Below are 72,089 nucleotides of genomic sequence, written 5' to 3' on the forward strand. Positions count from 1 at the left end.
ATTTAGCACAGAATTAGTTTGTAGCATGGGGCTGTGCACCTTGAAGCGATTTTTCGAAAATTCGATTTTGTTCTTTTTCTATTCCAATTATAAGAACATTTTCTTGAGCAAAATTACCATAAGATGGACGAGTAAATTACCAATTTATCATAACGTGGAACCGTAACATGGGCAAGCCATTTGGCGAGAAATTCATCATACATTATTTGTAAATATACAGGCGAACCAAAAGACCTTTTAATTTTCTACTACGAGCAAAGCCGTGCGGGTGCCACTAGTCGTCTAACTAAACAACATGGCGTGTTTGGAGTGTCAGTTCGACATTACAGCAGCTGAACTATAAATGATGAAACAATGGGGATGTTTCCTTCAGTACGCTGTAAAAAATATTTATGATAGGTGTACTGGTGAATATCGGCCATGAAATCTCTTTTTTTATTACCGTATCCTAATCACCATTTCTTTTTTTATCGATCTACCCCGCATAACCTATTCTAGAAACTCATCAGGTTGAAAAATTCTTGACCATTCCCATTCCATTTCTAGAAACAAGAAACCCAACGAGTAGGGTCCTATCGCAATTCGTGATAGCGAAAAACATAGTTTGAATTCAAGACGTGAAAATTTAAATGAATGCTGGATGCTCTTTTTTTTTTGCTTACCAAGTTGATGTTACATTGGTAATTTCCCCCCTTTTTTAAATATTTCCGTCTGTTTTACTTTCATTTGAATTCATTTCTATGATTACTTTTGAATTACTGTAAGATCGGTTATTTTAGCCTTGCATTAGTTTTTTTTAGCATTGTAACTTCAGCAAGACACTATGACAAGCCCTATGAGCTGAGAGTAACTGCATAGGAATTTGAAGAAAAGAAAAATACGATAACATTTTAGTTTTTGACATCTTGAATTCAAATTATGTTTTTCACAATCACGAGTGTGTGTGTGTGTGTGTAGTGTGTGCATAGGCGTGTGTATTGTGTGCATAGTCGTGTGTAGTGTGTGCATAGGCATGTGTAGTATGTGCCTGGGCGTGTGTGTGTGCATAGGCGTGTGTGTGTGCGCGTGTGTGTGTGTGCATAGGCGTGTGAGTGCATAGGCGTGTGTGTGCAGGCATGTGTGTGCGTAGGCATGTGTGTATGTATCTAGGCGTGTGTATGTAGGCATGTGTGTATGTATCTAGGCGTGTGTGTGTCTAGGCATGTGTGTACGTATCTAGGCGTGTGTGTCTAGGCATGTGTGTACGTATCTAAGCGTGTGTGTGTGTGTAATGTGTATGCGTTAGGCATGTGCAATTGTACCTAGGCGTGTCTGTGTGTAGGACATAGATGCCACCGCTCTAAAGTGATCCCGCTAACTGAGGCCGATGGAAAGTGAAGTTCGCAGAGTTAAGTTTTATGCGTAAGTCAAGTCGTAAATGAACGCAAACGATTTCTAACCATGGCGACGAAAATTTGTCCTCTTAATAAATATTATAGCAACAAGCTAGAGTGGATCTCGTTGCCGAGGTAATTTAAAAAATCAGAACAACATCAACTTTGGTCAAGTGAGGATAATTAGCAACTCGTGATTGCTCAAAAATTTAATGTTTTACAAGAACAAAATAGTTATGAGCGCACAAGAGGCTAATTTTACAGCTTTATTCTGTGCTTAAAACAACCAAGTTAAGTGTACATGTCAATGGCAGTCTTGATCCAATCAGCTTTGTCGGATATTTTTGCGAAGATTGTTTTATCATCAGGTGTTGCACAAAGGATTGTCTCCCCATTCAGACGGGTAGCCAAGCTGGTTGCTCCAAAAACGTACCATCTACCATCATCCCGCTTGCAGACGAGAGGACCCCCACTGTCACCCTGAAAAAAAATCAATTTTTGACGAGTCGTAAAAAAATTTTGTGGTTTGATTAGTATTAACGGCACGTTACACAAATTTGAAAATATCCCTCCGCACTGCACCAAACTATATTGCTCGTTTGGAAAAAGAGTGCAACACAACAGGAAATTTTTAATTTTCTTTCCTTTTTTTTTTTTGCTTAAAGGCCTTTAAATGACGATATCTTTTTTGGAAAATAAGAACAGATTTTTTGTTTTGTTATTAACCACTGGAGGGCGCAACAAACTTACTTTCCTTAATACAATTGCCTGAAGAGTTTAACTTCAAACGCATCTCCTGTACAATTTCATTTCTTCGTATTGTGGCCGTCTTCTTCCAAATGAGCAATATGTAGAATTGCTTCAGTTAGGTGTCTGACCTTGAAAGGCTTCATTTCTTTTTGGGGAGTAAGTAATATTCATCGTAGAGGTCGAACAATGCGAGTATCAAAGTATTTATAACTCTACGTAATTCTTACCCTGCAAGGAGTGTTTTTGTAATTATGGAGGCATATTTGCGTTGCTGGTTTGTATTCTTCATAATCACATTCTTTTTCTGTCACCACCACCTGCTTCGTTTGCTTCAAAAGCTCGTTAGATCCGGAACCTGTTGAAGAAATACGAAGTTTACTTTAAATACAGCTTTGCATGGGTACAGCACATTGAGAGGAGATAAATGAAGGGTATTATCATAAGATGGACGAGTAAATTACCAAGTTATCATAACGTGGAACCGTAACATGGGCAAGCCAATAGGAGAGAAATTCACCATACATTTTTGTAAATGTACAGGCAAACCAAAAGACCTTTTAATGTTCAACTACGAGCAAAGCCGTGCGGGTACCACTAGCATTTGAATAAAACTCTAGACATTAAAATTTATGCATATACTGAGCTTCAAGTTTCGTATGTATACTATACAAGTACTAATGTTGTTGGAACCAAAAAAAAAAAATATTACATTGATTCTCCCATTTTCTCGGAGCTTCCTTCAGACTCTACTAAGTGAGTAAGGCTTTAACTATAACTGAGCTTAGGACAACTTTAACTATAACTACGTTTTCCAGACTTTCCGGTTTGACCGGAATAACCCCGGTTTTTAAAGTTTCGGTGTCCCGGCCGGTTTACTTCACGTCTCGGTGAAAGATAAATTTGATTATAGAAAACCAAAAAAGCCTAATAATAATCTTTATACATAAATGGCTACTTCTGTATGTATGTATTAGGGCTGGGCGATATACCAATATGTCTTCATATATCGATTTATAACTATTACCACGGTAACGATATTTAGATTTCTATCCGTCCGATATATTGGTTGAAACGGAAATACGGGACATAATTACGGAGAAATTGAAATACTGACTCAAAAATACATTACTTTTTATAGTTCGGTATGATGGATGAGTGCTTGAAATTTCAAGAAATTAACTGCATTCTTCAATCAGTTATTTTATCTTTAATTATAGTTCAAGGGAAAACCTTAACAGGGTCGACCTTAACAGGGTCGCCGAAGGTCAAGGCGGACCCATTGTCAGATTGGTCTCCTGATCCCATCCCCCTAAAAAGATTTCAAGAACGGGGCCCTTCTGAGGACCGCTCCCCTAGTTTCTGACAAGGCTGATATGGCCTCTCGGGGGCCCTGAAAAGTGCATGCGTGTTGGTTAAAAAAGCATCTTAATGCAACAATAAAAAATTTACCGATGGAGGTATCAACACGGCTCATAATTCTAATTAAACGTAAACCATTGATATTACGCTGAATAAAAGGTTTGCAAAATATACTGAACAGAATTGTTTGTATTAAAAAAGAAATGAAAAACGAAAAAAACCTAATGATATTAAATAAAATACACTGCCAGCTCAATCATTTCCATCCGAGCTGTGGTATCTCACTAAAGGGAGCGCAACTCATAGCTGAATGAAAATAGCTTTATCTTCGCTAATAAGAGGGAAAAATTTTATTCCGTTCATAACAAGAGGCGCCACTTGAAACGGTAATCCAATTTTAAAGCGTTATCGCCGACAACCAGGCCCGTGCTGGCCCACCGGGACACCGGGACGAATCCCGGTGCGCCCCCTTTTACGACGCCCTTTTTCTCAAAGAATGTAAACTTCTATCGAAGCTAGTACGAAAGAAAATACTTCAAGAAAAATTATAAATTTGTCGAATGAAAACTCAGCCATAGCGACAAACTAATTATTAAAATCTTGCACCATTCAAGTAGACAATAGCCAAAGGGGGAAAGCGATATCTTCCGTAAAGTGCCCGCATAAAGATAACGTACTAGTTTTCCAGTTTCAATAAGATATACAATAGTTGCAATAAAAGAGCTCCCCAATCCATACAAAAAAAGGGGGGGCGGTTCGGCAACTTCTGAACAGTAAATTACCCTCTGCCATTCATCACTGTTTACATCTGATGACCCCATCATTCCTTTCTGGACAAAGTTAAATTATTCCCTGGGGTAACCAGATGGCTTCTATTTAAATGTTCCTTTAGAGTTAATATGAAGCAGTGTATGAAGTCAGGGAGGGAAAAAAGTAAGGGTTCGTCAGTTTGAAACGTTTTCTTAGTAGCGGTGCAATTGCCATAAAATAATGGCGCCTTCAGACTAGGACCATTCAGACTTTACGGCGCCCTGGTGCCACCGGCCGTCCAAAAGGGGGGCGAAAGGGGCAATTGAACCACGCGCAGAGATCTAAGAGGGTGCCATAAACTAAACTTTTTCTGCATAATAATTAATTATTAATTTTTAAATTTTAGTCTAAGTATTGTTTTTAGAATACAAATACATTAGATTTAATTCTTGTCTTAATGGCGCACATAGATTACATTTTGATGATAGGTTACATTTTCAATTATGTAATAATTAGTATAAAACTGTTCGGTACTTTTTTTTATCATTCTGTGTGAAAAAGGAGAGAGTGGAGCGGACCCAGACAGGGACGTAACTAGAGGGGGGCAGACGGGGCTTGTGCCCCGGACGCCAGATTTTAGGGGCGCTAAACTGGCAAAGTAAATGCTCAAATTAATTTTTGTAAAAAAAAAAAAAAAAAAAAAAAAATTATTAGAAGTCCAAAAAAAAAAAAAAAAAAAAAAACTCTCAGTGCGGGCGCAGGCAGAAAGCTTGCATGGTTTAATGTGGATAAAGAGTGGTAAAGATAGACGAAAGAGAGCGAGGCAGGCGCAGTAAACAGCATGAAAGTATTTTCTTATAGTGACTAGTACTTGTTATATCTTATTTAAAGGACTTGCCCCTCGGAGGAGGAATATAAGAACAAAGCTGAGGGAAGTGCACACCAATACAAAACAACGGAAATGCTCAAATGTCATTTTTCTACCACTAAACGTCATAAAGCTGCCCACATGATGTCTTCCTCTCATTTACAATGACGAGAGCTTGTCTACCCCTAAGGGAAAATCGTTACACTGTTCCATTGGCCAAGTTTGGTTTACAATTTTTCTCATTCTTGGTGAAAAATCTCGCACTATAATTATGGAGATTCAATTTAAAGTGCGAGAGGCTGCCCATTTTTCTTTTGAAAATACTAAGGTTTTTAGAGATAAATTCAGCTAAGATGAGAAATTTTAGACATATTTTTGCCACCCACACAATATTTTAAATATGCTTAAACATCTACTTCAATTAACGTGTTAGAAATCAACTATTTTTTTACACCTCTCAAATTTTGCTTTGATACTTTTGATGCATATTTATATTTACAGTAGAAGCTCATTTATCTGGCTCCCGTTTATCCAGACGTCCGGCTTATCCGGATCAAATTTGTAGAGTTAAAAAATATATTCAACTAAAATGATAATTCTAAATTAATGATATTAAGAACGAAACTATAAATGTGCCAAATATTCGCTTATTTTAATTAAATACACAACTGCTATATATAGGTCGTACAATAAATTATAGTCATCTAATGAACTACGTGACGTATTTGGAGTGTCAGTCTGACACCACTGCACCTGAACTATTGACCAAATGACCAAAAATGACCAAGTATTTGCAAGTAACAATCCTATGTATTTTTGCTGCAAAAGATCACTTTTTGCTGCTAATAAAAGATAAGTCTTCTTATTTGCGAATTAATTTCTGCTTATCCTCCGTACTATCCGAATTTTCGTTTATTCAAATTGCCTTCGGTCCAAGTTAGTGGAGATAAATAAGGTTGTACTGTAAATGGAAATAACCTGGAAAGAAACTCACTGAAAACTAATGTTAATATGTTTAAGATTAGTGTTTTTTAAAAAAAGGTTAATAGAAAGAGTTTTGATATCAAGCACATTAGGTATCTGTTTTTCTAAAAAATGTTTTTCAGATGTATACTAAATACCAGAGGTGGGGAACGTGCGTCCTTTATAAAAATTAACTCTTTTAATTATTAATATTTAACTATACAGATTGTGGCAATTAAGAATGTGTTGCATATAAAATTTTCAAGGTAATGTTTAAATAAGACAATCTATTCGATTGGAGCTATTGCAAGTTGTCGGATTAAAGTCTATATACTAAGTAGTAGCAATATTCAATTAATTTCAAGTGAGAAACAAAAACAAATTGCCCACTAAATTTTTCATCGGAGATAAAATTATTTCACACGTTATTGCGACATATTGATGAATACTGTTATTTTTCTTACAAATTTCTTCATAGTAGCATAATATAAATACATAAATAAATAATTGAAAACATTTCTGTTTTATTGTTTTCATTTGAAGTGGTAATTTTAAATTCGCATCTCGGTACATTTGAAAAAAAAAAAGTAACATCAAAGAAATTGTGAAAAGATGCCTGTGGCGAGCCTGCGTCCAGGAGACCTCAGAGCACCTACAGCCTTAAAATTTTATACAAAACTACTTCGAGCCCCAAGGATTTGAACCTGGGGTTGTTTACTTTAAATTTCTAATTAGTTTTTTTTTTGTAATTAATTTTTTAAGCTAAAATTTCACATAAATTGCCTTTTAAAGCAATGAAAGATTTCTCACATCCTTTAATATTTCACGTTGTTCCAAACATATTTTTCTGCCTTAAATAAAGCTTGTAACAATTTTATCAATAAATTAGCACAGCAGCTATAAGGGTTTCTATTTCAGCGAAAAGTCCTATGCTCAGTTCGGAGCTAAAGAGCAAAATATATTACTACAGACCACGAACTTAAAAGCAGTTTTTCAAACGTATAAAACTGCCGTTTGGCAATGCTCAAGAGCCCCTTTAGCACCAGCACCTACAGCTGTCAAGTTGGTTCAAGTTAGTTTGGAACGAGGAAAAATGCTCTTCAAACCGATTATTTTTTTCAAATATCTTCTCATGTATGCATATTTCTATCAAATTATTTTATAATTTCGGGTAGGAGTTCAAAAAATTAGTTCTTCACTTAAACTCTATTTTCTATGGGAGGGAGAGGGGAATTTTCACTTTGTTCGAAATGGAACTCGTAACGTGTTTTTTAATCTGATTCTTTCTGACAGACGATTTAAATCTTCGCGAATCAAACAAGGTTGCAACGCAATCTTCGTTGGTTGGTATGCGTCAGCGAGCAGGGCGCAGAGCCACCTGATGAATATATATATATATATATATATATATATATATATATATATATATATATATATATATATTTAAAAAATGCAACCCAGTGATAAAACTGTATAAAAACTTACAACTACGTAAAATTCGCATTAACAGGCTTATCAACGCATGCGGCCTTCTTATCTCTGCCTAATTTAAATTTATATTTTAAAAATAATATTTTTTTTAAATTTATTTTTATGAAAGGGGGGGGGGGCGCCGAAACGAGGTCTTGCCCCTGCTCGAAAATGACCTAGTTACGTCCCTGGACCCAGACTGGCCAAATCGGCTCGTCGGCGATCGCCGAGAGTCCCCGTGCTAAGAGGAGCCCCCAAATGAAGCGGAAAAAAAAATTGTAGCAAAAAATGATTTTAAAATTCTTTGATTTCCTTGTAACTATTTCAATATGTTTCCTTATATGTTTTGCCACGATCAGGGCCTGGTTACTGAATAGACCAAATAGACTGTGACCTAGGGCCCTTGCTTTTTAGGGGCCCCATAATGGCTAAAGTTGTTTTAGCTAATGACTAAAAGTAAGATTTGACTGCATAGTGACTCCAAAAAATCTTTCCTTAGAACCTGCCTATATCTAAATCAGGCCCTGTCCGGGATCCTTTTGATCACTCTTTCTAGTTTTATACAAATAGCACACTGGGGTGCCTAACTAAAGCCAGATAGGGCCCCGGGGCAAATATTAATTTTAGGTTAGGGTCCCCTTGGGATTTAATTTCTCTGAATTTGTCCCGTTAACAGGGCCGGATTACCAAATAGGCAATTTAGGGATCGCCTACGGGCCCTAACAGAAATGCTCGACCTCCTTGCAAAAAATCATCCCGGCCCATAACCGCCCACTGATAACCGCCACCATTTTCGGTTAATTTTTAAACGCTTTGAATCCATTTTTTGAATTTCATTTTATTCCTCTATTAACCGGGATGTTTAGAGGTGTTGTCTGCCTTTTATATAAGTTGAGATACAAAACATTAACATCAATCTCTTGATCAAGTTAAATTTTTGCTTTCACCCTTTTAAAACTATCATTAAGAGATTCAGGGGTGCCAAACCCCCCTAAGAGCAAGGGCGCACCTCCCTAATAATCACGAAGACCCCCCCCCAAAGCAAGAACCCCCCTCAGAAAAGTAAAAAGTACCCCTCAAAACACCCCCTAAAACTTTCAATGGCGCAGTCTGCGCCATGACCCCCCCCCCCTGGTGGGCACCCCTGAAGAGAGATTTTAAAACTTTGCGGATTTTTCATGCTTTTCGTACATATATTTTTTTGTCTATTTAAAAATGTGTTTAAACGACACAGTTGCACAGTTTAGCTGCTTCTGGGTTAATATGAGTTCAGTTTCGTTTTTTCTTCAAATATTTGCTAAAACATATTTTTAACTTTTAAAATTTCAGCAAAGATATTAGGGGCCCGATTAAGGTATCGAGGGGTCGTAAGCCAATAATTTTTATGGGGGGCCCAGTATTCAAACTCTATCCATTGGCTAAAACAATTTTAGCCGCAAACTAAAGTAGTTTCAGCCATTTCAGGGCCCCTAAATATCGGGGGTCCTAGGCCACGCGGCCTAGTTGACCTATTCAGAAATCAGATCCTGGAGGTGATTAGGTGTTCGTTTTTTTTTTTTTTTTTTTTTTTTTTTTTTTAAAGATTCTTTGGTTTCTCGGGCCGTGGGCCCCTTAGTGGTGTGCCCCTCCCCCCTTCCTCCTCCTCGCATTGTGGAGTCTGCGAGTACGCAGATCTCCAGAGTAATCCTAAAGTTGAAAAAAGTTATCTTTTGCGAATTCCAACAAATAAAATTTTAACCAACAACTTTTCTTTCCTTCCCTCTTTCTCCAAGTATACTACCGACTGACGCCTCCAGGGGTGACGGCGGTACTAAACGCATGGTTATAAGTTACTCCGGTGACAGGAGTAAACTAGGACCCCTCGGAGAGTGATGTCAGCCTTTCTGATACAAGCCGCTAATAATACTGCAAGTTCTTGTAGAATAAATAAGATGACATAAGACAAGAACTGTGAAATTTGGGTATGGATGATGGCCGTGTGAAAAAAACTCGAACAAAAGAGAAATGCAGGTGTGATAAAAATAGGAGTACATAAAAACTTCATAACTTGTTCAAGACTCAATGGATTCATGTAGATTGCTTTAGTGCACCAAATCCTTTTGCTTTTAAACCAGTAAATAAATGGGAAAATTGAATGCACATGGAAATCTTTCCGATAGGGTCTTTATCACCGGATATTGGCCATAAAACTATTCCACGTGGGGTTTTTACTTCTGCAATCTGCATTATAGTAGGATAGTTGAAGGTCTGTATTTTACTTGCGTGCAAGCCAACTATAATTTCTATTATGGAAATTAAAAAATAGATACATTGGGAGAAGATAATGACAAGATGAAGCAAAAAAGGTACGAGAATTATTCTACTATTAATTCATCGCTTTAAGCTTAAAAGTTGTAAAAAAATCTCAGTCCCTTCCAACAGTGGCTCACTCACGGAGAGGATAAGGGGCTCCCTCTTAGAGACTAAGCTCCGCCCCCCCCCCCATTAGGCCTAAAAATGCAGAATTTTATATCTGATTTTCAAAATTTTCCCCGGGGGAGAACCCCTCGGGCCACCTAAAATTGGGAATATTCTATTGGGTCGACCAAAGCACTTTTCAGTGGAATTTTTTCAATGAATTTTCTATATTATATGTTTTAGCTTAGGAAATTTCAGTCATTGCGGTTTAAGGAAGCATTTAATGGAGTTAAGATTAGTTGTTGCTCAATTTGTTTTTAACCGTTAAAAAAATTATTTTTAAGTCCAAGTCGGTTGCGTAAACTTACCCCGGACACGGGACATGTTTACGCATATTTATTTTGACACCTAACGTTTTTCTGTTAAAGTGTTTTGAACATAATGTCTTACCATCGTTAACATAAAGCAAATTTGTTACAGACTGAATAGTGTATAAAGTAAAAACTGAACGGGCCTGAAGACAGAGCTACATGATTGTAAGCTATAAGATACGAATTTGTAACTCAATTAAAAATTAAAATAGTGGTTTTAAAAACTAAAGTGCTTGGTGATGCTAAAAAAATTGAGACAGTTTGGAGCGAAAAAAGCGTCAGGGCACGTTTAGAAGTAAGCCACAGTATAAGAACGTGCGTAAAGGTGCTCAGACGTCAACGCGCAAACTTTCCCCTTCGCCAAGCTTGGATTTATTTTTAACGTCCAAAAAAAGTTAATAACATTTCAGTTCCTACAAATACAATTCTCAAAAAAAAAAAAAAAAGGATAAAATTTTACCAATTTTAATATATTTATATTTGTTCTGACTAAATATTATTTATTCACAGTAAGCTTCAAAACGTTCAACTCAAAATTTACTCGACTTGGTAGAAAACCGATAATTCTTTCTGCACGCCAGACTGAAGCTCAACTGATGCTCAAAACCTTGTGAGGATATTTGCTAGGGAGCAGCATCAATCTGTTATGGCTGTTAGCCCTCCAGTTATAATTCGTTTTGAAAAAAGGGCACTGCCTAAACTTGCCCCGGTCTACCATACTCCACTGAAAGAGGGGGCTCTACACAGGGTTGGCTTTTCCCCGTCAAAAACTTGTTTTTTCATACCGCTGGGAAATACTGGGAAGAAATGGTAAATACCGGGAAAAGTGGTAAATACCGGGAAACACTTCTAAATAACAATATGTGAGAAATGTTTTGGTTATCTGAGTCTGATATGTAGAATGAAGGTTAGAAACAAATAGTTATTACAAATTCCCCTTGGGTTTTAAATTATTGTGTAGGAAAGGAATATAAATAAATAAGAATTATTGCATATAAAACATAAAATTTGCTCACAATGTTTTATATCAATAATTAATTTTCTAAATAAATATTTTTGATCACAATAAAATAAAATTTTTAAACTTAAAAATACCAGGGTCATCAAGAGCAGCAAATAATTTGTGTTAAATTTAAATAAAATTTAAATAAAATTTGCAAAAAGTCTCTAATTAGTGTTTTGTTATCTGATGCTAAGATCCAATGTGGAAGTAGAAGACGAAGAATATAAATACGATTATGATTTGTAATTTGTGTATTGTCTTTCAAGCTAGTATTATTTACTTAGAACTCATTTGATATTTTAAAAGATTGTTTTGAATTTATATTTTTAATAATCAATTTTTCCCGTGTGGGAAAAACATAGTATTTCCCAGGACGGTTAAATATAGGTGGTGGGAAAAACTTTTCCAAGCCTGTCCCTGCATCACAATCCTTCTCCACACCCTCTCCCTTACAAGGTAAATAAAACTATTAAAAAAAGTAAAGAAAAAAAAAATTCAATTCAGAAACAATGATAAATAAAATAACGCACCTTTAATAGATTTTGTAAAAATGGTATGAAATTTCGTTCTGCTAAAGGTAAGTCAAGTAAAACTTCAAACGCGTGTTTTTTTTATACATTAATTTAACTTCAGTTTTATTATTAAACATGTCCAAAAAGAAAAAGCAATTTTTGAAACAATAACTTTCTCACATTTTCGCGGGGAGGTCCTCGGAACCCCCATACCAGGGCCAGGGGGGCCCTTTCCAGTACCTAGCCGATCACCCCAGAAGGAGCCAGTCCGGGCCGGGGGGGGGGGGGGGGGGGGGCTGCCTCCGCACCAGAAAAAATTCGCCTTGGACACCGGCCTTCTTGGCCGTCCGAAGAGGAGCGATAACCATGGGCGCCAACGTATGAGAAAGAGAGGGCGCTATAAACTAAGCTTTCGCTGCATTACAATTCATTATTATTATTATTATTATTATTTCATTTTCTTCTTATAGAACACGTGTACGGACTTTATGTGAACGGAAAATGTGATCTTATAGAACACGGGGGGGGGGGGGGGCAGAACGACAGACAGACAGATTTAAATGTCTGTCTGTCTGCAAGCACCTAAACGGATGGACCGATTTTGAAAAAAAAAAAATTTTTTTTTTTTTTTTCGAAAGGAGAGTTGATCGAGAGTGTTCTTAGCTTAGTTCGAATTCATTGTTGGCCCACAAAGAAATTAAAAGCATTGAATTAAAATTTTTATCTGTTGCCAGTTTCTATTTGTTAACAAATAAAATACTTGACATTGATTTTAAATAATATGAAGCTTTTAAAAGGATTTTCAATTTTCCCTCTTGATACTACAGTTGCGACTCAGTCGGGGTTTTTTACAATTTTTAATTTTATCGTTGCTTGTAAATGGTTTACCTATGTAGTTGTATAGTCCAGATTCGAAGTCTTAGTATTTAAAAAGTTATTTTTCTAATACGTTAACAATTTGCGGTCACTTATTACATGGTGGTTATGTGGCATACTATCATGCTTATAAAAATGCTCTTTCGTCAGTACTGTTATAACTAAGAACCAAGGCCGAATTTACCTATTAGCTAAACAGGCTATAGTTAAGAGATCCTGTTTTGTAGGGGGTTTCCAACTCCTGAAAAATTGCATAATTCGTTACTAAAAAATGAAAAGTAGAAAAGATAAATTTCATTTTAAAAGGCTTGAAAACCTTGAAAATTTTTAAAAGTTTGGCTACAAACCTTAAATTTTAAAATTTCTATCAAATGGGTGCGGGGAGGGGGGGGGATGGGTGAGAGAAATATTTTGTGACACGTGTTTCATATCTTGCTATTTATTTCATCCCTAATAAGCGAATACAGTACTTTAGAAATTCTTTTTAACCCCCGACACACAAAGGAAGTGGGTTATAAGTTTAACGTATCTGTGTGTGGCACTCTAGCGGCTAAACGGGTGGACCGATTTTGGAGAAAAAAAATTTTGTTCGAAAGGAGAGTTGATCGAGGGTGTTCTTAGCTAGGTTGCGTTTTCGGATGACATTAATTAACAAAGATATTAATTTAAAATCTAAAAGTTTTTTCGCGATTTTTGCAGTGAAAACATATTTAAAAATTTAAATGTTTTGTACCAAAATAAAGAGGTTTTTTTTTCTTTTCTGCGTCTGATAGAATGTATTTGGAACTTCCATGTTACATATAACTCGAATTATAACGCTTTATAAAGCTGATTTTAAATACGGCTAAGCCTTTATTTACGCGATCGGTAACCGAATTCATAGTTGGCCAACATGGAAAGAAAATGCAATGATTTGAAATTTTTATCCGTTGCCAGTTTCTATTTGTTCACAAATAAAATACTTGTAATTGATTTTTAACAGTACAAGGCTTTTTAAAGGATTTTCAATTTTCCTTCTTGAATCTACATTTGCCGGGGTAATCGGGGATTTTAAAACAAATTAATTTTTGTCCCACTTGTGTATTGCTTGCTTTTATATAACTTCTGCACGTTGTCAATCTGTTCAGTTAGCTAGGAAAAAAAAAATACACAATCTCTATTTCTTTTAGTTTTCTAGCCTGCACTGCTTGTAATTAAAAAAAAAAAAAAAAAAAAAGGTTGTTGCAATGCGAAATCTATAGCTTATTCTTTATTTAATTTAAAAAGAGCTGTTTCTTACAAAGTTTTTAAAGCTTAACCTATGCAACCAAGTACTAAAATATCAGAGACTGAAAAGTGCAAGTGAAGTCCTTAACATACTTTTAATTGCTCTAGAGTCCATAAAAATAATTAGACAAGTTTTTCGAGCTCTAAAGCAATGTGTTCCAATTTATTTCTCATGAAGTGCTTAAATTATGAACTGTCCAAATGGACAGCATCATTATGATACTATATAGTTATCTATTTTCTAAATCTGTGCACCATTTATTTTAAAGCAATTTTTTACTATTGACCATTTTACATTTAATTTATTGTAGTATTTTTCGGTGAGTTGGAGTTGGAGGGGTGATCAAAAACGAGTTGCACCGAAAGTAATAATGCATAAATAAACTTTTCTCCTCCCTCGCTCTTTCTTTCTATCGGCTGCTGACATGATTTGTCGAACCAAAACAACTTTTAATTTGTATTATCTTAATTTGCAAAGGAGTATATAACTTTAAAGAAATTTTGTTTGCCTATTTTCCCCCCATATTTTTGTAGTTCCAATTACCCCTTATATGGCTTCGAAATGCAGAATTTTATGTCTATTTATTAAATTTTTCTCTGGGGGAGAAACCGCCGGACCCCCCAAATTTGGGGATATTCTGTACCCCAACTACAGGAGAGCCCTTTACTACTCTCATGATACCATTGCCCCTCTTAAGGTCAAACCCAAAAGCTTGAAGTACAACTCTAGCAGAACAAAATGCATTTGAGACAGGTAAACAAAATTGCATTTGGGGGAGTTGAATAAAAAAAAAGGAAAAGAACTTTCCAAGAAAGCGATTTCTTTCTTCCGGAAAAAAATTGTCCACCCCCCCCCCCCAAAAAAAATATATATATATGTGAACATGCACCTAAAAATATAGGCGCCTCCAACTAGTCTTTCCACCGCCCTCTTCGGAGACCCAGCACGGGCCTGCCGACAACCCTGAAACTGAAACTTTAGAACTTGTGGAAGTTGTACGCATTAACGTTAATGCGATGGCATAGTGTTGTTTGTGAAAGTTGTACGCATTGACGAAGATGGGATTAAGTTCTACCATGCACGGGCATAGGAACTTTGTTAAAATTCTACTCATTTTCGGAAGAGTAACAAGTACCATAATTGAAAAAGCTGAGCTTGTCGATTGATGACATTTACTGGATGGTTTACCAAGATTCTCTAAGACCGTCAGATGAAGATAAAAAGTAAGTACAATTTTTAAACATTTTTTTTTATTTACTAATGTAACATAAATGAATAATATACATAATTCGTGGATTTTAAAAATTATGAAAATTTTCATTGAAATAAAAAAATGTCTTATAATTTATTTAAAAACGCCAAAAAAAGAAGTTTACTGCATTAATTTTGATAATATTCAGATTTTTTCAAAGTAAATAAATAAATAAATAAATATTTTTTTTAATTTTAATTTTTACCTCCGAAAATATTTAAGTTACATATCAAATTGCAGTGCATTTATAGCTGCATTCTTTAAAGATTTATTATTAGTATTTTACTTAATCTTACTCAAGTAAAAAGTCTTAAAGCAAAAGCTGTTAAATGACTGAAAACACTATTTAAGACATCAATACGAAATAGAGTTCAAAGTACATTCAAATTATTGAGACTGCTCAAATTGAAAGATTTAAACAAAATATTGAATCGAATATTTAAAACTTTTTCGTTGCGAAGTACTTTTGTCATTCTTTGAGCTATACCACTGAGCACGCCCTCCTGCCCCCCCCCCTTCCAGGAAAATTTTGAATTAGAGAAATAATATTATGTTTGGAAATGTTTTTGTTGTTTTTCGATCATTTGCACGTCCCCCCCCCCCCCTAAGAATATGTATCGATATATCGAAAATAATGATATTTGGAGAGCGATATATCGCGGTATTAAAATTCTTATATCGCCCAGTCCTAGTGTTTATGTATGTCCGAGGTAATCTTCAAAACTACTGGACCGATTTCAACCATTTTTTCACCATAGATAGCTACATTATCAGGGAGCAACTTAGGCTATGATTTATTACTAAAAACTTAGTTTGAAAACGTTATGATGGAAAACAGTAAATTTCATGTAATTACCCCATTAAATGATTAAATACAAAACCCATTGTTACAAAAATTCGTTGCGTAACAACAGCAATATTAAAAGTAATCATAATGAAAATTTTGAATCAAGGCTTCTCCGGAGGAATTTTATCCTCATCTACATATATAAATGGCTATTTCTGTATGTAAATATGTCCGGAGCAAACATGAATTTAAAGTCATTTAAACATTTGGAAACTCTACTTTTTCCACACTTAGGAAAACATAGTAGAGAGCTTTTTTTTTCTTTTTGTGTGTGTGTACCATTTAATTAAATAAAGAGCACGTTTTTTTTAGTGATCTTTGTTTTTGTTAGTTCATATTTAGGAAATTCTTCAAATTTTTATATGCTTCAACTCGTGCTTTCGTTTCTAAATGAAAACTTGTTCGTTCTTTACACTTATTGATATTTTACTTTTATGGGTAAGGAAGAAGCTCGATTTTTCATCACGTCAAAGCGGTGTGTTTTGAGTTCTTTCAGTTAAAACAGAAAACGAAAGAAAGTAGCGATTGGTTTCTCACAATTATTACTGACCCAGGCAACGCCGGGCATTTTTGCTAGTTAACTATAAGGGATTATTCAGGATAATTACTTTGTCATTTGCAACATTGACATGTAAAATTAGTACCGGATTTGTAAAGATTTTTACAACAAGATAAGAACCAAAACAGACTTTCTTAAAAACATCCTATCCAATGAAAAGTACATGTAAATTCAATTTTTTTATTCCCCATTCAAAGTGTTTCTTCTTACTTAAGTAACTCAGAAATATTAACATGTTAGAAATAAAATGTTTATATGTATTTGTTTTTGTCGTTTCATATTACCCCTGGCTTGGGTTCATAATTAGTGACCGTTTATTCATGGTATTGAACATGAACCACCCTCTAAAACACTCTTAAAAACCAGCCAAAAACGTGTACCCTTTTGAATACCTGCGTGCGGGGGGGGGGGGGGAGGACGCTTCCAATGTCCCGGTTGAATATTTCAGATTTTTGGCAAGCCTATCTACAACACTCCTATAGTATCTTCCAAAAAATTACTGTTTTTGCTTGTTAAATTTCGCCTCTAAATTTTCATTGAAAAAAATTTTAGTTGTTCCAAAACATTGAGTAGAGATGCTATTTCAATTAGAGACGTACCGAGTAGCACTTTGGCCGAGTAACCGAGTACCGAGTACTCGGCCTTTTACTACTCGGCCGAGTACCGAGTACCGAGTTTCAATTACAGTTGGCTCTCTGTTTAACGACTTTTAAGGGACCACGAAAAATCGTCCTTAAGTAGAAAGCGTCCTTAAATAGAATGCTTTAAAAAATATAGTGGACCATCTGGGACTGAAAAGCCGTCGTTAATAGAGAAAGTCGTTAAATAGAGCGTCGTTAAACAGAGAGCCAACTGTATGTTTTAAGAAGAACCACCGACACACACGTGATGAATTTCGAACTTATTGGAATAGTAGAATAGACCTCCATGTCCACATATAATAGTTTTTAAAACAAAATTACAGCAGAAATTTAATTACGCATTATATAAAAGATTTGTTTGTGTCAAAAATTTCATAAAAAGGTAATTTTCAAAATTGAAAATAAACAAATAAATAATAAGTATGATTAATCAAGTTGGAATTAAAGCAAATTATATCAATCTATTTTAGTTCTAGTCGGAGGTGTGCACAGAAATTTTGGGGCCCATCACAAATGACTTTTCGGGGGCCCCCTCCATATTGTTTACCTCTATATTTCATGTCTAGTTAAAAAAATATTGGGCTCCCTACAGGCTCGGGCCAACAGGTGTCCTCCCCCCCCCTGTTCACGCCCCTGGTTCTAGTCCGCCAAACATAATAATATAAAAATATTATATTTTTTACACTGCTCCATTTTTAATAAATAAGTTTTATTAACTTTGGGGACATTGAAAAGATTTACTCCGTTGAAGCATAACAAACTTCATTATTCTCAAAATTTAAATTTGACTTGTAAAGTTGAATTGTAAATGATTGCAGCATATTATATGGTTGCACTCCTTTATTAATTCTAAAATCTGCCTTAACAATATTCCATTTTTTACAACTACTCGGTATTGGCCGAGTATCTGATCAAAATTTTTCCGAGTACCGAGTACTCGGCAAATTGGCCGAGTAGGCCGAGTACCAAGTAGTTACCGAGTGCTCGGACGTCTCTAATTTCAATCAAATGTGCAAATACGATATGTATACGTGTAGTAATACAATCTGTAAGATTATATCTCTAGTTTGTGCAATTGCTATCTGCGAAATTATACCTCGAGTTTCTACAGTTACTACCAGTAAGGTTATACCTTTAGTTTCTTCAATTACTATCAATAAAATAATGCTTCTAGTTTATACAATTACTATCAGTAAGGTTGTATCTCTATTTTCTACAATTACTAACAGTAAGGTTATATCTCTAGTTTCTACAATTACTATCTGTAAGGTTATACCTTTAGTTTCTATAATTACTATCAGTAAGGTTGTATCTCTATTTTCTACAATTACTAACAGTAAGGTTATATCTCTAGTTTCTACAATTACTATCTGTAAGGTTATACCTTTAGTTTCTATAATTACTATCAGTAAGGTAGTTTCTACAATTAGTTTCAGAGAAGTAGTGTAGAACTACTATAGAAAGTAGAGATACAAGGTTGTATCTCTACTTTCTACAATTACTAACAGTAAGGTTATACCTTTAGTTTCTACAATTACTATCTGTAAGGTTATACCTTTAGTTTCTACAATTACTATCAGTAAGGTTATACCTCTAGTTTCTACAATTACTATCTGTAAGGTTATACCTTTAGTTTCTACAATTACTATCAGTAAGGTCATACCTCTAGTTTCACCCCATCCAGAAGTAAAACATGCATCTCCGATATTTAACTCCGTTCCTTGTTCCGGTAAACATGCCGGTTGAACTCCATCAGTGAATAGGATTGGCGCGTTCAACTTAACCAAAGCGACGTCATCATGCATCGAATAGTTCCTTACCTGCAACAAATAAATGAAGATCATCTCGTAAGATGTGTTTCTTGAATGAAAATGTCAGGCTTTTCGAAAACAATTTGCTCCAGAAATAAAATTACTAACTAATTACTTCATCAAAACTTAATGAACTTATAGCAAGATTTTCCAATTTTTATCATAAACGCACAAAAAGTGCAGTTCATTCTATTACACAATATGCAACGGCGACTATTTTTTAATCATTATGGTTCAAAGTTTTACTTACTGCTAATCCTTCAAAATCTGGGTAGGCGATTATTTTTACTGCTTTTCTAATTTGGTAAAAGGGGCTATTATTTTCTCTCTTACTGTGGCTTCCAAAGTGTACTTCCAAAAAATCTGGGTAAGGAATTCTGAAACAAAAAGTTCAAGATCAGTTTCATCAATATAGTTAAATAGCAACTTTTAAAAAAGGTCTTTCTCGAGGTTTTCTCAGAACCGAGTTTCTCGCTTGTATGTATCTAGTATGTACATATCCAGTACTTCATGTACTATTTTTTTGAGCGAAAGAAACTGATACCTGGTTTCCATCCTGATGAAAAACATATCACTTTAGGCAATTTCGGAGATCAGACCTTAGACCTCACTGAAGACTTCTGGAGACTTTCTGCATACTTTTGAAGACTTCTATGAAGGCATTCTGCAGTGACCGACAGATGCGGCTACGCAGATGGACGTCGAAGAATTTTTTTTCAAGAAGGATGTTTATGTGTTTTTAACAACAATATAACCACAATTAGGAATGCACCGATTAATCGGTCATAATAGGCCAAACTTTGTCGATTAAACGGCGGGAAAAATATTTTCCAAAATATTTTTTAAAGCATACTTTCAACAAGAAATTATGATGAATACGTTTGGTAACAATAAGTAAATGTAATTTTCTGCAAATATTACTGTAACTTGTAGTATGAAAGTGTACGGAGCAAAACTAAAACAAATAGTTTAGAAAAAGCAAAAAACTCAATGAAATATCAAAGGATCATTTTCTAAGCTTATGTTATGGTATCCCAACCACAGCTTTTGAGGCCACATTTTTTTTTTTCACTTATTTTGTTTCTTATAACTATACATATGATTACATCATATTTTTTACAATTTACTTTTTAAATTATTAATATTTAATTTAACTAAAAATATGCTATTATTAAATATAATTTTGTTTAAAAAATATGTACACACTATTTATTAATATTTTTGCAACTGACGGTTGAAGTAATGTTATTATTATTATTATTTTCAGTTTTTCTATAAAAATATAATTTATTTCATTTTTTGAATAAATATAACTCAGACAGTCAGAATGAAACAGAAATAAACTATTAACTATTTCTAAATTCGAAATTATAAGAGAAAAATATGATGGAGAAATTGGTAGTATTAAAAATAATCATAATGATCATTGATCGGTTCCGCCGATTTATCTGCCAAATTTTAACTGCCGATTAATCAATGATCGGTAATCGGCCAATTTTCTTATTGTCGCATCCTTATTCACAATACAAAAAAAAAAGAAGAAAACTTGTATTTTTGTTCTTTTAAACACTTGCGTCTTGCGTTGTAAAATAATGCTATTTGACTATCGTAAAACGCCATGACACCATATCCTTTGATAAATTTTAAGAACTCATTTCAAAAAACACTGTAACGATCATTTTGTCTTTCAAACCAAAAGATGCTATTTTTACGATCATTTTCTCCCTTCAAGGATGCTATTTTGCCTTGTCATAACGTATACTCAGTTTTTGATAGTGATACAAAAAGAAACATAGAAAGGAAGAAAGAAATAATAAACCCGTCAAACGACTCAACAGAAAATCAATTATTTTGTTTCGCCTGTAAAATTTTAATTTTCAGACTTCTCAATCATAGTCCAGTCATTTTATACAAAAACAAGAAGTTCTGCCTAGAACTAGACGAGCCTACCCATACTTCTTTCTAGTACCTGATCAATATTCTCAAAAATAGCTAAAATCGCAAATTTTTTCAAACATATTTTTAAAATACTTTAAACTGATTTCTAGGAATAAAATATTCCTCACTCATCTAAAAAAATTAGATGCGTAAAAAAAAAAAAAGCAGCAACTTTTAAACAAAGCAGCTAATACACTTTTTTCCATTAAAAAAAACTTTAACAGCTTTCAAAACGAAAAAATAATAATTAAAATTAACAAGCTCATTAAAATAAATACATCATATCAAAAAAAAAATCGTTTCTTTTCCCCCTGTTGCCAAAAACATTTTTTAAAATGAATTAATGCACTTACCAAAAAAGGAAAAGCAATAAAATGTCAACTTTAAAAAAAAAATTTCTTTGTCAAAAAAAAAAAAAAATCGTCTGCTCAAATCTTTATGTAGAAACATAAATGACTTCGAGTTTATTCGCCGAAATCTGAATACCTAAATTAAAACTTTAGTGTGAGTGAAAATAAAAACAAGTCACATCAACAATAATTATTTCACAGCAGCGGAGTCGGAGTCGGAGTCAATCTCAATTTGGGATAAAAGAGTCGGAGTCGAATATCCAAGAATCGGAGTCAGTCATTTGTCCTCCGTGTATAAATTTTTGCCAAAACTACGAAGTCAGAGTCGGAGTCCGATTAATTATCGGGCACAGGAGTCGGAGTCGGAGTCAAGTGCCCCTACATACTCGGAGTCGAAGTCTGGAGTTTGGCGTCAAGAGTTATTTCCAACAAAATTTGTTTGAAGTAAATCCGCCTTTAAGTATGGAATCTACATTGACTTTCAGTTTCCCCGTAGGCGCTATTGTTAAGGGATTTGAACTGATCAAAATCTTTTTCCTGCAAAGTTTGTTTGAAGCAAATTCGCCTCACAGTTCGGAATTGCCTTGAATTTCCCCGTAGGCGCTAATGTTAAGTTTTTTTAAACTGTTCAAAATTGAACAAAAAATAGTTCAAATCAAAAAGTGAAATATGGGAATGAGGTGTCCTCGCCGAGATCTTTCGAACAAAAAAAAATTTGTTCGAATCGGACTATTCATTCAAAAGTTATTAGGGGGGGGGGGGACAGACAGACAGACCGACAGACATTTTTCCCCATCTCAATACCCTACTTTCCAATTTTTAATTTTTCGATATTTATTTAATTATTTTATTTATTTCTGACTTTTTTTTGTTTCTCGCGATACTTTTAAGATACATTAAGCCTTCTTTCATGCTTTTTTCTTCTTTTTCTGACTTTTACTGGGAAAGGAGGATAAAAAAAGGGGGGGGGGGGCTAAAATCGCAAAAAACAAAGTAGTTCTGATTTTTTAATATCTTGTTTGGGTCAGTTAGGATAGTGTAAATCTATGTTTGCAGTTTTCAAAAACCTGCTCGCTGCGTAATTCGCGAAAAACTGCGAAATTTTCGGATTTTTTTTAGTTTTTCCTTTATAACTCCTAAACTCTCCAATTTTTGATTTTAAATGTGAGTGCCAGTTTTAATAATTTTAAAGCAGATTAAATTTTGAACAATTTAAGCTCAAGTTCGTTCTGTACGACTAATAGTTTAGGAGATATCGTACTTCGAAAATTGGCCATTTTTGGCGAAAAATAAAAAAAAAATGCTTCGATCACATTCCACGCCAAATATGGACATGAATTCCCACTCTAATTGAAAAAACGGGGTATACTGTTACAGTAAATTTAATTGGTTTTCATTTAAGCTGAAAACGGAGTCTGTAGATTCAATAGTTATTTCACAATTGAAAAACAAATAACCAATCGGAAATTCGATTTTTGAAGAAATGCGGCAAAAATGAGTGCCAAAAATTTGACACCAATGGATTAAGTTCGCCAATTTCACAATTATGGAAGTCTTCCTGAATGAAATGATACCGTAAAACTCCTTTAATACGTAAAACTTCTGTATAAACAATATTCTTTGTAAAAGTAGGCATGACCTTTGCCATTAAATATAAAATTTCCAAAAGTCAAATGAGCGAACTGTACACGCGGCAACATATAATTTTCCATGCGAAAGCACTAGACGTCGAATAATACGCCAATTTTATCAAAAGTTTCACCTTGAGATTTGTTGCTGGCGATAGCAAATGCAGGTATTATTGTGAGAAGACGGTAATTTTATCGAAACTAAGAAGCCCTCCCTCCTTCACTCCGTAAAATTATTTATTTAAATATTGAAATCGCGAAAACATAATGAAAATGAAAATATTTTAAATGCCTGTAGTTACCCAAAAAGCCTCAATAATAAAAACAAATGCAAGAATTGCATTTCTTTACGATCAAGCAAGAAATGGCAACACATAATATTATCTAGCAATTTCTTCACGCTAAGTCGCGTGAATTTTCGCTTACTTATAATTGCTTCTAGATCCTTTTCTAGTCATCTTAGCAGGTTTTCGTTTTTTTGCCGTAAACGGGGCGGGGAGGGGGGTGAACGTTTTTAGAAGTAGTTTTCACGAGTTTTCCAACCATACCAAGCTCAAAGCACTAAAATGCATTTTTCGTGTAGAAAAAGCGATTTAAAAAATGAATTAAAACTTAATGTTTCACGCTTCCAACAATGAATTTCAACAATAAAAAAGAGATAAAATTAAAATTTTTGAGTTTCGTAAACCCAAAAACTCTTATAACTTTTTTTCTAGTGGATTTAGGTTACTGGACCTTGGGCACTCTGTCAAATTTTTGGTTAGGAGTATTCTTTAAAGACCTTTCCAATCATCAAATCAAATGATCCATCAAATTATCCATCAATCAAAGTCGAAAAAATTTGACCATCCGTTCACGTAGAAAGAGCCATTTAAGACGAAAAAGAGTTTTTTTTATCAATATCTGCGTTAATTAGCGTTCGATTTCAAAAATTTTTATTGATGACACTAAAACTCGGCAGTAGCTACTGAACAAAAAAAAAAGAAGGAAATCAGTTCACAGAGTACAAAAGAAACCGGCTTGCCTATTAATATATAAAGATAAGGACAGACTTATAAATATCAGGGGGGGCGCACTTATAAATCTTACGGGGGACGCACTTATAAATCTTACGGGGGACGCACCGAAGTCTATGTACGCTCCAGCTGGGTGCTGCATCATTTTCCATTCAAATCCCTCAAAAAACTAGAAACAGAACCATCAAAGTTCTACAAGGTTATGATTAAAATACAAGAAATACACCGCCAACTCAGTCATTTCCAGACTCGAACATTGAAGGCGAGGCATGGTATATTCAGTAAGTTACCGCCCATTAGCCAGGGCTAAGGCAGAAATACTAGAATAGAACTATATATGGAACTAATATAGTACTAGTAAGAACCGAACCATTGTTTCGGTCACTTGTCTGGTCTGAGCTAATTTTATATTAGCTACTAGTTTGTTTGGCACTCTTGGCTTCCTTAAGAGGATTTTTTTTTAAGAGGAGCTCAGTCACTTTCCTATGCCGGGCTGATGAGTGCTTATAAGCACGAAACTGCAGTCCTCGGCTGGAAATGACTGAGTTGGCGGTGTATGATTAAAATAGTTTGTCACAACAATAAAATGTTTTAATGTCCTGTTCAAAAAGCTTCATTTGTCAACGATATTATGAATTTTTAAAAGGAAATCATTCACTCGTTTTGAAAGCGATTTTTTGTGTATCGATATACTTACCCCGCAAAACAATGAGCTGCAGATAGAACCCACAAAGAATTAAGAACAGTACCCCCGCATGAATGGGAATGATCCATATTCTTCACTCTGAAAGATACTTGCCACGGCCAACTGTGGGGCTTCGCAACCTCTCCACCAACTATGCGGTCGGGAGCAGAGTTGTCAGTATTTGGTGTAATAGGAGGTTTTCCACATTCCGTTGAACTAATTGGCAACCCTACGTAATTAAAATTAGTTAAAATCTGATGGGTTGAAATCGAAAACAACATGAGTGCTTGTTAATCATTACTTTTGATTAACAAGCACAAGTTAATTGTTATCAGAATAAAAATACACAAAGATCTCTACAATCTATTCAGTTTCTACTAAATACGGTTTCACATCCTATCTGCAATTCGCAAACAGTGAAGACTAATCTACAGGTAGTTATCGAAATAATGGAAACACTTGGAGAAAAATTTTTTGGGGGAATTGCTACTCTGCCGTAAATGTTCTGTTTATAAAGGTGCTCTTCTAACTTTAATCGCTCACACTGGTGACTCTATATGGTGATTGAGTTCTGTGGTCACTTTTGCTGCTGTTGTTTGCTTTTTAGACATTACAATCCACTTCAATACCCTTTGGTTTATTTCACTGAGCTTCTCTTTCCGCTCACTATTTTGCTTTGGCGACGGTGTGTATGCTGTTATGATTTTAGATACTGTACTTTTAGATGCGCCAAAAAGTTGAAATGTTTCAGTTACACTTGCTTCAGCTAGACGCGCTCCAACAATTTGACCTCTTTAAAAATTTGAGAGGTCCGACATTGCTTGACGTGCCGACGTGCATTGCGTGACGTGCCATCGGCGACGTGCTTGAAAAAAAAATCCAAGACTTCCAGGACTCCCGTTAAACTACCAAATAGTACCAGAATATGTACATTGCTATTTATAAAAATAAATAAATAAATAAATAAATAACACATATCTAATTTTATTCTTTATTACTTACAAAGCGCATTCAAAAATATCACTTTTATTCTCAGGTGTTTCCATTACTTTGATAACTACGTGTATATGGAAAAAGAGTGGTAAATGATTTTCTTTCTGCTGGCAAGTAACAGAACAACATGTATCAAATAGAAACTGAAAATACGAGGATAGAATGAAGTGACTCATGCCTGGCAATCCAATAGCGCTCTAAAAGACAACGGAAATCAGGACAGGACAAGAAGCAAGGTGAAGAGCAAGACGAGAAGTAAGGTGAATGGCAGGACAAGAAGCAAGTTGAATGGCTGGACCAAAAACAGGATGAAGTGCAGGCAAAGAAGCAAGGTGAAGGGCAAGACAAGAAGCAAGGTGTAAAACGAGCAATAAGCAAGATGAAAGGCAGGATAAGAAAAATGTCTGCTTTTTCCTGTCGTAGCACTTTTATGATAATACTTTTGCGTATTAAACACTGGGTGTTGCTGTTGTTATCTTGTTTATAAAAAAAATTCTAGGACAAAAAGGACAAAAGACTCTGTCCAGAACTAAAATTGCCGATTTTCCCTCATACCAATATCTACTTTCTAGTATCTAATCTCTAAATTAGCTAAGGCTGACAGTCATGACAAGCATACCTTTTTGACATCTTAAGTTGATTTCTAGAAACAAAATAAAAAATAAATAAATAAACAAATAAATTAGCATCGCCTTTTTAAATAATACAGCTAATACATTGGTACTATACTTGGAACTAATAGTCGATATTATCATTCTTTTACCAGTCAAACATCAAAATTTTAACATTTTACTTCTGGTCTATCATGTTTCGGAATATTTGAAATTTGTTAAATTCACCTTAAAAAAAGAAAGAACATTAACTTTTTACCACAATCTTCTTCATCTGTGCCATCCCCGCAATCATCAATGCCATTACATTTCTTGCTGCTGTCATAGCAGTTTCGATTTCCGCACTGGGTGAATCCCTTCTCACATAATGAATCTGAAATCGATATTAGAGAAACATGTTAATAGAATTTGAGTACTTTATTCAAATTAATTTTCCCCACACATTTAAGCTATTTTGAAAAAAATAGCGGTGACTTTTAGTATGAAATTTAGACTCGGAAAAGATTTTACCTCTACAAGTTAAAAAAAATGTAAAAATACATTAATTTTTCCAAATATGGGTAAAAATGGCAAAATGGGCAAAATGTCATCTTGCATTGAATTAACTGCGTCAAAATAGGAAAATATTTTGCAGCATTAAAAATTCTATAATATTTATAGTTCTTCGTTACATATACAATGTAAGAATGTAAAATTTGAAGTCGAATGATTGATTAGTGCAGGGCTACTGTGGTCCGTGGACCCCTTACGGGTCCGCCGACTTTCAATTGAAGGTCCGCAGCAAATTAAAAAAAAGAAAAAATATGTTTAAAAAATGTTGAACTGATACTTATGCTTTGAAAACCGCAATTTTTGCCTTTAAAGTATTTATCTGCACTTTGAGCACTATCTCCCGGCCATGTCGAGGTACAAGAACATGAATTTGCCAAGGTGGTCGAACGTTCGTCCATTTGCTACATCTTCCCGATGCGTATTCGGATTTTTTACCAATGCAGTCATCAAAACTTAATACCAAAGCTGTCTGGATGATGATTTGGATATTTGGTTTATTGGATAAAAATTAAAACCCGGTACAATAATATTTTACCGGTTAAAACAGCCTCACTCTTCCCTTTAATTCGATGTTCACTTTGAATTTTAATCCCATTGTTTTCTGACTATTCAATTTGATTTTTGTACTCTAGAATTTGTTAAAAAAAAGTAAGTATTGTAAACTACCTATTTTTTAAGTATTGATGTTTCTCTCGAATTAGTAATGGTTAATTTTATTAATCTCAATGAACTACAAACTACAGGAGTCTATACACTCTAATGACAGGGGTCCGCACTGAACATTGGTTCATGAAAGCGGTCCTATTGCAACAAAACTACTAGATAAGTCAGATGAATTGTTAAACGATGTTTAAACCAACCTCTGCGTGCGCGCATCAAAGTTAGACGATGGTTTTTTTTTTTTTTTTTTTATGTAAGGTAACACCTCCAGTAATTGGCAGGTCACCAGTAATTGGCACTTCCAACAAAAATGTAGTAAAATAAGACTCGTATCCAATCTTTTAAAAGTTGAAAGGTACATACCAACTGAATGTACATTTACTTTAAAGATTTCAACTTCAAATCATGTTACTAAATGGTAGCAGTGAATAGGAAAGATAAACAATTGTGGCTTGTGTCAAATCAGACATTTTTGTTGGAAAAGCTTTTTCTCTCGCTTAAGAGAAGCATGCCCATCAATCCATTAAAATCTGAATTAAAATATATTTTAAATTTTGGTCGTCAAAAGTTTTGTTTAGCTGAAAGGTGTTACTTTAAATGGGCAGAAATACATTTTAGTCCCTTTTTGGATTTTGGAATTAATGATGAATGCCATTTAGTGGTGCTTCAGTTTTGCTAGTCCCCAGTAATTGGCGCATGCGCCAATTGTCATTAATGTGTTGTGCAATGTGTTACTAGATTGATAATTTTGCTGTGCAACAATATTATATAGGTTTTACTATTGATTTGAATCCTCCAGAATCTATAGTTACATTTTTAAGAAAAACAATAAAAAACCAATATGTTTGGCCATCACAGTCAGATATTGCGACTGTGGAGAATTGTTTCATTTTTTATGGTCCCTTAGAATCATTGAGTAATGTTCCTTTTTCTATGGAAACAGCTATAATTCTTAAAATCAAAACTGCATACCGTCTGAGGAAACAGCAATTATCTCGATATTTTTCCCAATCAACACTCCAAATCTATTTTTAGTTCTCTGAAATATTTTTTCAACGTCAAAATGTGTGATTTAAAATTAATTTGTGTAAAATTACCTACTTTAAATTAACAGTTATTATGTTTCTTATGATGATAAAATTTGTATGTAATTAAAAAGTAAAAAATAAAGTGATTTTCCAGTTTTATTAATATGTGCCAATCACTGGATCACAAGGTGTCATACACTAGGGTACCAGGTGCCAATTACTGAGGATTTTGGTAACTTTTTATACATATATTTTTATAAAAATATCCATTCAAGTATTTTTATTTTTAGTGAACTAAATAGATGCACAAATGTGCATTCTTTATACAAAAATGTTTGTAACTGAATATTTTTTTCTAAGTAATGAAAACAGAGTTAAGTTTAAGGACAAACTCTTAAAGTGCCAATTACTGAGGACATTACCCTAGTTTTTTTCCCCCAGTTTAGCCCTACCGCAAAATGTTCCTTAAGACGCATAGCTTCAAAAAGAATTTACCAACTAGGGTAACGGCACTAGTAACAGACATGCTTAAGACATCGCTCTCAGGTTAACTCAATTTTCTGAGCCTTATAATGTATTTAGACTTTTTAAACTATTTTTCTCTCATGAAACTACACCACATCTAACATTTGGCTGCTTCTGGATTCTCTGAATTATAGTTATTTCTATTATTATTTGCTCAATTTCGAACAAAGGTCCGACCCCCAGTAACAGACACCGAAAAACCTGATGATACCCAGTAACAGATAGGATGAGGAAAGGTTGAGTAATGGGCAAGATTCCCTTTTAATCTTAAAAATGTGAAAAAGTTGTTTATTTTTAGATCTAAACCTTATTAAATTCAAATGAATATGAAACGCCGGCAGACCTCGTGGTAGCTGTTCATAATCTTCCACCACTGCCTTGTAAAACTGGCTCATAAAATTCACTCTGATAACACTAGATAGTTGCAACATCAATTACCCCGCCTAAAACCCGCCAAAAAATATTATTATTTAAATTCAAACTTACGACTGTCTGTTATTGGACCTTTGTCTGTTACTGGTGCCGTTACCCTACAATTTCTACAAAAAAAAAGTTGTGTGGGTATACTTGCCATTCTGAGTTGCTATAGCTTGTAGACTGAATCCTCTGCGGCCAGATGAAAAGACATAACCAGTTTTGAATGAAAAACTTAATTCGTTTCCACCTGTTAAAAATGTTTTAGGAGGTGTGTTGCCACAAAAAATTGACGGTCCGGCAAGCGTGCTTGCATCGAGAAACCGCAGTTGATCCTCTTCGCAGAAATCTGATGGGTTTAAGTCGAAGTCTTCAAAAACGACTTTTATTCTCTGAAAAAAAATTATGAATTACTAATATTAAATTTAAGTAAAAATATTTCCGATAAGCGAAACTTTATCAAAACTTAATTTTTCGATAGATTTTGAACGAAAATCTAACAAAACTCGTGCCAGATTTTTATTTTCATACCAATTGTACTAGATTCGGGATAAAATTCAGCAGGATCATTCTCATGAAAATTAGCATTTTGAACTCAAGAAATGCAGAAAAATCGAAGTAGATAAAAAAACGTCGAAAACATTTTATGCAGATAGATGTGTGCAATGATTTTTAAAAAACAACATGTGTCCTGTGAATTTTTCACGGTATTAAAAAAAAAATACATTCACTGCCAAAAGTTAAGCACGGAGATGCAAAATGCGAAAAAGTGGATAAGTACTGAGTTATGTTCCACGGCACACAGATTCTGGGTTAAATATCGGTTTATTTAGTTATATCTATGTACACAACAACTATTCACATATGTTCACGTTGATACCGTATATGGTGCTCAGTCTTTCACGGTTTTTGTAAATCCACCTTGGGGACCCGGGCACTACTCTCCCGTTCGTAACAGTCCACCTTTACGACGGGCACAATCTCTCCCGTCTGTCAGTTCTCTTTCAGGATTACGGGCCCAAACTCTCCCGTTCCTAAAGTTCAATCCGGACTTATACTCAATTCAGCGAGAGCTGATAGAGGAAGTAAACAAAGAGGGTTACTACTTTCATGACTTACTCGCCCGATTGGCAGTGCTGTTCGCATTGAAAGCGTGGACATTTCGCTTATCTGATTGGCGCTGTTTTCAATCATCCCAGCGCCAAGCAGACAGCGGTAACGCCAATTGTCACGTTGCTTTGTTTACGTCCACTATCAGCTCTCGCTAAATGGACTATAGCTTGGTCCCGTAGAAAAACCGGCAGCTTCCGCGACCGCAACTGTCTCGCTCTCTCTTCGGTCTCCCCCCGTGCTCTCCGGTGGGTCCTATTTATAAAGGGTGCCTGACCTTCGGTCGACACGGAGGACTAGGGGACTCACATATGCAGTTTTTGGATCACGTAGCCCCTTTGCCCTGTCACGTACGCACCTTCTTGGTCACGTATGCCGTACCGACCTAGGCCTAGCCTGACATACTGATTTGATAGACAAAAAATGCGACAGGAAAGTAGCAAATATGTTTATGCAATGAACAAAACTAAGAATTACATACAGAGATGAAAAGAATAGTAAATTTTCATAAATTATAAGATGACGTCATATTGGAGTCATTTACAAAATATTGTTTCAATAATAATAAAAAAAAAAACTGACATTAATAGGATATATGAGCTCCCCTCAGCTGCATACAAAAGGAAATAGATGACTCATTTTAAAACGTAAAATGAGGGAAATTCACAAAAAAAAAGAAATCCGTCCGAATGTAATTGACATTATTAGTATACGGAAAAACTGGAACCTGATTCAAAAACGTAAAATGCGGGAAAGACGTAAATTCGGGGAACATAAAATCGGGGTTTCACTGTATGTCCAACATTTTTCGATGACCCTGCAGTGAAACATCGATATGATCACATTAACATGTGTACTTTTATTTCCTCACTAAAATTTGTGTTAAGAAAAAATACTTACATATCTCTCAGGCGCTGTTATTCTATATTGGCACCGTAAGCCGGATCTGTATTCTTTTTCTTTGCCATAAAAAGGACTCGATATTTTTATACTCTGTTCAATATGATAGCGATATTCTTCTGGGCATTGGAACTCATCTTCATTTGCTCCGATTTCTGAAATAAATTGCAGACTTCGTCAATATGTTTATTTTCACTGGGCTTTAGCATAAGTAGGGGGGGGGGGGGATACGTTGGACCGGTCTCAATTATTTTAATATTATTAATATTTTTTATTCTATTTTATGACTAACAATTTCAATAATGAAATCACATGGTACAGTTATATTGAACAAATTTTATTCCAGAAAGTGTTAATGTTACTTCAGTAGTCCTGAGTAATTTTCAGAAAACTAACTTTATTTTTTTTAATGATTTTCATCAAGATTGCGGAAAAAAATTGAACTCCTTTCTTAAGTAAGTTTTTTTAGTTCTTAATAATAGGCATTTTTTTCATTTTTTATCAAAAAGAAAAAAATTATGACATCACTCTTTCAGACCAAGAAGGGTAGGATGGTTCACTCTTTGTGGGTCACGTTGGACCGGACCAAACTATCCTACATAATTTTAAAACTTTTTTTTCTCTTAAACCTCAATAATTTAAATAATATTCTAAGTGTTTGTATATTGTACATTCATTTCATTTCATGTTACACATGTTTCGAAATAAAAATAATAAAGACTTAGTGCAAAAAAAGCAAAGATAATTATTTAACAAAAATTATACTAAATTAATTTTACCAAAAGATTCATTTCATATCTCTGCACTTTTTTACAATTTATATATTCAAATATACTTCTAAATTTTTTCAGACAATTTTTTCCTAAGAGTAAAATATGCAATACATGCTATAATGAAGTTCCTGTATTAAACAACATATTTTTGCTGAACAAGCATTCTACATAGAAACAAAATAAAACCAATAATTGATTAAGGAATAAAAAAGTATACTTTTACTTAAGATTATCGAATTTTATTTTTTATATTTGATTTTAAAACAGAAAGATATGCTAACTTAAAGCTGTCAATTTTATTATACTTTTTCTTTGAAATATAAGGTACTAGCAAAAATACCCGGCGTTGCCTGGGTCAGTATTAGTTGTGAGAAACAATCGCTACTTTCATTCGTTTTCTGTTTTAACCGAAAGAACTCAAAATACCCCGATTCGATGTGATTTACCCATAAAAGTAAAATAGCAATAAGTATAAAGACCGAAATAGTATTCAGTAAAAAAACGAAAGCACGACATTTAAGCACATAAAAATTTGAAGAGTTTTCAAAACATGAAATTTCACTTGCTTAAAAAGATTCATCAGTTATTTTTTTTTTTTATTTTTATTTTGAGCATAGTCTAAAACTTTTTCTATATGGGGCCATTCCACGGAAAACAAGCATTTTGTCCCGTACGTGACGACTTATACATTTCATTAAAAATAATACTTTAAAATATTAATGAACAATTTTTTTTGCTGCTTAACAAATTTTAAACCTGTGTGGGATTTCTTAAGTGAAAAATTTTGTCATTACCTTTAAAAATTATTATTTTTTATTGAAATATCTGAACCGGCACGTGTGGGAAAAGGGCTATTTTTTTCGTGGAATGGCCCTATAGCCATTGAAATACAAACGGTTTTTAAGAATGTAGCCGCCCGTAATTCCATTATGTTTGCTTTAGTTGTTTTGAGAAATTTCAATTATTGTGGGTTCTTGGTGCGATTTAAAATGTTACCAAATTTGCAGTAATCGTTCTGGGATACCTTGGATAATGCTCCCCCTCCCTATTTTGTAAAACGGTCTGTTACTAATTTTCGTCAAAGACATATTGTCGCCAAATACTGAGATATTTTTAATGATCATAAAATGATACTAAATATTTTCTTGCGAAATAAGTAGCAAAACTTGGCCAGTGTTTGAAATTGTGCAGAAAGACAAACTAATGGAAGTTTTTGTGCTGTTTATAGATTTGCCTAATTTCGTTAACGGATTATTTTACATTTTAACAAAAGTTTTAAAGATTCTTATAACTTCGATATTCTGTTACATGATGAAATGATAGCCGAGAAACATTATTATAGTCTGAGTAAAAACTTTAAGGTAGGTTAACTTTTTTTAAGAAATTGGACGCATCTTTAACTTAGGACCAAAGAATCATTTGAGGGATAGTTATTAACCTTAAATACAAGTAAAAAAGGCCAAAAATTTCGTTTGTAAGTATTTCTTTATTAGAAAATGTTACAGATCAATATTTGAACCTGAGTAAAATCTTTAAGACCAACACAGAAAAAAGCAAATCAAAATAAAAGTTAAAACATTTATGAGCTTGTTTAGGAGCCATTTCTTCAAATTGCTTCAAATATTCTTGTTTTTGTGGATAAAGCTAGTTTTTGACACGGTTTGGATCTATTTTATGCCATTCATCTTCGATAGTAAATTTCAGCTATGTCTGATGAAGCAAAATGTCACCCATTGACATAAAATGATCTTTCTAAGTCACCCCATAAGTTCTATATTGGGCTAAGATCTGGAGACTTAGTTGCTCATTTCAAAGTTTTAACATTGTTGACTTGGAACCAATTTTTTGCACTCTTACTCGAATGGATAGGTGCACTGTCTTGCTGATATTTCGAATTTTCTCCAGCAAGAAGTTTAGCATTTGGTAAAAGATGACTTGCGAGGACATTTTGATATGCTTGTGAATTCATTTTACCTGTAACAAACATAACCGAGTCCACACCATTATAAGCAAAGCACTCTCAAGTCATGCTAGAGTCTCCATTTAATGTTCGCTAGGAGAATATTTCCATTTGTTTTCGTAAATCATGCCAGTAGTGCTTACATCTATCTTATCCATCCAAATTCCACTAATTTTCGCCAGAAAAAATATTTATAGCCATTGGTTACCACAGATTATGATTTCCTGGCTCAAGTTCAGATGCCCTATGTTCTGCGTAATCAGTAACTGAGGTTTAGGCAATTTTGCTCCATAAATAAAACCTCCACACCTGTAACTGCTTATACATTGTTTTTGACAAGCATTTAAACACATGTGTTTTAATAAAGTTCCTGATTGAGTACTTTTCAGATGATGTAAGTTTGCAAACACTTCCTCCATCACGCGAAGACAAAGCTTTAGAGCTTTCCTCGGTGGTTTTTTTTTTTTTTTTTTACCATAACTGGGTTTTAATTTAAAAAAGTTGTTGACTTCAATCTTCAATCTTCCACTTTTTTTTTGCAATAGTACGGCTAATCATCGCCGCTGAAAAAAAAAAGCAATCTGATCTCTTTCATGAACCGTTAACTTTTTACCTTTCGATACCTTCATTATGAGAACCAAAATTTTGTAGAAATTAGTGACAAAACTATAAGTTGAAGTATTTCCACAATTTTGGTAAATGCAGTCATATTTTTTACAGTATAATGTACCTGTAGTTAAAAAAAAAAAAAAAACTAGTGTCCTTAAAGTTTTTACTCAGGTTAAAACACTAACAATGAATATACCACTGTTTTTTTTTTTTTTTTTTGATAATTGCATACTTTACAAATCCTGTCTGTTGAGTTAATTCTTACCAATGACAATTAATAATTAATAATATAATAGTATTAAAATCAATTCAGTTTTATTTTCTAATTTTCACAAAAAATGTACTGGCCTTAAAGTTTTTACTCAGGCTGTACGTAGTCTTCTGCTGCAAAAACAGCACCAGTTGAAAAGATTGCCTTCCATTATAACTGAATCGTTATGATTAATTATCAATATGTTCTTATTTTAATGAAATTAATATATATATATATTTAGCAACGGATTTTCAATTGTATATTTGACGCAAAAACTCGTTTGAAAGCAATAAACTTACACACATTTTGAAAAGACTTTTTCTCAGAATAGGAAACAAGAAGTTCTGTCTAGAACTAGACGAGCCTACTTTCCCGTATGTCCATACTACTTTCTAGTACCTGATCAATCTTCTCAAAAATAGCTAAAATCGCAAATTTTTTCGAATATATTTTTAAAATACTTTAAGCTGATTTCTAGGAATAAAATATTCCCCACTCATCTAAAAAAAATTTTATGCGTAAAAAAAAAAAAAAAAAAAAAAAAAAAAAAAAAAAAAAAAGCAGAACTTTTTAAACAAAGCAGCTAATACACTTTTTCCATTAAAAAAAATCTTTAACAGCTTTCAAAACGAAAAAATAATAATTGAAATTAATAAGCTCATTAAAATAAATACATCACATAAAAAAAATCGTTTCTTTTTCCCCTGTTGCCAAAAACATTTTTTAAATGAATTAATGCACTTACCAAAACAAAAAAAAAACAATAAAATGTCAACTTAAAAAAAATAATTTTCTTTGTCAAAAAAAAAATCGTCTGCGCATATCTTTACGTAGAAATATAAATGACTTCGAGTTTATTCGCCAAAAACTGAGTACCTAAATTGAAACTTTAGCGTAAAAATAAAAAGAAGTCATATCAACAATAATTATTTCACAGTTAAAACCATAGCTGCGGAGTCGGAGTCAATCTCATTTTGAGATAAAGGAGTTGGAATCGAATATTTAAAATCGGAGTCAGTCATTTGTCCTCCGTGTATAAATTTCTGCCAAAACTACGAAGTCAAAGTCGGAGAGTCGGAGTCCGATTAATTATCGGGCACAGGAGTCGGAGTCGGAGTCAAGTGCCCCTACATACTCGGAGTCGAAGTCTGGAGTTTGGCGTCAAGAGCTATTTCCAACAAAATTTGTTTGAAGTAAATCCGCCTTCAAGTACGGAATCTGCATTGACTTTCAGTTTCCCCGTAGGCGCTAATGTTAAGGGATTTGAACTGTTCAAAATTGAACGGAAAATTGTTCAAATCAAAAAGATATTTTATATACAAGTTGTTCATCAAAATCTTTTTCCTACAAAGCTTGTTTGAAGCAAATTCGCCTCACAGTTCGGAATTGCCTTGAATTTCCCCGTAGGCGCTAATGTTAAGTTTTTTTGAACTGTTCAAAATTGAACAAAAAATAGTTCAAATCAAAAAGTGAAATATGGGAATGAGGTGTCCTCGCCGAGATCTTTCGAACAAAAAAAAGTTTTTTCGAATCGGACTATTCATTCAAAAATTATTAGGGGGAGGGGACAGACAGACAGACCGACAGACATTTTTCCCCATCTCAATACCCTACTTTCCAATTTTTAATTTTTCAATATTTATTTAATTATTTTATTTATTTTTGACTTTTTTTCGCTTTTCACGATATTTTAAAGATGCATTAAGCCTTCTTTCATGCTTTTTTCTTCTTTTTCTGACTTTTACTGGGAAAGTAGGATAAAAATAGGCTTTTCTGCCTATATGTTTAAGCCCAATTGGTAAAAATCTCTTAATGATTGAGAAAAATTGATGTCATCCCAGCTAAAAATAATCTTCAGAAAATCTGCAGAAAAAAATTTTTTTTGAAGTATTTTTCAAGATTTCTGCAGATTTTTAGAAGACAAGCAAAATCTGCATTTTGTCTTCAAAATAATCTGCAGAAAATCCACACAAAAAGAGTTTTCTTTTTAGTTTTCTCTTAATATTCTGCAGATTTTTTGAAGGTAAAAAAAATCTGCAAATTTTCTTCAATTAGATCTACAGAAAATCTACATGAAAAATTCTCTTACAGTTTCCTCTAAATAGTTCGCACGTTTGTAGATATTTTATGGTCATCAAAAAGAAATCTGAATTTCAATTAAAATTATTTTTCAAAGTTTTATTACAGCATAAAAGTTTTTCACACTTTAAATTTTTTTATATTTTTTTTTTAGTTTTTAGAAAATTAAACACATTTCTTTGTTTTTCTAATTAAAATCAGTAATAAATAATTTAAACTTTCCCCCCAAGAACTTTGATTTATATTTTGATAACTTAAATTGAAATTTAAAAGCATTTCAACACGTTTCCAACATTTACCAAATAAAAAATGTCTGTTTATTGTATTATACAAATAATATGACATGAAAATCAATTTTAATATAAGTGCATGATTCAAATCAAATAACAGTGAAATTACAATACATCATTTTTTATTTATTTATTTATTTATTTTTTGAAAACAAAACGATATTGAATAACGCAAGTTATTACATGGTTTGAAAGGGCTTTCAAAAATGTCAATTTCAAGAAGGATACGGATTAGAACAGAGTCAAATTTGTCTCACTTGGAGAAAAATCAGGAAATTGAAATTAAATAAGAACAAATATGACTTGAAATAATGTTCTCGAACGGCGCGCCGTTCGAGTACAAACGCACCGAACGCCAAGCCTCTTACCGTCCAAGGAGGCCTCGGTCCGTTCCGCAATATTCGGGTGCCACAAGGCTACGAGAGTAGATGACCCCTCGACCAGGTGACGCGCATTGTTTGTTTGCTCCGTCACGGAAACAAATAATTAGGGAAATTTCAAGTTTCATCATTGGAAACCCATGAAAAAATATTGGATTCATGCCTCGGTTCGCAAAAAGGTAAGACACTTTAAAATTCAACAGTTATTATTTGATTAAATTAACTTTTATTTAATAACTGTATAGTATATTAGGGTTAGTTTGAAATGTTATGCCTAATCAGAGGTTTTTAATTTTTGAAATTTTAACTTTTTCACCGATTGACTTAAAATTTTGAGCGAACATTTACGTTGTCAATATCTATTAATAAAAAAAATTGTGTTACAATGTCTCAATAATAACCAGCCTAATTAACTTAATTTACTTTCCACCACGTGGTCGATTTGGAGGAATTTTTCGAAATTTTTAATTTTTACAAATAGTTCTATTTATTATTTCGTCTTGAAACTTTATACTAATTTTACAATCATAGCGATGTATTTTTGCGATAAATTTGGTTTAATTATTTCAATTTGCATAAGCTCCAATTTAATAAAATTTAAATTTTCATTTTGGAGGAGTAGTTCAAGTTTTAATTATATGTTTTATTAAACAAACATGAAGCACCACTCTGCAGTGAATTTACTCATTTTTATTAAAGAAATGTCGAAACTTAAAATTAAAAATGTTTTCGTATTTTTATTGCATTAATTTCATTTGTTATTAATTGTTATCTACTATTTTTAATTTGCTGGGTACATTTTTTGCAGTTTATCTACAGATTTTCTGCAGAATATTTAAGCATATTTTAAACATGCATTCTTCACAAAATCTGCAGAAAAAAATCTGCAGAAAAAATCTGCTGAAAATTTGAGCATATTTGGAACACGCTTTCTGCAAAAAATCTACAGATAAAATCTGCAGATTTTCTTTAGAAAACATGTTCCAAATATGCTTAAATTTTCTGCAGATTTTTTAAAAAGATTTTCTGAAGATTTTTTTTAGCTGGGATATTTGAAATCAGCGCATCCAATAGAATAAAAGTCACTCAATACTGTACAATCACTTTTTCATGACCCGAATTGTACAGGCCTGTGTAATTTTAGACAATAAACACTTTCTATTGTTTCCAAAATCAATTGTCTTTTTACTTAGCTCCGTTATCGATTATTGGCATAGATGAGAATAAAAATCCTAAGAAAGCAATAAATTTCATGCTTGCTCTAGAGAAGCCTTGATTCAAAATTTTTATTATAATAACTATTAATATTGCTGTTGTAAGGCAACGAATTTTTGTAACAATGGGTTTTATATTTATTCATTTAATGGGGAAATTACATGAAATTTACTGTGTTCCATCATAACTTTTTTAAACTGAGTTTTTTAGAAATAAATTATAGTCTATGTTGCTTCCTGATAATGTAGCCATCTATGGCGAAAAAATGGTTAATATCGGCCCATTAGTTTTGAAACTTACCCCGGACATACATACAGAAGTAGCCATTTATGTATATAGATTAGTACAAATAGGATTGTTTTCTTTTTGGAGCTGTTTCATGCATTGCTATGAAAAAAAAAGAGCATTTTTCCTATTTAGCAAATATTGATGTAACTTTACATAAAAGTAACATATGACTTATCCTTCAGAAACCCAGTCCAATAAAAGTGCTACTTCCAAAGCTCTAAAAGTAGCACGTTTATATTCCCAGCTATCATTTAAAGCATCTTTAGTTAAATTTAATCTGCATTATTTGCCTCATGAATATTCAATAATTAATTTTTCTTTTGATTTTCAAAAAGTAATAGTGTACTAATGGTGAATGATTATTACTGCTTTCAATTAAAGATGATTTATCAATTAAAATCAATTTAATATGTTATATTGATCTTTAAACTTTATATCAACGTGCCCCACCAGTCGGACCAATGTACCCCACCCGTGGGGCATGTTGATCCTTTTTACAAGGTTCTGTTATAAATTTAATATTAAAAAAGTTTAACAATTTACATTTCCAAAAACATATGTGGTGTTGAGAAGTGTTTAGTGAAACTTACTGTAGAAAATCGAACGGCTCATTAAATTTTTTGATGAGATAAAAAATGATAAGTAAAAAAACGGACCAACATGCCCCACCTCTCCTTAGTTCAGGCACAGTTCAGTATTGCCTTGTTTTTTCTAATGTACTTCAATGCTCAATAATAATTTAATTTGTGAAGGTGAGCAAATTGTTTCCTTGATTTTAATTAGGATTATCGTTTTTCGTTGGATATTTCCTATGAATTGAGTTTTATCAATAATAATTCATTAAAGACCACATGAGTTTGGTACTCATTTTTTACACTTACTTACCCCTATGAGCTTTTCTTCCTAGGTCCAACAGAATGTGTAGTTACACTCATCCCCCCCCCCCCACCTAGATTTCTCAAAATTTTAAACAACTGAAATTCTACTTCTAGCGAATTCCTCAAGCAAAGTTTATATCTCCAACAATGTTTTTCAGTTCATGAGTTTGGTACCAATTTTTTACTTGCTTACCCCTATGAGCCTTTCTTCCTCAGTCCAAAAAACTTGTAGTTCCACTCAAAATGAAAAACACCTAGATTTTTCACAATTTCAAAGCAAATGGAATTCTACTTCTAGGGAATTCATTAAGCAAAGAATCTACCTCTAACACTGTTAATGAGATTGATACCCATTTTTTACTTACTTACCCCTATGAACCGTGCTTCCTCGGACCAAAACACTTGTAGTTCAACTCAAAAAAAAAATAACTTGAATTTTGAATTCAAATTATGTTTGTCGCAATCGTGAGTTGCGACAGGGCCCTACTCATTGGGGGCTATTGTTTCTACAAACAGCTCCTGTCCCCCCAAGTCTCCTCCTCCTCCTGGGCGATTACGTGTGTATAGTTGTGTGTGTGTGTGTGCAGGCGTGTATGTGTAGGCGCGCGTGCGTGCATGTGCAGGCTTGTGTGTGTGCGTAGATCTGTGTGTATGCACCTAGGCGTGTGTGTAAAGGCATGTGTGTGAGCGTGTGTGTGTGTGTGTGTGTGTGTGTGAGAGAGAGAGAGCGCGTGCGTGTGTATGAGTGTTTGTGGGGCAGGACATGGACGCCATCGACCAGGAGAAACGGATTCCAGGAGGCAGTGCTCGAAGCTGCGCCTGCAGAGGCCGTTGGGTGGTGGTGCTGGTGTCCCTGGTCCGAGCTGAAAAAGGAACCAAACGCCAAGGGCGGTGAAATAAAAGCAATAAGCAATCGTGATTGCAGAAAAAAAAACCCCTAGATTTCTCAAAATTTTGAAACAAATGAAATTCTACTTCTAGCGAATTTATTAAGCAAATAATCAATCTCTAACACAGTTAATGAGTTTGGTACCCATTTTTTACACTTACTTCTCTATGAGCATTTCTCGGTAGGTCCAAAAAATGTGTAGTTCCACTCTCCCCTCCCCAAAGAAAAACAGCCTAGATTTCTCAAAATTTTAAAGCGAATGAAATTCTACTTCTGGTGAAGTTCTTAAGCACAGTGTCTTTCTCTAACAAAGTTTTGCAGTTTAAAGTTGAACCTGAGTTTAAGCAACTATTATACCATCAAAATTCCTAGCTCGATCAAAATTTCAAATTCCTATGTAAGCAGAGTTACGAAAATAAATAAGCCATAAAATCGTTTTCACGTCAAACAAAGCAAGCGTAAGAGTCAAGTCGAACAAAATTACTAGTTCCAATTAAAATAAGTAAATAAATAAAATCCAGTTTTAACAAGTTTTAAAGTAAATGAAATTCTAATTCCAGCAAAGTTCTTAAAAAAGCATACAGTCAATCCCAAAGTAAAGCTCTTGAATTTAATGTTGTTCATTCAAAAGTACTTTTAGTGAGCAGCTCACTAAAAGTACTTTTGTGAGCAGAATTTCTCAGTTTAAGAAACTTTTTATGAAATCAGAACTTTTACCTCAAGTGAAACTCTTAAACATAACATCGAAATGTAAGAAATTCTAAACAAAATAATGTTTATCGGTGTAACTAAGTACTCGTAAATATACGAAACACGAATATTTCTGATATAAATTGATTTTTTAAGCAAAGAGAAGATCGATAGGCGGACTGGGGCTCCCCAAGAGGGCAACAACCTTGATTGAGGGCTCCAAAAAACCGTAAGCGCACAGGTTCGGGGAAGCCAAAAACCCGAAAGATGCACAGGTTCGAGGGTGGAAAAAAAAAAAAAAAGCCTAAGCCACACAGGTGGGATGGCGCACCGGCCCGCCCTTGGTCAAGAGTCTAGTGTTACAAAAGTTGTAGTTCTACTCAAGAAGAAACTTGCTCCGATACAGTTTTAAAGTAAATAATATTCTAATTCCAGTACAGTTCTTATTAAAGCAGAAAAATCGAGCAGTTCAAAGTTATAAGATGGAATGCGTTATCAATGAACATAACTTTCAAGTTTTAGTAACACCTTGCATAAATCAGAACTTCTTCTTCAGAGCTCGGAAATCCAAGACGAGATAAGCAAGAGTTTCTCGGTCAAACATTATGTTCTCATATTTACGGAACATAAACATTTCTGATAAGAATAGGTTTTACAGATATGTGTTCAATTCTGGAAAAAGCTAGTCAATTGTGTTTAAAAAATTAACATTGCAATGCTTTTCAATTCTTGACATTCAAAAACATTTTATTGAATACTAGCTGCGTTGCCCGGCTTTGCCCGGTCCACCTTGAAAATAAAAATTGTGTCAAGTAACGTATATTCAACAATCAGGCGTAAAAAATAAATAAAAAAAAACATCATGACTTCCCTTCCAAACAATGACGGCAGTTATTAAAATACTTTTAAGAAATTAAATCCAGAAAGATGGATTTAAAATGCCGTAACCATAGAAACACAAAATAAAATAAGTTTAAGGAATTAAAATGCGAAAGAAAATGGTTCACAATTGGAATGGAATCGAGATTTCTTAAACTTGATTTTAAAAGGCTTGTAACTTTTTTTCCTTTCGAGATAAAAGCTTATTTTTTCGACCATAGGTCGAGTTAGATCTGGAGTAAAAAAGGTCGCTTTTTCCAACGGCGTCAAAAAGAAAGCTGTGGGACAAATCCTTCACTTTTTACAGATTTATTTAATGAAGAAAGAAGTTCCTAAATTTCAGCTAAGCCTAAAAAAATTCGAGCTGAAAACGCAAATAACTCCCGCATTATAGAGTTAGAGCATTGAAACAAATTGCGTAGAACGCGGAAAATTCTACCCTTTCTAACGATATGTAATACTACTATTTGCGAGTAATTTTCACCCCCATATTCGGGAATTTATGCGAAAATTGGATGTAAATTGGAATAGAAAAATAACTATTCATGGAATTGTTTCCGAACTGGTCTGCAAACCTTCTCAGAACTTAAAGGAACAAACTGCGAAAATTTCAGCAAAATCGGCCGGGTAGTTCTCGAGTTTTGCGAGTTCAAACACACAGGCGCTTTTTGCTGACTTCATTTTATACTATATATATATATATATATATATATATATATATAAAATAAAAACAAAAGAAAAAGGGAGAAAATAAATCACACCAACCTTTTAAAGAAACCACAAAACCACATAGCAGTAATAAGCTCCAAAACCTCATAGCAGATCTCAAAAATCTAAAGATATGATTTTTTTTTCTTTGAAAAAGAAATGGAGTCCACTTATGAAATTGACAACTGTTAATTTTCTCAGTCAAATTGGGAAATACAAATATAAAAGCATATGTTAGAAGAGTTGTTATCTGTTATCTATTCTCTCAAGTCAATTTTATGTAGATTAATAAACAAAATGATTTTTTTTTAATGTTTTGCTTCCATGGCTGGGAAGCTGTGATTTATGTATTTTGAGAACTGCGAAAAAGGGAAAATAATTTTAAAATATGTCTTTTATTTTCAAAAAATTAACTATTATTTCGTATTTACTGAGATGACAAAAGTTATGGCATCTCAATAGGCAAATATACGGATGTCACTGGTATCACGTACAAAATGTATAAATGAACAGTTCATTGGCAGTTCTTTGCTTTGCATTCAATGACTCATGTGAACAGGTGCGTGCACAGAAATTTCGGGGCCCATCACAAATGACTTTTATCCCCCCCCCCCTTTCCTATTGTTTAGCCTTACGTTCCTACATATATTTCTCTACTCATTTTGAAAATCTCGCCACCCCCCCCCCCCCTCCCGTGGACTAATGGATGCAAGACAGGAGTTCACAGACTTCGAAGAACGCGAATCAATGGTTGGAGCTAGGAGCATGGAATATTCTATTTCAGAAATGGTTTGGTAATTCAACATTCCAAGATCCACAGTGTCAACAGTATGTCAAGGATCCCTAATTCGGTCATAACGTCCCACTATGGGTGTGAAAACGTAGTTGCGACTTGTATGTAGAATTGTCGTTTTGTACAAACACGCAACAATTTACAAATTGTGGTTAAAAATATTAGAATTTCATTCAGATTAGATAGTGTTGAATGTTATTTCGGAGAAGAGAGGGGTGGTCCCCTCCTTATCTTTAACCACGCCCTTGCCCCTCCTAATGCTCAAGGTTCCTTTACGGAGCATAAAGTCTGAAAGAAACACTGATTACAGGACATAATTGAGAAGTCAGTTCGTACACAAAATCCTGCAATGGCGATGTTTTTCAACTGGAAATTTATAATGGCAGCGTGGCTTAATATTTGTTCAATTGACTTCGAACGACTTATTATTATTATTTATTTATTTATTTATTTTTTTTTTTTTTTTGAGTTTATGCCGCGTCTAGTTGTTGCACTTCGACAGCCAAAAGCTCAAACTCGATATTTTGAGGCATCTCATAACGTTTTCACCACAATGTATCATTTTTGAAAATTTTCGTTTGATGGTTTTGGTCAGAGAATGAAGATCACGTACACACAATGCAATTTTGTAGAATTATAAATCCACTTTTTGCATCATGGTTTATGTAATCGCTTACCAGTACTTTGATACATATAGTCAAGTGCCCATACTTGGGACAGTACCCTAACTTGGAACATTTTGCCGATTTCAGCTTAGAGGGCTGGTACACTTGTCAGTATTTCACCAGTAAGAAATAAATGGTGTTGCAGAATAAATGAATAGTTATCCTTTGAGGCTATGAGAGCTAAACTTTGATGTTTTAACTTTATGGCTTAGTTCAGAGGTAGGTTCCCGAACTTCAGACCTCCGCGGATCTCTCCCCCCCCCCCCCCCAGGAAAAAATGATTTGACACAGTTAAATCTATTTTTTTTTTAAATATATTTTTACCCCCTTTTTTTCCCCTTTATATTTATTTATTCATTGTGCTGTATGCTTTTCAGAGCTCTTGTCTGGTTTTCATTTCTTGCATTATTCTTTTGAGTTATGGAAGTAAAATTCCATTTGAAATTCAATTAGGAATAAAAATATTACCAAAATTCTGCAACAAGTTTACTAATATAAATTTATTTTTGAAGTTAGTGAACAAAACACTGTTATCATAGTTTAAGTGTGTTAATTTTTCATATGAGTATTAATTTTACGGCGTATTAGGATTTTAATTATTAACTGGTTCGGCCAAACCTGCTCTAGCAGCGGTGTAGTGCTGTGTAATGGATAAGTTGAAAATTGTGGAGCCAAAGTTTTATTTAAATTATTACAAACTGGTAGCTTAGCACTGACCAGGCGAGTTGAACTGAACCATTGCTTCGGTCACTAGTCTGGTCAGTGCTAATTCTATATTAACTACCAGTTTGTTTGGCAATCTTGGCTTCCTTAAGAAGTTTTTTTCCACCTCCAGCTCACTCACTTCCTATGCCGGGCTGATGAGTGTTAATAAGCACGAAACTGCAGTCCTCGGCTGGAATTGACTGAAGATAGTTCACCCTCAGAAAATCTGGGGTTTACTAAAATAACAGCTATAGGATGGTAATTTGATAGCACATTTAGATCATGAATTCTTAAAGTCCGGAACAACTCTATAAGTATCCAAATACTCTTAATTTTATAGTTTATTTAGATAACCGTCACATCATTGTATGACTGAAGTAAAATTTTAAGTAAAATACTTTATAGGTTTTAAAATACCACTTATAAATTCTTATGCTTAAAAGTCTTTATTTTTGTTCCGGGAAAACTATCGGAAGTTAAAGAATTTGTAAGTACAAATTCCTAAACTTTTCCAGATAACTAAAAACGCCTTTAATCTGGCCTAAACATTTTGAAATATTGATCAACTGAAAAATTGTACTTGTTTCACAACTAGAAAATACGTTTCATCTTTGTCTACTTAATTTACAAAATATACTTTCTTTTCATCTTACATACGTAAACATGTTAATTTAGTTTCAAGAAAACTGGAAAATAAATCATTTCTCTCATGAATATAATCATTTCCTACCTCTACATCGTTTAGACCTTAGTAACATTAGATGAATAAACTCGAACATCTCCCCCCCCCCTCCTCGCCTCGGCTTGAAGGTGGAGACTGGAAATTTCCTTCGCTAATACTATCACCGCATTTTTTAAAACTCACTTTTGTTTGGAAAAAAAGTGCGATCTTTTAGTAGCCTCGGTTTATGCAGTATGTTTCGTTGTTTTCGTGTTTGACCTGAAGGAAGAGACTGACACAACTAAAGGTGAAACAGAAAAAAATGCGGAGTCCCCCCCCCCCCCCAACTTGCTGATTTTAATGGTAATTTTATCAATTGAAGACTAATTTATCAAAAGCAAACATATCCATTTTCCAAAAATGTTCTGGAGGTAAGAAAAATGAATTAGGGTAAGACCAAAATACGTAAAATACACCGCCAGCTCAGTCATTTCCAGCCGAGGACTGCAGTTTCGTGCTTATTAGCACTCATCAGCCCGGCATAGGAAAGTGACTGAGCTGGAAATGGAAAACCTCTTAAGGAAGCCAAGCGTGCGAAACAAACTGGTAGCTAATATAGAATTAGCAGACTAATGGGCGGTAATTTACTGAATATACCTTTTGCCAGCGTTCAATCTTCGAGTAGAACCGAACCATTGCTTCGGTCACTCGTCTGGTCTGCTAATTCTATATTAGCTACCAGTTTGTTTCGCACTCTTGGCTTCCTTTAGAGGTTTTCCATTTCCAGCTCAGTCACTTTCCTATGCCGGGCTGATGAGTGCTAATAAGCACGAAACTGCAGTCCTCGGCTGGAAATGCCTGAGCTGGCGGTGTATTTCACGTATTTCTGCTTTAGCCCTGCCTAACGGGCGGTAATTTACTGAATAAGACCAAAATAGTTTTGTCAACTTTTCTGAGTACAGAATGGAGTACAAAAGCAAAGCAAATTATGGCCCAGAGTGAGAAATGTTTGTGTAAAAAAAAAAGAGATATCGCCATTTTAATTTTGGATATGTGCCCTTTTGAACGAAAACCTGAATGTTGAAAATTCCAATTTCACCAAATCTCTAATACTTAACCTTCTCATATTCTCTTATCGAAGTACATGAAGCTAAAAATAGTGGATTAAAATTTGAGGATTTTAGACATGTGTTCCTTTGGATCTAAAAGTCTTCGTACTGCAGATTCCTTCTATTCAGGATATGTCCCCTTTTGTTCAAAATAAAACGCGTAGAGGAGAGATTTGTTACCTTTTGATCAAAAAGCCACACTTTACCGTTAAATAAGATAGGATTTTCCACGTTTGAACTTCTTGAGAGTAAGTGATTTGATAAAGGTCATCTGAAAGCTTTAGAAAATGCCATAAAATGAATTTTTCTGAAAAGTGGATATGTTCCCTTTTGATAAATTACTCCTCAATTCATACCTCCTTCTCGGTAAGGTTTAGAGGGGTGAAACAGGGTGGACTGACTTTCACTAGATGTCCCGTATCCAATGGTACCGGTATTCACCTGTCCGACATTGACAGCGCGAAGTTAGGGGTGCCCACCCCCCTAGAGCAAGGGCACACCCACCTCCTAAATATCGAGAAGACCCCCCAAAAAGATAGCGCCTTCCCCCCAAAAAAAGTAAAAAATACCCCTCAAAACAACCCCCGAAAAATTTCAATGGCGCAGTCTTTGCCATGACCCCCCCCCCCAGGTGGGCACCCCTGGCGAAGTACAGATTTCATAATAGTATAATCAAAACGTGTGTATTGCTTTAAATCTTTTCTTTGAAATACGTTCAGGTTCTATTTGTAAATTAGAAGGAAAAACAACGCAAAAACACGTTACAAAAAAAATTTCCTGGTATACAACGTAGAAAAATTTAGCGGTTTATAAGAAAATTCTAAGTAACTCAAGCTAAAATTGGTAAAAGAGTATCTGTTTCCTTAACAAATGCATCAATAACTAAAAAAATGTGTAAAGTTGAGGCAAGATGAAACACCAAAAAAAAAAAAGGACATTGAAGAAGAAAACGCATATGTTCAATGAGTCAAATAATTTGACCAGTACGTAAAGGCTAATAATATGGTAAATTAGTCAAAGTTCTAAGAAATGGGTACATTTAAAGTTAAGGTAGGTTCGCTTCTTCTCTTAAGGGGCTGCACATTTGATATCCCCCTATGAGTGTTATGGAACTAAATTATTCGACTTTGCTAATCTCGCTAAATTGGAAACTACATCGGTTTAAATTCAGTAATTCTAGTGATGATGGAAGAAAATTACAATATTGTGTCAAAGAAGTATTTAAAAAAAACTGTCTAGATTCTACAACAGTCAAAATTTTAGAAGTTATTCAAGTGCAATAAAATGCACGATATTTTTTTTTTTTTGTTTTGTTTTGTTTATTTCATAAGTTAAATTAAAAAGAAACACTTTAAAATGGTAAAGATAACGGTAAGAATTGCAAACACGTGTTTGGTTGTAATAAGGAGCTCATTTTACAATACAAAAAAAAAGCTTATGAATGAAAATACAGGCTCTCTGTTTAACGACGCTCTATTTAACGACTTTCTCTATTTAACGACGGCTTTTCATGGTCCCAGATGGTGCACTATAGTGTTAAAATCATTCTATTTAAGGACGCTTTCTACTTAAGGACGATTTTTTGTGGTCCCTTAAAAGTCGTTAAACAGAGAGCCAACTGTACACTACTCGACATTGAAAATGCAACACCAAGAAGGAGTGTTCAGAAATTTATACAAATTTTAAAGTAGACGTACATCACTGAGTTATGTAAATGATGTGAAATGCGCATCTCTCCGACGCACGTGAAGTAAGATATAAGGGAAGGAACTTGCAGAATGAGCAATATTCGTGTCGTTATTTCTGACTGGAGAATTATCGAAGAAATTTTGTTTTTGTCTTGGAGGATACGTGTAACAACAGAGAATGCCAGGCCGACGTCAACGAAGGCACTTCCTGAAGTCACTTGTTCCTCGATTCTGCAGCAGGTGCAAGATACCCTGAATGTTCTCGTGGCAACCAGAACCATTTCCCGTCGTTTGGTCGCACGTGGTCTGCAATCACGGCGTCCGCTACGAAGACTGCCATTGACCCCACAACATAGACAGCAACGTTTAGTATGCTGCCGGACTAGAGCGACGTTGATGACAGAATGGCAAAATATCGTGTTCTGTGATGAATCCCGCTTCTGTTTGTCCAGTGATAGTCCCCGCATACGTGTGTGGCGTCGACGTGGAGACAGATCTAATCCGGCAGTAACTGTGGAAAGTCCCACCGCACGACAACGTGGCATAATGGTTTGGGGCACAATTGCGTACAATTCCATATCACTTCTAGTTCGTATTTAGGTCACTATGACGGCCCAACGATACTTGGATAATGTGCTGCGGCCGGTGGCAATCCTTTACCTTCAAGGGCTACCTAATGCAATTTTTCAGCAGGATAACGCCCGACCACACATCTGCCAACATGCTCTCCAAGGCACACAGATGCTTCCCTGGCCACCATACTCTCCTGACCTGTCACCAATCGAACATGTGTGGGATGTGATTGGACGCCGTTTGCCCCTGTTCCTGCCTCGTTCAGAAGACAAACTGTGACAAATGGATGAAAGGGAATGGAGAGCCATCCCTCTAAACACCATCCGCACTCTTATTGACTCTATGATTAGACGTGTATCGCTTCGTGTATCGCTGTCAGCGATGGTCCTACATCCTACTGAGCCGACGCCGTTCTCGCTCTGTATTCTGCCTATCATTTTGAAATTAAGATCATTTATTATTCCTTGCTGTCTCTCTCTTTTTTCCAAATTTAATCACTTTCTGACCACTCTTTCTTGGTGTTGCATTTTCAATGTCGAGCAGTGTATATAGAAAAAAGCTAAAAAAGTTTTTTCGTTGAATCTCTTTTCATTTAAATGCGCTATTTTTTAAGTTTCTACTAGGACGGACTGGGCCTATGGTTTTGGAGTCGGTCATTAAAACATAAGGACACAAATTGGGTCATTTCGCGTGGCCGAGCGGAGGAATACGTTTGCTCTGACAGCTGCCTGAGTGCATTGAAGGAAGCTATGGGTTCGATTCCCACCGATGCCCTGAGTGTTATTTAATTCTCTTTATGTTTTAACTCTGAAATGTGCATTTGTCCGAAGACAAGACGCTATGTTGATTCATAAGGAGGAGAGCGTGTCACAACCCCCTATCCACACCCTGTATCCACGTAAATCAAGAAATACAATACTTAATGTTTTAATACGTCACTTCTTGCAGAAAGTTTTTTATTCTTTTTTGAGAAAAACCTTTCCCGGATGACTTTACACGCACAGACTCGGACCTTTCTGGTAAAAGTGGTTCTTTGATGTCCCTTTGATGTCTATTCGATTTTTTATGAGTATACCAATCATTTTGAGACATTTGAAAACGTCCCTCAAACTGTTTTAACCCATTTCTTAACTTCCTATTACCGAATTTAAACATAGAGAATAGAGAAGTGAAATTTCACTCTATTTTTAAAAAAGCTGTGTTATTGAATAAAAATACTGTTAGGATGCACAAAATCAGTGGGAGAGAATGACGTAAAATGAAACGGTACGATACCGTAATTATATTCGACACATTTTTTAGCTGTTCAAGCATATCGAAAATCTTTAGCTGTCAAAGATTAGTATTTTTCCTTCCATTTTCAAACTTTAGATAAACAGCTGCTTATGTGAACTTATGTTTCACCAAACTCATATTTAGAATGAAAAAAATGCGGATGACGATTTGTAAATTAACAAAGCGATGTTCCGACTAGTACGGTTGGAGTTGCACGTTTAAAAAATATGCCCTATTTCAAGAATTTTCAAATGATTGGTTAAATAGAAACTTCATTATAGCTCAAGATCTGCTTTAAATTTCTAAATCAAAGTTTTAGCTGTGCTTGAAGTTTAAAACTAATAATCATGGGGAAAACAATAAATTGGAACGGAGTGTAGCGCGTTTCATTTTTAGTTTTCTTTCCAAACTTCCAGTTAACGGTATGATAGATATAATTTTCATAGCTCTTATTTTCTAGCCAAACAACAATTTAGATCCTCTTCTAAAGAATGGCAGTGTTTTAAGATTCAAAATTTTTGAACAATGACTTGTTTTAAATTTGATGCTTTATTCAAACTAAATTATTCTTTGGTTACTATTTAAGTTGCATTATGATGTATTGCTAAAGGTGTTGCGAGGGTCTTAAGGAACTAGTAAAATCTTTAAACTTGAAATAATAGTTCATAAGTTTAAGTTCATAGTTTTAGCTTTAGTGCTTTTTGATATTGTTTAGAATTGGGTTCGAATTCCAAAGATTTTTCAAACGCTATTGAAAGTAGATACTTATAAACAGTCTCGCGTAAAATGAGTTTACACAACTGACGTAAATGAAGCACTTTTCGCTTTAATCCTGCTCTCATTTTTGTCCCAAATCCGGACCCGGTTAGACACAGAATAAAGCTAAAGATTTTAGGGATTCGAATTGTAATGGAATCGATTATTTTGGAAAAGGCTTCACTCTCAGTAATGAAACTTTTCTGGATTTAACAAAAAGTATTTATTTCATTATGAAATGTATTCAATTACATGGGAACTGTTATGAAATCTAGCCATATGTAAGCTCCTTATCTCACCGTTAATTACGCTTTATTTCGCCACTAAAATTACTTTTTTCCCCAGGAAGTCTAGATTAGTGACAAAATGTGAATAGAGTTAAAACAGATTTGTGTTAAACTGATAGTATGTGATAATTGATAAAAATATCACAAAGTGGAAAAAAAAAACTCAATATGCATAAAATAATTAGAAAATACTTCGTGTATTTTCCTTTTTCTCTCGTTTTTATAAAATAATGAAGCCTGGTGTAGAAAAAACTAACAAAGAATGAAAATTAACAAACTGGTGAAAAAAAGGAAAACCCACATGTGAGGCAGTGAAAAGCAAAGGGATGCAAGTGGGAAAATTAAAAATTTGGAGATAACCAGTACAAATGGTAGGGGAACCTCTCCTCTGTCTTGGGGCAAGAGATGGTACTAGTAACCCTGGTAGGTGCTGCTGTATAGCATGATTTAGGAAAAGATTTCAATGAAAGCCTACCTAGGATCTGATTTTAAACGCGTTTTACTCGAAACTTAAAATAGTCCACTTGCATCCCTTTGCTTCTCACTGCCTCATGTGCATACAACTAATATTTATCAAATTCACATCCCCATAGAAATATTCCTTTTTCTATCCTTCTCTCGTCTAGTTTTGTGAACCATGTTCGATGTACAAATTAATGATTATGGTTAAATTTGCAATGAGGAACTTTCTTGATTATTTCCTTCAACGTTATGAGATTTTTGCCTTAAGGCCATATCACACGTAGCGAAATTCGTTCAACCTGACGATCAACTTCGGTTCGACTCAACCGCGAGAGCGAATTCCGACCGGAAAATCCCCGTGTGCTATGCTTTCCGAGGTTGAACGTATTCCATTCAACTTTTTATCTTCTCGGCAAAAAAGTTGGATCAACCTCAACTTTCAGCCAATCAGGAGGAAGCAATCCTTTGACCTGTTACGTCAAAATACAACATGGCCGCCTGTAACAACATCAACAGCGTGTGCAAGGAATGGAATAAACTGCTAGAATAACTTCAGGTGAGTTATTATTACTATATTTTCGTCAAAAACAAATATAAAACGTAATATTTCATAAACCTCCACCTTATTATTGTGTTAAAAGGTCAATTTCTAGTCCAAAGTCGTCGTAAGAATTTCCTTGCCAAATTCGCCAGTCTCGTAGTGTGCAATCTTGCCAAATCAATGAATGTTTGTAAACAATCTGAAGCAAGAGCAACGGTAATGGGTCAATCCGTAGAAATCACCCAGGCCGTGTTCGACATTTTTGATTTTCCTAATTTTTTTACTAGTTAATTCTCACTACTAGGTGAGTTCAAAAGTGTTAAAAGAAAATTTTTTAGATTCATACTTTTATTTAACCCACCATTTTAAGTTTGCTTAGTTGCCGTTTTTGGACCAAAAACAAGTTTTACGTAAATGAATCTAACTCGGTTAATTTTACAGTTATCAGGACAAAATAAAATCCTACATCACCAGAAGGATGCCCAGATACGATTTGCTTGCAAAATATTATTTAAATGGTGAGAAAGGTGAAGAAAAAAAATTAACAATTACAAACTGAAAATCAGCATAAAATACGAGTTTTAGTGCAACAAAATTAGTAAAAGGAGGAGAGTCTCAGCTATATATTTTTTCTTGTGTAGATAAAATATAGGACTACTTGCTGTAGGAATTTTAAACTTGGAAACTTTGTCCTTTTTTTTTCTTTTGCAAACTTTTTCAAAAATGGGAAAAATCGAATTTTGGCTAAGTTTAAAGTCAAATATCTCAAAAGGGACTAGTGAAAAATTATGAAATTAATACAGGTAACACCTTTTTTATGACATGAAAATATGATTACAATTTGATGACAGAGACTCGACTGGTACTAGAGTTATAGAGCATTAAAGTTGGCCAAATATTGCATTTTCGCAAAGTTTAAAGCAAATTATTTCAAGAGTGACCGAGTGAAAAACAATGAAATTGATACACGTAGCACCTTTTTATTGTGTGAACCTATGATTACAATTTGGTGACTGAAATTCATCTGGTGTCAGAGTTATAGTGCATCAAAGTTGGCCAAATATTGCATTACACATACACAAAATTAAATATTAATTCATAGATAAGCTTCACTTTCCAAACATTTAATAGCAACAAAAGTTAATCTTCTTTAATAAATTAAATTCATGCAATAGAAATATGCACAAAAAATAAACAAATGAATAAATGAAATAAATGTTTAGCTCCTTTGTCCTAAACATTTAAGTATATGCACATCATAAATCAATTGTTATTAATAGCAACACATTTTTTTTTTTTTTTTTGCTACAATTTATCATCCTTTACTTAAGTTTTCTTCTGCGTATAAAATACCAGACACCCGGTTATCACAATCAGAGGCTGGAGGCAGATGTTATCGCTGAGATGACATCTGCCTCCAGATCGGTTATTCGCTCTTCCGGACTGATGAGTTCTAATAAAAACGAAACTGTAGTCTCTGGATATGATAACCGGGCTGTCTGGTATACCATGTGGATTGTTTAAAAACAGCACACACACCATGCCAAACTTTACGGAAATACATTGATTTTACATTTCATAAAAGCTAGGGTGTACTTTGCCTGTCTTCCTCCCTGCATAATATTCATGTTATATATACTTGTGTAATTTGTTTTCATAATTTTAGATTATGTGAGAAAGAATTTCAAGTTATTGTGTACAGATGCAGTTATAGAGGTTGCAGTCAAAAACTTTGTTCCAGGGCGAAGTTAATTACTGTTGAACTTTGAAATGTAATTGAAATTATGTATTAATACATATGAGTGTGTGTGTATGAAACTTATTGTAAATAAAGTTTATGTATAAATTTTCTGTGTCAGTTTCTCTAAAGAATACTAGAAAAAATGAACTATTTTTTAATTTTTTTTCTTTCTTGGTATATATTATAAAAGATAATGTTCTTTCAGTATGCTCTGTAAAAACATCTATGAAGCATTGTTCTTCTCAGAGAACAAAAGTAAAACAACTCACAATTTCTTACTTAATTGAATATACCTGCATAACTCAATTAAATCAATAGAACCATTTTAAGTCCAATTTCTCAAACTATGAAAAGTAGTACAAACCTGCCTAAATCAGTAGAAAAGTTGATATTCTTGGGTTCTATGTGACTTGTAAACTATGCAATAAGTACTTTATACTCTTTACTGTTTAAAAATTTAAGTTTTGATTTTTTTAAAGTAATAAATTTCATGTGCATTCCACCAGCGGCTTGAGAACGCCTCCCAATCAGGACCAGCAGCGCAGCAGCAGTTTGCTTAAATACCGGAGCCACCGAAGCCAGGAATCAGTCTCACCAAACTCAAACCACTGATGATGGCTGCAGCAAAGCAAGCCGAAACGTCTGGAATTATTACTCCAATTAGACCACGGCCAATAAGCCCAGAAATGTTATCTCCTCACAATATACTCATGTTCAGCATCAATAGAGAGGATATTTTCTAGTTTTGAATTGATCCATTCCAAATTTAGAAATAGACATGGTGTGCAAAAGGATTTGAAATTAGTATTTTATCACTGCATGCTTTGAGGAGAAAAGATTTAGAGTGGGAATAAATGTAAATATTGACTAAAGATGCAAAATTTTATTAAAGTTTGAAAATTAAACTAGACAAATGTATGCATTGCCTTGCACTTTCAACTTTAAAAAATTTAAGGAATAAATAGTCATTATTATTGTTACTATTCAATATACTGCTATTTCCAATACTTGTTATCCTATACTAATAGTAGCTCTCTCATTCTACAGACAAGCAGCTTGTTGAATCAACATTCTGTTTGGGATTTTTTACTAAATATATATATATATATATATATATATATATATATATATATATAAAATAGTCGAAAAGTTTCCTCTAGTGTATGAAATCAAAATACTTTAAACTGAGAATCATTTGTTGTAGTAATTTTATAGTAAATACAAATTTTTTAGTCAGGTTTTCGGCAGATAGTGTTTAAAAGTAATAACTCAGAAATGTCCATTTACTTGATTTATAATTGCTGTTATTAAATTTTGTCACATATTTTAACGTGGTAGACAAGTTTACTGGTTTAAAAATCACAACTTTTACATTAACAGACAAGTTATTTATAAATATCGACTCTTACTCAGGTCCAGATCTGCATGCCCGCAGGTGGGGGGGGGGGGCAACGACCCAAAAAATTGGGAAACTTTTTAAACAAACGAATATACTTAAACCTTCAACGTTGCAAACACATTTAGGACATTTCTGTAAAGTATCAGGATAATTAAAAGATTTTATTTTGGAAAATCAGCAAATGTGAAATAATTACATAGAATTACCTTAACATGAGCTACGAAAATGTCCGTTTCAAATAAAATTATTTAAAAAAAAACCTTTAAATACATTATGAAAAGCAGCAAGAGCAATCAAAGTGTAAAAAACGTAATAGTTACATAAGAGTTACCAACATTTGCAAAAAAAAAAAACTTGCTATTGGACCCAGAAAGATGGATAAAACAAAATTTTTTATTGTAAAAAGTTTCTTATGGTCCATTGATTTTGTAATGAACTTATACGTAAAATGAGAGGGAAAAAATCAGGAGTTAAGAATTTCAAACTCCCTCAAAAACAAAATAAGTCAAAAAAAAAAAAAAACAAACTTTGTATGATAATCAAAATAGCGAGTTAAAACATAAATAAATAATAATATTGAATTAAAACAAACAGTGAAGAAAAGCTTCCATGTTTTTATTCAATTCTTATCGGGGGAGGGGGGATCAAAACTTACAGATCCAGGCCTGCTTTTACTCATTGTTATTAGGTAAAAGGGCTGTTATCGCTGTATTGAGCTAGTAAAATCAACATGTTTATAAATCACTTTTCATAATTTCGAAAGATTGCAACTTTCAAAACTGAAATTTATTTACAGCTTTGAAATAAATTGAGAAAAAAAACCCCATTAAATCCAAAAAACATCGCTCAGAGTACATTGTGCTAAGTCGCCTAAAATGGTAGACAGAAGCCACGTTTAGGATCAACCCTTCGTTTGAGAGCCTGGAAACCCTGTTCAACTTCTCCCAGAGAAAGTTGAATGAAAGCTTGAAGTTGAACGCGTAGGTTGAGCGAATTTCGTTACGTGTGATATGGCCTTTAGTACTCAATACTGGCAAAGGAAGTTTAGCTGACCAGCGCTACTTTGCAAACATGTGTGCTTTTTGACGTTGTTGTTTCTTATTTTTCTTTTCAGCACTACGATATTAATTTAACTTATTTAACAAAAGTATGCTCTTGAAAACCGTAAATAAAAATACAAGCCTTAAATCGTCCTTTGGTGTTCTATCGAATATTTAAACTTTACGAATGACGAGAATTGAAAACGTTTTTCAAACCGTAGAACCGTTTTCCCAAAATCTCAATTTTGAGAAGTCCTAAAGAATGAATGCCATCAGTTTTAGCAGTAAGATTTCATTGGTTTGAATAGATTTGACGGTTAATGTTGATGGAATTTTACATTGTTATAATCTGTCGTATTTGCTTTTAGTGTCCCATAATCCCGGTAGCAAAGAATAACACAATGTTCCCTCAAAGGAAAGCCATGAATAATCTTGTTAAATTCTTTCAGGGCATTTTTTTCTAGAAAAAGTCCCACAAACTGTTTTTATTTCGACCTGCGTAGAAGCATACAATTTCTTTAGTTTCAAGAGTGATGTTGATGAAATCTATGAAAAAATTAACAATTTCATTCCAATAATTTTCTTTCGTTACCTCTACCCCCGAGTTCGAATTTTTCGGGGGGGGGGGGGGCAAAAGGGTGTATACTCAATACAAAAGTTGTCAGAAAACAACAAAACTAAAGCTCGCGTTAGAAAAGAATTAGTCAGACGGTGGAGGGGGGGGGACTTTGCCGATTTCCAAACAAGATTGTGTTCCTGTATTTTTAAGTACTTTTATTATACTTGGCCTGATTGTCACGGAGAAATCTGAGGCCTGGTTTTGCTTATCTCTGCAACTAGACCACTTAGACTTTGGGATTTCACTAAATGATTTGCTTAAACTTAAGGTACAACTTAGGGCTGAAAAATTAAAATTCTAAAATAAAACTATTTCATTTAGGATGGAAAACAGCAAATTTAATGTAATTTCCCTATTAAATGTTTAAATATAAAACACATTTTTACAGATTTTGTTTAATCGCAACATAATGTTAAAAGCAATCATAATGAAAATTTTGAATCTAGGCTTCTCTGAAGCAAACATGAAATTAGCAAGCATAAATCCTAGAACAAGGATTAAATTTTAGTGCCAACTGCTTAAAGTTTTAGACACGTATACAGTCGAGTCTCGACTTACGCGAGGGGTGCGTTCCAAGACACCTCGCGTAAGTCGGAATTTCGCGTTGTGGAACAAGGTATGTTTAGTAATTTTTTATAAGCATACCCATTTGTTTCAGACGTTTGTAAACACTTCTCATATTGTTTCAAACCATTTATTAACTTTATATTGCAGTATCTTTTACAAATAACCGACGTTTTCTGTATTTTAGAAAAAAAAACGTTGTTATTTGACATAAAATTTTGTAATTTAGCACAAAATCAATGCTTAATTGGGGAGAGAAACTTAAAATAAAGCAGTATGGTACTTGCTTTATGTACACTATAGCATTATTGTAGCATTTAACAGTATAGATATAGTAAACATATTTATAATTTAAAAAAATGAAGGTTTATGCAGCGCGATCAGAATGTGTTTTATCAACTTCATATGCAAAATGAGAAAAAAAAAGTTAAGAATCGGAGCGGTTATTTGTATGAACTAAAGCAAAGCGTTGTTTAGACTAATACAGTAGGTGAACTTCCGCTTTTAGTGATGCTAAAGGGATGAAAGTCCATTCACAAAACCAATATTTAGTGTCAACGAAGCCCATTCTAAATATCCGCCGCTCTTTTTCGAAACATTTCATGTTGCAGGCGAGTAATTTGTGTCCGCACTAAAAAAAATCATTACTCATGGAAACTCTCGTTATAGCCATATCGCGTAAGTCGGATCGCGTTGTAGCGTGATCAGACTGTATAGGTTTTTTCCTCTTTAGTACCGAGCATTTATATGAAAAAATAACGTGAAGTTTCGTGAGGGTAAAATTATTCTATTTCTGGAATACATTTACACTAAAAAGAATAAAAGAACAGAATTTTTTTAAAAATACCAAGCACTTTTCATAATGCACTCAAACGGACAAAATAACTTTTCTGGGTCAGAAAGGACAATTTAAGAATTCCTGTAGTTTTCAAAAATCCTAAGAAAATGACACCGCAAACGAAGAAAGGGGCGGTTCTAGTCATTTGAAACCAAACATTCCCAATAAGAAAAATATGCATGTTTGAACACTCAAAGTTATGATTGAAAGCTAGATAATGATAATAAATTCTATTCATGACTTGAGCCGCACTTTTCTTCGTTTGTGGTGTCATTTTTTTGGAATTTTCGAAAACTACAGGAATTCTTAAATTGTTCTTTCTGACCCAGAAAAGTTATTTTGCCCTTTTGAGTGCATTATGAAAAGTGCTTGGTATTTTTTAAAAAATTCTGTTACTTATGTGTTGCTGTTAGTGTTCGCTCAAAGCTGAAGTCTTGAAATCGCTATTTTGAGATCACTTGTTTTAAGTGTTTTTCAAAACCTATTTTTTTCGTGTAAATGAAAAGAAAACAGATTATGCACTCGATAAGTTTTGGCGTAAAAGCAGAAACTTTCAACATTCTTTAGGAGAACTCGGATGCACTTTTTTTACATGCGCTGACTCTATTTCTGAAAACAATCTGTCACTGTACACACTGCTGAACAATCAGGAATAACAATTCAAATCTAATCACCACGAAGTCGAAATGGAAAACCAATGGGCCGCATTTGTAATCAAAGGGAGATTTAAAAAGTAATCCCTAAAGTAGATTGCGAGAAGGACCCATATCTACTTAACGCAAAAAGTAATTCTCATGTCCTTTTTACTTCGTAATATATTGAGAATGTTTTAGGACTTCTACATATTTTTAGGGATGTACTGGGTACCTTAAATGGTGCATCCAGATTTTACTTCATATGACGTGTAAAAATGTTATTTATTTGGATGCATTAACTTTTCAAATTGGTTTAACATGGGTGTTTGTGGTCCGAAAATCTTGGGTTGCCGTTTCTGAAAATTTTGGGCTAAAAACTATTTTAAAACTGAAATTATATTTAAGAAACTTTTTAAATGCTTTTTTCAAGAATGATTTCGATGATTGTTGCACAAATAGTTTTTACGGGGAGGGGGGGGGGGCGAGCTTCCTCAAAGTTTAAGAAAATCTCACTGTCTTCAGAAAATTTTATTAGAGTCCACTATCACCCCTGGTTTAACCAAAAGCTTTATTTTGAAGTATAGTTCAATGTCAAGGGCTCTGGGAGAAGATATTGACCTCATTCACTGTATGTTGAGCTAGATTAATGGTTCCCAATCTGGGGGGGGGGGGAGGGGACGATCGTCCACTAAGAATCAGTTCGACTCCTCAAGGGCGCAATAAGTTCGTGAGGGCGGATAGGGGGCGATGAGTATTTGAAAGACAAAACAATAAAAACAACAAGCCAGCTAATAATGAAATTGAAAACGTGTACCAAACAGATTGTTGACGGTTCAAGCAAGGAATAACAAATTGAAAAGGTACATTACAGTTCAGGGAGCTTCTTCATCCCCATAATTATAAATTCTCAGTTTTTGTTTTAAGGTGCAGGGTTTTTAATTCTCCCAAGACTCCAATTTTAAAAGAAAATGTCTAATATGTGCTGCTGTTGTTTCTCATCTCCGAGATTCGCAGAGGTAGATCAGGTCCATGAATCCTATCACCCTGAGGAAGTCAAAGACCTGCAAAGGATCACCAAACAGGTCCCGTCTGATGAGCCCCAAACAGGATTAAATGTGGGCAGGAAAGGCCTGTGCAGATGTGAACACTTACCGCAAAGCTCGAACTGTTCAATACCATTGACAAAAATCATGGTTGATAAATGTTGCTGTTTTTTTTTTTTTTTTTTTTTTTGAAATACGTCAAGTGATTTCAACTCAGTATTTTCTTCAAATATATATATATATATATATATATATATATATATATATATATATATATATATATATATATATATATATATATATATATATTTTTGCGAAAAAAAAGTAAAATGTTACTTTTTATTTTTTTGTTTAAGAGTGATTGCATGAAATTGCTTTGTTATATAAATTTTACTTCAAATTAAAATTAGGCATTTGTTAACAATCGCGAATTGCTTATTTTCCTCGCTTGACCAAAGTAGATGTTGCTCTGATTCATCCTATTACTATGACGAAGGTTGTTTAATATTTATATAGTGAAGTTTTCGTCATCATAGTTACAAATCGTCTGGGTTTGATTTTAGTCATATTTCTTTCAGGGCTTAACTCACTTTACATTTAGAACAAATGTTCTTTTTGTGTAAAATCAAGTTTTTCACGAAAAAACACCATAGATTAACTAAAACAGCCAAACATCATCTAAGTACAAACTTTCCAAATTACAAATTGCCATCATTTAAAACTGATAAGAAATAAAATAACCAACGTTATGCTCAAAAAATAATCTTTATGATAAGTGTGCGGGTGGATATCAGCCAGAAAATCCTTACCTCTACCACCGCATCCTAATCACCATTTTTTTTTTATGGACATGCCTCGTATTACCTATTCTAGAAAATCACCAATCATAATAGGACGAACGCAAGTTTCTTTGCTATTTCCATTTAGTCCAGTCAATAGATACATTTTACCTTACAAAAAACGGGGTCAAAGATTTTTTTTTTAAATTTGTACATATTGGTGCCAACATGGAAAAACCAAGTTATCCAACACGAAAGACCCCGGGAGAACTTTTGGGGGCCGAAAAACCACAAAAATTTGACTTTTTGTTTTTTCCAAAATATTTCCGAAATGGTTCAACTTAGAAAAAATTATTGAATATAAAGTTTAAAGAACATAAAATTTCCTACAACTTTTGTATTTACAACTTTTTTTGTAGCACAAATTGCAAGCTTGCTATATAGCTCTTTGAAAATAGGCAGTTTTCCTCCACTCCGAAAAAAAAAAGCTTTCACGCCGAAAGCAAGGCGTCATAATTATTAGAACTTGAATTGAAACTTTAGTTTCAGAGAGTTTATCGACAGTTAGAGTAGTTTGAGTTTCTTTCTCACCCCCCCCCCCCCCCCCCCCGCTTGACACAGAGTAGCAATTCTGACTGACAGATTAGTTCCCACCAGACTCCAAAAACAGACGATGTATTATGAAACTGAAATACATATATACACATTCATTCAAAGCACATACGACGATGAATTAATAAAAAAAAAAAAAAAAAACCTTCCCCACTGCTCACAAACTAACATTTCTGATCTGACAGAGGTAGTCTTCATCAGATTCCAATAGCAGATGATATATTGCAGTTTGTAACTGGATTACACAATATATACATTCATTTGAGGCATATAATTCGTACATTCTAGTCTAATTATTGCGAACAAAGATGCGATTTTTAAATTTTAATGTGAAGGAATGAATATTAGGCAGCTAATAAGCAAACAATCAACACAATCATGCATCCTATGCTCTGATACAATAATAATAATAAACCCTCCCCCACCGCTCACGAACTAATATTTCTGGTCTGACAGAGGTAGTCTTCATCAGACTCCAATAACATATGATTTATATTGCAGTTTGTAATTGAATTACATAATCTTCTCATTCATTTAAAGCACATAATTCGTACCATCTAATTGGTACGTACTATTACAAGCGAAAATGCGATATTTGAACATAAATGTGAAGGAACAAATATTAAAGTGATAATAAGCAAACAATAGACATAATAATGCATAAATGGAGGTACAATAGTAATACGTAATGAACACTTTGAAAAAATTCTGCAGAAACTGACTTTTTGAGGCATAAAAACCCAAAAGTATTACCTTTCGAAATGAAAATCCAACTGTAGAAGCTTAATACATACATCTAAATTACAGGGAGATTCATTCGACCTTAAAGCAAATAGAGAAAGGACAACAAAATACGCTGTTTATCTTCTTCAAAGCCGTTTTGAAAAAGCTCCTGGAACAAATCATCTTCGGCAGTCTCATCCTAAGATGAAATTTCTGCAACATTTTCACAATTTGTGACACTGCAGTGTTTGCACCTGCTGGAGCATTTTAAACCTGCCTTGCGACAAGAACAGGCTCCAGTATAATTTTTCCTGCAGGTACAAGATACAATCTTCAAAAGATTCTGAGTAACTGAATCTCTTTTCGTGTCAACAGGCATTAGACCTTGCGTTCTGCGTTCCCAACCCCATTTCTCTGGATCAATTATGTTGCCCTACCAACTTTGAATTTGGTAGCACCGATATGAGTGATAACGTCCAGCATCCCCCCCCCCCACACGTTGGAGGTAGCCCTGCAAGATTTATTTTAGCCCTGTATACTAGTTTTATGAAAAGATTAAATCGCAAAGTATCCAAAGATAGGTTCAAATACTTTACGTCACCTGTGTATAATATTTTCAAAATGTTTCCTCCAGCTGCAGCTACGGCATCATGATGACTGATTGGGTTCATAAATACTTCAATAGCTTCCTTAATTTCAGGAGTTTTTTTTTTTTTGACTATTTTGTACAACTTAATTTTGCTTTAGCCAAAGATTGCCGAAGTCGTATCACTCCCATTAAATGCATGGATGAAATGAATATTGCTGGGGTCAAACTTAAAAGATTTAGTGGGGGAAAAAAAACAAATCACAAGCATTCCCTCTTCCAGGTTTTAAAAAGAACAAGTTGCTGAAAGGATGTCCTAAAGCTGTCATCAGCACCAACAGATCTATTTCCTCTCGCCCACTATAACAACCTTTTCAATTTCCTTCGCCTTTGAAAGAGCAGTAAGTAAGTCGGCATCTTTTTGAGTCTGCCTAACTTCAATGCCACACTCTTCGAAATGTGTCTCAAGAAGTTGAATAAGATGATTCTTGTTGTTATAATTTGTCAGAGATCTTTCTTGAGGAATTTAGTTAACATGTTAGGTTCAACCATTACTTAAAGGAAAGAGATTGATTGCTCATTGATATAGCATTTGTGACGGGCAGTGTGAATTGTCACTTCTTTTAAGTCCTTCAAAAAACACTGCGATGTTCTTCATTTTGACGTTTTGCGCTGCATCTTTGAAGATTTTCTATTCCCTTCTCCTTCAGTATCTTTATTTCGCATTCATTAAAACTGATGTCGCAAAAAAAACACCTTGGTCAGACGTAATCATTTCTAGAAAAAAAAATTGTAATACAGAACACACAGATTGATAAAACACACTCTCGCTCGAACTCTGAAGTGACCAACATGAGTAGCTATTGAATCGACTCATCTCATTTGGAGAGAAAAAAGGGGGGGATAGAATAGGGGTGTTTTGTTTAAGTTAAAGGGAACGGAAGCATTTACCCTCAGCTCACAAATCATTTCCAAGGTCAGACTGCCGGCGTTTCTCCTTTTTTCCTCCGTTATCCGATGCGCTTTCACGCACTTTGCTGAGGAGTTCAGAAAAAGTGTAACTTTCAAGAAGTTGTAACTCGTTTGCTTTTCATGCTACAAAAATGTTGTAATGACAAAAGTTGAAGGAAATTTAATCCTCTTTAACATTTGCATTGGAAATTTTTTTGTAATTGTAACCATTTTTGAGATATTTTGGAAATACCACAAAAAGTCAAATTTTTGTGGTTTTTCGGGCCCCAAAACTTCTCCCGAGGTCTTTCGTGTTGGATAACTTGGTTTTTTTATATTGGCACTAGTATACATAAATTTAAAAAATAAAATCTTTGACCCCATTTTTTGTAAGGCAAGCCCGTTTTTTTCTACCTATTGACTGGACTAATTCCATAACATAAGCAGAAACAAGAAAGCCAATGCGTAGGGTCCTCTATCATAATTCGTGATTGCAAAAAGCATAATTTGAATTAAAGACTTCAAATGGATGTTTTGCTTGCTTGTTTGTTTTTAACATAAATGTTCACTAGATAAAGCTTGACCACGAAAAGAAGGCGGATGACCTTGAAGCGAAAAATCATTTGTAACAGGTAGAATCTGCCAGAAAGCACCGAATAGTAAGAGGTATGGTCTCGCTCTAATCCTATCTATTCCAAAATAACAAACAACCTATTACAAATGATGTCTGTTAACCTCTAGAAGGGGGCGGTAAATCAAATGTTTGGAACTACTTTGCTAGATATTTGAGATTACTTTCAAAACGGATTATATCCACTTAACGAATTTTTTTTTTTTTTCCAGAATTTTTAATAAAAGCCCTATCGATCCATGAATTTCTTTCTTCTCGAAGTGATTTATATCTACTGTTAAATAATGCGTCAACATTGGTTTTACCACCTAAACGGTTTATATCCATCCCCTTATTTCTCGCCAGGTCATTTACAGCAAAGTGGATTTTATCCCTTATTAGCCGGTACTCACTCAGTCACTTTCATATCAAGCGGACACATATCCAAATTTGAATTTGCCACTTCTAACTCAAAAGTACTCCACAAATAAAATAGTGGAGCGAAGCACTGATTGAGCATTTCCAATCAAGCTTCTTAATACCCGTCCGTATTAAGAGATCGCAGCACTTAGCGCCTTGTGCAAGTCCGTTATCAGTTAGGCAAGCGCGACCTCATTGTGATTACTTAATTAATATTAAATAATTAATATTACTATTAAACTGTGTTTAATGATTAAATTTTTATAAATTGGAAAATTGTGATTAATTGTAATAAAAGTTGGGATCTATTAATACCTACAACGTTATTATTTGAACCGGCTAGAGTGGTTTTATTGATCATACTGTATTGGATCGAAGGTTTTTTTAAATGTCCAATGAAAATAGTAAAGTAGGAAGGAATAAAGTAGTGTAAAAAACTTATGTTAAAAAATGTTGAATCTTTTGCTTTAAGCTAATGAAGTTTATTTCTGAAGAAAATGCGTGTGCTTTTTTTTTTTTTTTTTTTTTTTTTTTTGCAAAAGGGATGATATTCACTGTTTTACACCAAAAAGAATAAATCCAAAATGAAATTGACAATTTAAGTCTGGTAAAATTGAGGAAAAAAAACTGGACTTATGCCAATAGTCACTTGTTATTCTACCAAAACATTGTGAGAAATTCTAAGTGCTTGTGAGTAAAACGTTTTTTCGTTTTGCCAAAAAAGTATAAAACTGAATACAATCAGTTTTGAAAGTTAACTTCTCATTTAAAGACTGCAATGAAAAGCATTACTTTTTTACTTGGATTTCAGATCCGTTGCTCACTCTTGTGTGTTTTTTTTTTTTTTTTTTTTTTGCAGATTAGTTTTGTGCGGATGGAATTACTCAAAATAGTTAAGTTAAATAAAAGCAGAGTGAAAGACTTTAATCCCAAAGACTTAAGAGTAATACAAGAGAACTTTTGCCCTCTACTCTGAACTGTTGCCCTCGTCTACCTCAACTCATCCGTATGGCAACAGTGAGTACATTAGAAATTTAATTTTTCTGGTTCACTCGACCAGCTTTCGTACTAAATCTTTCCGATCTTATTTAGAATTTAGAAAGGCTGTTACTTTTACATGCATTACTAGAGTGATGGGCTGGTTTCGGGAGATTTAACAACGGTCTGTAACAGCCTTGAGAGCAAAAGTCTGTAATGTCGTCATCCCTTAACTTTTTTGGGTTCTGGCATTGATCTAGGTTCATGATGATATTACAACTTTGCAATTAGATAAGCTATTTTTTTCATATTTTGTATTTCCATTTTAATGAAATTGTTCACTGCATAAATGTATTTGTGACTTTATACGTGGGCTTCAAAGAGTAAATATTCTTTTCCTTAGTTTGCTGCAAAGCAAATATACAATAAATATACCATGTATTTCATTAAATCTTGAACATTCAAATATGTTTGTCCCGGAATTTTGTTTAACTGGGAGTTGTGCAAAGGGAATTAGCAGATTCAGTTATGCAGTTTAAAATACATCTTTTTGTAATGTACTGTTTATTAGATTGGGAGCTGTGACATAGGAAATGAATTAAATAAATGAGCTGAAGATTCAGTTATGTAATTTAAAATATGGCTCTGTGTACTGCATACTGCTCTGAAATGGGATGGGAAGAAATGAATGAGCAGATAATTCTGCCAATTCAGAATTAAGTAATAGAAAATGGCTCTGTACAATGTATTTTTTAAATTGAGTTTTGCAATACATTTGATTAAGCCGATTGCTTAGCAGGTTCAAAAATGTTAACTTAAGAACGTGACTGTATGGAATGTGATTTTCAATCATTTTTGAGTAGTGCAATTTATTGAAGCTTTGAAACTTAAATGAAACTATTGAAAAGATTATGTGTTGTTGAATTTGACACGGAGTTGTATTACGTAATATGATAAATTAATATTTGAATTTAATATTGATAACTAAAAGACTTTTCTTTGAAAATAATTAGTATTAATGTAATGAAGAAAAGAGTACTGTATAAAATGTTGTCTCTATGATAAATGTAAAAAATGTTTCTGCATTGAAATGTTCTCAGTGTGTCCTGAAGGAAGAGCCATGATGAGCTGAGCCCTTCAACAACTATGGTAGAGGTTTGTACAACTCAGAGGAGAAAATCCCTTCTCGCGGATCTCCAAATCCTTTTCTCGCGTTGATCATTCCCCAAATCCTTTCTCGCGACTAAAATAACTTTCGCGTTTACCACTGTTTATTCTCTTCATACCCCTTTCACGCACGTTCCCTCTGGGTGATGAAATTAGGGTTTCAAGATGGTCCCATGGCTTAAAGGAAGGTAAGAAGGTCGTTGAGAATCTAAGAGTGGTTGTGGGAATGCAAGTTTAGAGATTTGTTAAACGAAGCGTAAATAAACCTTTTGTCAAACTTTGTTTTTCAAGTAAGCTTTGGTTTAATTTTATTTGTCATTAAACTGTACTCGCAGGGTGTAAAAACTAGTGATTGCAACTAAAAGGGATGATGGAACTTGCCGAAGTAAATAGCTTTTACCATTTTTTATGGGGTTGGATATGAAACGGCGAGTTGCAAGGGAGTGCTGGTGTCAAATGTGTCATTATTCGTGCCGTTACTAATGTTAACCACGCATTGTAACTGGTAGTCGCTTATATGAGCATTTATTGTAATGCTTCTAGTAATAAAGATTTCTTTGTCCTTTACTGTGTTTTGTGTTCTTTAATAGCGTCCTCTCGCGGTGAGCCGCTTGCTTTCCAACTTGAAAGTTGCTTCTTTTGGCAAGTTCTATCAGCCTTTACAATTGAGATCATTGATTCTGTTACAACCTGTATAATACATTTAAATTTACGATCTATTAAAATTAAAAATGTTGATGGAAAAATGTTACGCTTCCCACGATCATCTTTTAGAAAAAAAAATTTGTCATATTTATTTAAAGTAATTTATTGAGTTCATAATGCAAAATGTATAAGTATGTGAATTTTTAGTGTTTTATGTCGTTGGATGCAATGGAAAATGAACATTTACTCTAGAAGCTCTTTTGTTAATCATAGGTAGCCAACGCGAAAGGGTTATTTGAGAGATTAAGTTAATTTAAGAAGGGTGGTTTATTTTTCTTTTAATTTTTAAGGAATAAAAAACATTAGATAGTTAATGGGGTGAAAAAATTAAAAATATGGCTGCCCTGTAATTTTTTTCTTTCCCTCCAGGTATCTGCAGATGAGTCAATGGATGCAGTGTTACGTAATCTGTGACGTAAAATGCAATATAGTTACATCTGGAGAGTACTAGGTATAGTCCTGGATCTGACAGCACTTCTATAGGAAAGTTTGAGTAGGGAGAATTTTTTTTCAAAAATGCTTAGTAGGTGTCCTAGAAAGTATTTTGGACTCGGGTGGACATCCGCCACCTGGTCACTTTTCCTGCTATGACGTCATCAAATATGGCGGCATCTTGATCACGTAAATGCTCATATTTATTTTAATACTTGACTTTTTTTGCAGGATTCTTGCACATTTTTATACTAATTTATATTAACTAGTGTACTTTTAATTACAGCGTTAAAGTTTTCCCGAAAAAGTAGTTTAAAAACAATTTATTTTATTGAATAAAATATGACAACGTATATAAAGTACAAATACAAAATGAAAAAAGGTTAAAAAACCAGCAAACAGCTGTTTCGGCACTCTAAAATACAAATGCCATCATCAGTGCAAATAAAAACGAAGAGAGGTTCAACCCGACTAAAACACAGTCGAGGCAAACATTGGAATGAGAGACGAGTTGTAAAAGATATGAGAGCAGTACCGGAAACGATGACGTCAGGGTTACGTCAGAACTACAGAGGACAGTTGCACTCAGGAGAAAACGTCAGGGACAAAAAATAAATCAAATAACAGACTTCCAAACATTAGGAAAAGGGGGAGTGCTAGACAAATCATTGACGATTAAATTAGCATTTTTCCATATGTAATATGACTCCCAAAAATCTAAATCATGAATGGACGAACACTCGTGAATAACTTTGGCGGAAGAAAAAATAAAATTATGGCCACAAGACCAACAATGTTGAGCAATAGAGGAGCGTTTGAGATCCTGTTTTTTGACGTAGTTTTCGTGTTCTTTTATCCGGAATTTGAGGGATCGTCGAGTCTGCCCAATGTAGGCTAATTTGCACTGGCAGGAAACACTATAAATGCCCCATTTGTCAAGGTTCTGAACAGGGTGTTTAAGCTGTGAAAATTTTAATTTATTAACAGGAGAAAAAGTGACGGAAAAATGAAACTTTTTTAAGATTTTGGCAATTTGTAGACTGATTTTAGGAAAAAAGGGTAAGACAACGGAACTCGAATAGTTCACAGGAGCAGGTGTTTGATTTTTGTTAGCTGAGCTACATAGCTTCTTATAAATGGTATCAATAATATCTGATGTGAATCCCCGATCAACCGCAATACCTCGTAGGTAATTCAGTTCTGATGAAAGTAAATTGGAATTTGAACAAATGGCTAAAGCACGGTAAATAAAAGATCTAAAAGCAGCCAATTTTTGTTTAGGAGGGTGAACGGATAACCTGTGGGGGGGAAGAGAAACAGCAAAGGGTTTACGGAAAACAGTAGTTGTAAACATATTGTTATGACGAGTGATGGACACATCAAGAAAAGAAAGATGATTTCCAGATTCCAATTCAACAGTAAATTGAATATGTGGGTCAATAGTATTTAGGATGGATAAAAGGTTATCAAGGTCACTGACAGATGAGTCCAAAAGCACAAAAATGTCGTCAACGTACCTGACGTAAAAATCAAATTGTATAATTTTAAATAATTTAAGTTCGAAATAGTGCATGTACAAATCACTTAGAATTGGACTCAAAGGGTTGCCCATAGCAAGACCTTCAGTCATACGGAAAAAATTACCGTCGAAAATAAACGTGTTTAGTTTTAAGCAAGAACGTGTTAAATTGCATAATTCATTGATCTCAAAATCGGAAAAGTGATGTTCAGTTAATCTCATTTTAAGGCAGTCTAACGCACCTTCAACAGGCACGTTAGTGAAGAGTGATTTCACATCAAAAGAGGCCATTCTATGGTTATTTAGCTGAAAAATTCGAAGTTTGCGAACAAAGTCAAGAGAGTTCCGAACAGTAAAACAATTGCTGGAAAGAAGAGGTGAAAAAACGGAAACTAAAAATTTGGCCAATTTGTAAGAAGCACTACCAATGTTGGAAACAATGGGACGGAGAGGAATGAGTGGTTTATGCATTTTAGGCAAAGCGTAGAATCTGGAACATTGTGCAACAGAAGGAATCAAGTGTTTTTTGTGAAAATCTGGAATCAACGGAGATGACTTAATGGCGTTACTGATAGTTTTTAATTCTTTACCACAAGGATCTTGTTTGATTTTTTCATATGGCCCGTCTAAAATTAAGTTATTGCATTTGTTGATATAATCTTTTTTGTTTAGAACAACAATTTGGCCCCCCTTATCAGCGTTTGTAATGACTAAATCAGAGTTAGCACATAAATCTCTTACGGTACGAGTTACATTATATAGCTTGTTGTTATGGAACTGTGAATTGAAGTTGATGTTGTTAGAAATGAGATGACGGATTGAATCCTTCTGTGTGGAAGTTAAAGCACTAAATTTCAAGGCCTTTTCGACCGGAGCAATTAAAAGAGGAAACGACGGTTTAGATGGGGCCGCAAAATTACTATTGAATTTTAAAGCATTAACTTGAACAGAATTTAAGGAAACATCTGAAAGATTGACGACAGCAATAACATTAACTTTTGGTAAGTTATAAGTTGTAAGATTAGAAGAAACTTTACATAAACTGGTTAACTTTTTATTAAGTACTGATTTGTGTTTGTTTGAATAAAAAGCAGCTCTCTGCCAAGACCTCCTGTCAAAAAATTCAAAATGACGACTGGAATTAGCAACACGTAAATGTAAATCAAAAAGCTCCTGCTCAATCATTGCAACTTTGTGTCGCGTATCTTGGATGACAGCTCTTAACAGAGCCAATTTAAAGTTGAACAAAGTTTTATCAATTCTCGTTGACCGAGATAAATTGCACTCAAGTGAAATAAAATGAGATTAACTGAACATCACTTTTCCGATTTTGAGATCAATGAATTATGCAATTTAACACGTTCTTGCTTAAAACTAAACACGTTTATTTTCGACGGTAATTTTTTCCGTATGACTGAAGGTCTTGCTATGGGCAACCCTTTGAGTCCAATTCTAAGTGATTTGTACATGCACTATTTCGAACTTAAATTATTTAAAATTATACAATTTGATTTTTACGTCAGGTACGTTGACGACATTTTTGTGCTTTTGGACTCATCTGTCAGTGACCTTGATAACCTTTTATCCATCCTAAATACTATTGACCCACATATTCAATTTACTGTTGAATTGGAATCTGGAAATCATCTTTCTTTTCTTGATGTGTCCATCACTCGTCATAACAATATGTTTACAACTACTGTTTTCCGTAAACCCTTTGCTGTTTCTCTTCCCCCCCACAGGTTATCCGTTCACCCTCCTAAACAAAAATTGGCTGCTTTTAGATCTTTTATTTACCGTGCTTTAACCATTTGTTCAAATTCCAATTTACTTTCATCAGAAC

At 34.1% G+C, this 72,089-nt stretch overlaps 1 protein-coding gene across 1 annotated transcript; it reads right to left on the reverse strand.

Moving 5' to 3' along the window:
* Positions 1–1,581: 1,581 nt before the first annotated feature.
* On the reverse strand, positions 1,582–43,487 carry LOC129224524 (plasminogen-like). Its single transcript, XM_054858989.1, has 9 exons — positions 43,428–43,487; positions 31,480–31,634; positions 29,627–29,861; positions 26,550–26,663; positions 24,699–24,915; positions 19,320–19,446; positions 18,922–19,078; positions 2,351–2,478; positions 1,582–1,853 (listed from the first exon to the last, which is right to left on the reverse strand). Exons 1-9 carry the CDS (start codon positions 43,477–43,479, stop codon positions 1,665–1,667), a joined length of 1,374 nt encoding a protein of 457 aa, XP_054714964.1. The 5' UTR covers positions 43,480–43,487; the 3' UTR covers positions 1,582–1,664.
* Positions 43,488–72,089: the final 28,602 nt, after the last annotated feature.

This window comes from Uloborus diversus, chromosome 6, assembly GCF_026930045.1.
Source record: "Uloborus diversus isolate 005 chromosome 6, Udiv.v.3.1, whole genome shotgun sequence".
NCBI classification, from domain to species: domain Eukaryota; kingdom Metazoa; phylum Arthropoda; class Arachnida; order Araneae; family Uloboridae; genus Uloborus; species Uloborus diversus.

Coding starts and splice junctions, on each gene's coding strand:
- LOC129224524 (XM_054858989.1), bottom strand. CDS start 43,479: ATGAGGTTTTGGAGCTTATTACTGCTATGTGGTTTTGTGGTTTCTTTA. Junction 26,664..29,626: donor AGCTATAGCAACTCAGAATG/GCAAGTATACCC, acceptor TATCGATTTCAG/ATTCATTATGTGAGAAGGGA. Junction 24,916..26,549: donor CACAGATGAAGAAGATTGTG/GTAAAAAGTTAA, acceptor TTAATTACGTAG/GGTTGCCAATTAGTTCAACG.